General features: G+C 34.1%; 3 protein-coding genes and 1 pseudogene across 3 annotated transcripts; 2 read left to right on the forward strand and 2 right to left on the reverse strand.

Moving 5' to 3' along the window:
- Positions 1 to 4,233: 4,233 nt before the first annotated feature.
- LOC145099775 (large ribosomal subunit protein uL2mz, N-terminal part-like) lies at positions 4,234 to 16,794 on the reverse strand (annotated as a pseudogene).
- A 430-nt stretch (positions 16,795 to 17,224) lies between these two features.
- On the reverse strand, positions 17,225 to 19,428 carry LOC145099776 (uncharacterized). Its single transcript, XM_079037283.1, has 4 exons — positions 19,035 to 19,428; positions 18,564 to 18,922; positions 17,706 to 18,456; positions 17,225 to 17,574 (listed from the first exon to the last, which is right to left on the reverse strand). The coding sequence occupies exons 1-4, from the start codon at positions 19,426 to 19,428 to the stop codon at positions 17,225 to 17,227; spliced, it is 1,854 nt and encodes a 617-aa protein (XP_078893409.1).
- A 15,194-nt stretch (positions 19,429 to 34,622) lies between these two features.
- Positions 34,623 to 43,349, forward strand: LOC145099777 (uncharacterized). Its single transcript, XM_079037284.1, has 19 exons — positions 34,623 to 34,788; positions 34,949 to 35,042; positions 35,149 to 35,266; positions 35,371 to 35,417; positions 35,501 to 35,636; positions 35,742 to 35,923; positions 36,007 to 36,127; positions 36,207 to 36,388; positions 36,469 to 36,496; positions 36,628 to 36,796; positions 39,818 to 39,943; positions 40,036 to 40,158; positions 40,294 to 40,443; positions 41,017 to 41,073; positions 41,172 to 41,289; positions 41,692 to 42,262; positions 42,329 to 42,455; positions 42,535 to 42,633; positions 42,760 to 43,349. Exons 1-19 carry the CDS (start codon positions 34,623 to 34,625, stop codon positions 43,347 to 43,349), a joined length of 3,204 nt encoding a protein of 1,067 aa, XP_078893410.1.
- A 109-nt stretch (positions 43,350 to 43,458) lies between these two features.
- On the forward strand, positions 43,459 to 45,143 carry LOC145099778 (uncharacterized). Its single transcript, XM_079037285.1, has 2 exons — positions 43,459 to 43,978; positions 44,104 to 45,143. Exons 1-2 carry the CDS (start codon positions 43,459 to 43,461, stop codon positions 45,141 to 45,143), a joined length of 1,560 nt encoding a protein of 519 aa, XP_078893411.1.
- The last annotated feature ends 26,946 nt before the right edge of the window (positions 45,144 to 72,089 follow it).

Below are 72,089 nucleotides of genomic sequence, written 5' to 3' on the forward strand. Positions count from 1 at the left end.
AGAAACCTAGATCCAAGCATTAGGGTTTGTATGAACACATAGGATGTCTAATGACCAAAACCCATCACATCGTACCAACCTCATCATGGAGGATCTCACGAATCCTAGCATCCAACTCGTCTGTGCTCATCTGACCGATAACCTCGGGTGGTGCTGACCCACCCTGACCGCCTTCTTCTGCTCCCCATCCTGATCCGAATCCGCTCCCAGCATGCCTTGTAACCACCATACTGAAAGAAAATACCGCAGACATCAGATACCTCCCACTAACCCGGGAACTGACTCTCAACGCCGCCCTAGGGGTTATGACTTCCTTGATATGCGTTTGGGTCCTGTGCTTTTAGTAGTACGGGCCCATACTACCTTCCATATCTACCCATATTTATACCAAGTATCACCACAACACCCTAGTGAAGAACAGGCATACCAAGCACTCGACCCTCACTCCTAGAGGGACACTGGAAATCTCATACATAAAGAAACCCTAGGCTAGCAGGCATCACAAATCAGGCAACACAATCATGCAATTCCTGAAGATCCCTAGCCTAGTACTAGCATGATGTACTATCATATCACATAAACAAATAACTTGCATGGTGTTTTGGGGCTACTTACTGGCTCCGGCTGATCGTACCTCCACGTCCTCTTTTACTCATTTTGAAAACAATTTTAAATTCTCTTTTGAAAACTCTCCTTGATTTGAGACTGGATTCACACGAATGTTCCTCCAATTCACTCAAACCAAGGCTCTGATACGAACTTGTAACACTCTAAAAATTCAAACCAATTTAAACTTTTCAAAAACAACCCAGTTTTGTTAAATTATTACAAAAAGGTTTTCAATACAATTATTATTAGAGTCTTCCTAGAACCATATCGTAAAACATAAACATGAGGAGCGGTACGATCACGCCTTCGCCTTGCCACGGTCTCCTGAAGTACCTGAAAAACATTAAACCACAACTGTAAGCCCGAAAGCTTAGTGAGATACCCCCAAAATACCAACCACATATACCACGCATAACATATCATAACCAAACAGAACAACCATACATTTCGGGTCTACTGTGTGACTGGTCCGCCGCACCGGGCCTTCAGTTCACCTGGTCCACCCTCCGAGTCTAGCCATATCCCTCGAGTCTGCAGTGTGGTTGGTCCCCCCGCACCGGGCCTTCAACCCACCTGGTATACTCTCTGAGTCTACAGTATGACTGGTCCGCCCGCATCGGGCCTTCAATCGGCCTGGTCCACTCCCGAGCCTTGGCACGTCTGGCCCACCCTCGTGGAGCCTACAGCCTATCCGGACTGCTCGCTGGGCCTTCAGGATAACCGGTCCGCCATGGATTTGTTGGCCTACAACACAAAGCAGGACCCGCCTCAACCCAACCCCAGTCAAACAACCATGTGCACATAAACATACAATCATATAACAATTCACATCCAATCAAACCGATCTAGTAGATCACATAACATAACATACTCTAAATAGGATACCGACCTAACCGATCACTAGCATAGAATCATCCTATATACCAGGATACCAACCTTAACCAGGTCTCTAACATATACCATCCTAACTACCAGGATGCAAACATAGCAAAGCAACAACATAACAACGATACACGGATTACAATCCGATAAAGGGCCGACCTTGGTGCCTTAGACCCTGTTGATATAGTGAGGATAACTCACCTTGCAACTGCTGACTGAAAAGATAAGATCACGCTGCTCCAACCTCTGATACGAACTCCACCACTAACAATACCAATTCACAGCTCAACCAGGAAAGATTAGGACCTCAAGACCAGACTCGTCGAGTCCAAGAACAGACTCGCTGAGTCTAAGGCTATCTTCAACCAACTCGCCGAGTTGTTCTTCCAACTCGTCGAGTTGCTGCTTATCTTCAAGCAACTCGCCGAGTACACCCATGTGACTCGCTGAGTACCACTAGCTCTTAACCCATACAGAGGCTTTCCAAGCCATGTAGGGACTCAAATCCATAGATATACTCTTCTACAAGCCCTCCATCACGTAAAGTGGCAAACTTTACGTGAATCCAAAGAGATCTAAGCATAATATACTCTAGGGATAGGGTTTAGGACAAAAGAACTTCACCAACAACTCTTGAGCATAGACTTTATGGCTTTCTGGATCATTAACAACCTAGATCTGAGGTAGCAACCTAAGATCTTACACCAAACTTGATATGGACCTCATTCATACCACAAAAACCCCACAATTGATAGATCTAGATGCACAAAAGCTCAAACAACATATTATTACCTCAAATGAAAGCTCCAACTGAAGAATAAGCTAAATCTCTGCAAAGCCCCTTTCTCCAACCTTCTTGTTCTTCCCTTCCCCTCTAAGATTCCTCCTCCAAGGCTCTAAATTCTCTCCAACTCTCTCACAACCGAAAGCTAGGGTTTCTGGACTTTATAGGAGAGTAAAGAGACTGGGGAGAGGGTATTATGTTCTTTATATAGGGCTCAACCCCCGGGATTATGGTTTTCTTCATACAACACCAACTCTCTGAGTCCATCCATGCAACTCGCCGAGTTGGTCACTTATCACGCGACCTGAAACGCGACTCGACTCGCCGAGTCTATCCATAGACTCGCTTAGTCGACCTTCTTATTTACACTTTTAGCCCTTCAACTTTACTTCTGAGTTTCTGGGATGTTACTACTCTTGGACTATGAGATACCCAATACCGCAAAGTTACAAAATCTCAAAACCTACAACGACACCACGGACTCGGAAAACCACATCGACACGTACGAGTGGACCATGATGTCCCTCAAACTTGACGAATGCTTTTGGTGCACGTACTTACCTACAACACTTGATGGAAACACTGGAACGTGGTTCAAGACACTCAGGCCAGGAAGCATTTACAACTTCAGTGAGGTAAAATATCTCTTCTTAAGCAACTTCATGCAGCTGCACAAATACAAAGGAGACTCACACTTTATAATCGGCTGTAAACAGAGGGAGTGAGAGACAATCAAACAATACAAAGGAGACTCACACTTTATAACTTTAGTTAGGTAAAATATCTCTTCTTAAGCAACTTCATACAGTTGCATAAATACAAAGGAGACTCACACTTTATAATCGGCTGTAAACAGAGGGAGTGAGAGACAATCAAACAATACTTCACATGATTCATAAATGCGACCCTCGATGTGCCAGTACATGACGAATGACTGATAGATTGGGCATTCACATGGGGCCTTCTCCCTGGCCCGCTTTCCCAAAACTCAAGAGAAAGGAACCCATACACGAGTAGAGCTGAAAGAGAAGTCGGAAAGGGAGACCGACCAAGCTGGGATGTCATGCGGGTGAGGCAAAGGTACCACGGGCAGAAATATACACTGTTGCCGATACACCGGTAGCTAGGGGAATGGAAATGCACTACTATGAATACCAATAAAGCAGAATGCATGAAACAAACAAATGCTCGGTCCTAAAACGTGAAATGGAAGAAAAGAAGCTAAAGGGAAACATAGTGGAGATTGCTCGAAGCTTACGACATGACGTTCGATGCAGAAAACCCTAAGGATAACGCTAAAGGATGAAACTGTCGCCATGAGATCTTGATCGTACACCATAAGCGGGGAATGACGGTACACGCGGTCGACTTATTGGGAAACAGTGGGCAATAAACGATCGAATCTTACCTATTGCCTTAAAGGTACTGGCGATTTCGCCTTAGCTCATGAGAGGAATGGTATTTGCTGTGGGTGCGAGCGACTGATTGGGAAAAGGGTTTTCAATTCGGTGACACCCTATAGGGACGATAAGTCGTCCCTATAGCTGTCCATTAAAACGATACCGCATGGGTTTTTGATATATATATATATATATATACACACACACACACACACACACACACACTAGCCGTTTACCTGCGCCAAGCGCCAGGTGCGGATATTTTATTCAAAAATTAAATTGTAGAGACGATTAATTCTTTTGCACAAATAGTTTACTACATATAAACAATTATCAGTATAATTAAAATAATAATATATAAATGTACACTCTTGATTACAAACTCGATTATGTCAAACTGTGCAAATGTTAAAATAATAATATATAAATATACACTCTTGATTACAAACCCGATTAAATATTTGTTTTTTTCAGTATAATTATGATTTATGTTGTTGTTTTTGTCACAACATACATGTAACGGATAAATCGACACTTAGGTAACAGATAAATCGACACTTAGGTAGCAATTATATAACTCACATGAGCTCGATCCACTCCAAATTTCCCATCTTTTTCCACCTTTTCACTTTCTCTTACCTTTGACTTTGACTCTGACTCATTAACAACCCCTAAAATCCCCCTTTGTCTCAAACTCCCCCAAGAAACAACTATTTTTCGTTTCATCTTATGCCCCCACACAACACTATCCTTATCCCACCTTTTTACCTCATTAAGCAACAAACTTTCATTCTCTTTCACATCATCTTTCATTCTTGGAACAAAAAATTCTGGTTTTGCCCCTGCCACCGCCATTCTTGGAACACCCAACATGTTCACAAACGAAGAAGGAGCATCATGTCTTTTTTCCCATTTGAAGATGAAAAAGCAGACAAGAAAACATCCTTAACATTTCTCATGTGGTCCCTGTTTGACTTTAACTTTGAGTACTTATGGTCCTACTACCTTTTAAATGTCCAACCACTACATGATCTGTTTTAAGCCTTAATGATTCCACCTTTTTGTCTTCTAACATTCTGGAAATTGAAGAGAATGAAAACTTACCTTTGATGGAGATGGAGGGTAGGATCTTGGGGGCTGGGGTGAAGTTTTTTTTGGAGGGAGTTGACTTTTTTTAGGCGGTCAACGGCTGCCCCTTCGACCCATCTGACCACTGCGGTCTGTGAAGTGCGATTTGGGTCGTATTCGATTCGTTCAACTACACCTACTGATGAAGTATTGCGTTTTAGGTCAATTGTTCTTTGTGACCGTCCCCCCCCCCCCCCCCCTCTGTGGAAAATTGTGATACGACCCTTTGAATTTCTACCTGCTGACTTGTCTTTACCTGTAACGAATTGCCTAAGTGGCCTTTTAGAGCTCACATTTTGAGCACATGTAGGAATATGATAAAGTCAGTAAAACTATTTTTGTTTGGATAAATCATAGATGAATTTCAGATAACAATATAATCAGTAATGTTCAAATCCTAAGCACCACATCTCTACAATCAAATTAAGAAAGCTGGAATGACATCTCTCTGGTACTAATTATCCATCTTGAATTGAAAATATGCAGCTTTAAATACCAATTTCTTTTTACTTTATCAACATATGATTCATTCTTTCAATATATTTGCATTTTTACATGTACAAATAAGTGTTTACTGAAATGTACATGAACAAAATCAACTCTTTTTATTTAAAAGAGTATACCAGGGTCTAGGAATTCCAAAGAAAGTTTGGCTTCTGATGTCAAAAAGGTTGTTTCTTATTGTAAAATTGAAGTTAGGGTTCAACAAGAAGAGCAACAAGCAAACAAATTCAAAAAGTCACCTGTTTCATCAGCAATTCATAAAACACGTGTTTTCGGCATTACTATTACTAAATTAACACTCTGAGAGAACCAATATCCCAACAAAGCTGAAACCTCAAAAACAGAACTTTGCCTTGGGTGACTGTCAATACCCTTAAGCATTTTGACCTTATACAGACGTGGGTCTTAAGGCTAGAGACACACAGACGACACTCAAACATGTAATAATTTGAAAGAGCTAGGTTTGACATCAAAACTTGAACAAAGAATCTGTATTTGCACATTAATTCCGACATCAAATTCAATCTTCATTGAGCCCCTTTTTCAGATTCATTTCTCTTGAACATGACAATTTCAACTTCGAATTTGCATTTAAAAAAAAAACTTACGGCTGATAGAGTGCTTGGATCTCATCTGAAAGCTGCTAATCCTCGAAGTAATCTCAAGCGAGTGGTGCGAGTGTAGAGGACAGAAGAGATAAAGAGAGAGTGTGTGGCTTCCTGTCACCGAAAAAGTGTTGCGAAAGCATAGAAGGTGGCGGCAACGGTGATCAGATACAGATACAGTGAGTGGTGCGAGGTTTGAGAGTGGGTGGTGATTCACTACCAATGGTGATGATGACGATGAGTTAGGCGGATGAGGTATGATGTCGGCTTTTCAAAATAGGGTTTTTGCTATTTGTTTGAGGAAAAATGCGAGTGTAGATGACAAAGGAAAAAAATAGTATGTTTACTTTTTTGATTCAATTTATGAAACGTCAATGTTAATGCCATTAATTTGTCAAACGAAAATGTGAAGATTTAATGCAATTAATTTGTAAAACGGAAATGTGATAAGAGTATTAAAAGGTATGAATAAATTGATTGTATATTATGTAGTAGGTATAGTACCTCTTAAATTTCAAGAAATGGGTAATATCCTTAATAATATATATATATATATATATATATATATATATATATATATATATATATATATATATATATATATATATATATATATATATATATATATATAGGGATGATATATCGTCCCTACAGCTTTTTCGGATACCCATGCATTATTTTTGTTCCCGCTCAAACTACAGAAACGATTTATTGTCGCTTTAGGTTTAGAAGTCAAGCTAAATTTGTCAACTCTATTGTGACGACATGTCGTCCCTATATAATCATCTATAGTGACCATATTTGTTGTCCCTATAGCTTTCATCGCTGTTGACTCATATTCTTGTAGTGTCTCTTTTTGTCTCTCCATCGGAGTACCAAAGACGGTGTGAGTATTTGGTATTCATCTATCGTTTTTCTCTTTCTTTATGTCATTATTTGATATATAAAAACTGATTGTAAATATATCTATCTAAAATATATGAAAAGACTTGAGTCTAAAGGTGCAAAAAAATACAACTTTCATTCTATTGAATAAACAAATTTATTTCTTACTTCTTATTATTTGTTATTCTTCTGAAATGTAAATGATAGACAACCGAAATAATTACTATGATTCGTATAAGTAATTAATTAGTATGAAATATCAGTAATTAAACCAAATGGTAAGTAAAGCGTAAAATAAAAATCAAACAAACGAAATAAAGAAATTCATTAGTATGGTTAGAAGTTTATAATATAAATGTATCTATTAATTATCGATTCTTATTTTATTTTGTTATACTAATTTGTATTTTTGTTAAAATTACTTGTTTGTTAGAATATCTAGTTCTGTTTTAGTATACATTTGCTCGATTATGTTAGATTATTATGTAAATGTAGCTATTTGCTAACTTATATGTGGTGAATATCAGTATATAAATATATATATATATATATATATATATATATATATATATATATATATATATATATATATATATATATGGTACGTTTTGAAATTTAGATTTCAGCCCCTTTAATTCTAATGTTTGTGTTCCACTTTTGTTCTATAGCACGAGACTCTTCAAGATTCAAGCATGTTTAATCATTACAAACATAAAAAACTTCAAGCTCTACTCGTGCCTTTCAAATAAACAATGAAGCGTATGATAATATTGATCATATAACTCATGAAAATAGTTACTTGATCTAAATTCACACCTCACATTTTCAAACGATGATATGTCATATGAATAGTTTAACTATTTGATATGTATTAATTTGATTATTTTTATTGGGAAATATTTTATTGTGATTTGATATGTGTTGGTTCGAATATTTTATTATAGTTTGATATGTATTGGTTTGAAGTTGTGTTTTTTGTTAAATAGTTTACTATACATTAGTTTTATCTAATTAATATTTTATAACTTCTTTTTAAGCAAAAAAAAAAATGCCATAAATTTGATTGAATGAGTTAATATAAATTTTGAACGTGTAAAAGAATAGGAGTACCTAAACAAACTTTAGTACCGAAACTTTTGTTATTCCATTAAACAATATTAACATCATTCTTTCACTGCCAAAAAGTAGTTAGTGCCATGACCTAAGCAGTGAATAAAAACAGAATAAAAACAAAATAAAATGTATAAGTATTAAATTTATATTGGTTAAATATTTTCAATAAATATATAATTGTGAGGCAAGGCAACTTTTTAAACTTTTGAAAAAATATATATGGTATGATCGTCCGACAACTTTTTAAACTTTTGAAAAGACATATGGTATCCGGCTTTAAAAGGGTGCAACGTTTGGAAATATTGGTCTTTCTTATCATTATCCTAAACATAAATTAAATTAGATTGAGGAATAAAATAGTCTATACATTAATTATTCTTTGAAAATATTAAATTATTCTTTGGAAAGATCAACTCCGCCCGACCATGTGATAGGTCGGATACTCCTTTTAATAACTTTTTTTTTTTTTTTTTTTTTTTTTTTTTTTTTTTTAATTGCAACTAAACACATAAAATTAGTACCTTGGTTTTCTGAATATTATGAGATAGCTTAAAAGTATATATATATATATATATATATATATATATATATATATATATATATATATATATATATATATATATATATATATATATATATATATATATATATATATATATATATATATATATATATATATATAAAGAGAGAGAGTAGGGTTTAATTGAAAAAAAAAGTTAAGAATAAGGGAATCATTCTCAGCCAATCATTTAATTTTGCCACAAAAGCCTCCAACGTACCGGCGGAAATGAGAAAGGAATGAACATGTGTTTTCTAACAAAACATGTTTCCTTAAATTATGCTAAGCATTACCTTAATATATACAAAAATATAATTTTTTTGTTTTTTTTTTTAATTTTTAAGAAGCTATTTTTATCGAAAAATGATTTTGAATATACCAAAATTCATGATTTTTTATTTCCTACAAATAGACATCTATATTGATATAGTTTTAAGATAAAATAATTTTTTTTATATATTTTCAGCTATCGTTATTCATAAGTGAATAAAAATGAATCATATTTTTACTACAGTACATTCGTTATTCACTTATGAATAAGCATTATGATTTTTTTTTTTTTACAATTTAAGTATCATTCATATATGAATATAGCATATACTAAACATAGTATATTCATATTTAAATATTAGACGATGCATTTACTTGTGAATATTATATAATATATTCACTTGTGAATGTTAGATGATATATTCACTTATAAATATTAGATGATATTTTCAGATGTGAATATTATATAGTATTACATGATATATCACATGAGAATAGTACATATAATATTCACTTGTGAATATTAGATCGTATATTCACTTATGAATAATAGTTGGTATATTCATATGTGAATACTACACAGTATATTCATATATGAATATTACAAGGTGTTTTCAGAAATATATATAATTTTTATATGTTATTCACATATGAATAACATACAGACTTGCATATTTGTTTTGTGTTTTAATAATCACATATTGATTCAGGTGAGAAAACATATTCATATGTGAATATAACGTGGTAATTTAGTTTATGCATTTCATCAAACAGTTGGAGTGCATACAAGTTAACTTTTTTAAAAATATGATAAATATGATACTTTGACTATTTAAATCTTACAAAATAGTAGATTGGTAGAGAAATATATGAAAATTTTCAAACAAAAAATGATTTGATCTTTATCTAACCTTAATTTCGATGTTTTATTTGATGAACGATGTTGAATGAATGATACGAATTGAATTTTTTGTTGATTATCGATGATGTTGTTCTAATGATGTTGGGAGTATAATTAATCGTAGATGTTGAAGATATGTTCGTATTTAAGCAGAATTGAAGGTTGGATTGAAAGAGCAAAAAACGAATGAATTTAAACTGTTATCTAATTCTCTACACTTACGTATTTTTGATTGAAGTCTATTATATCATATTTACAAGTTTGTCACCATGTCATTTATGCTTAGAGGCTAATTAAATGAGTGGCTGAGCATGATTCCCCATTCTCAACCTTTTTTTATTTTTTCTCAATTGAACCCACATATATATATATATATATATATATATATATATATATATATATATATATATATATATATATATATATAGATATATATATATCAAAGGACTTGTAGCCCAGCGGTATCAAGTGATATTCTTCCTCTTTGAGGTCGAGGGACTCAAGTTTCGTGGCGAACATAGGTGAAATTAAGTGTTAGTTTAGGTGTACATTATAATATTTGTATTTGACGGTTAGAAGGAATAAACGCATTAATTTTACATATTGAATTTCATTTACCCGCTACGTTTATATAAAACTTCTTTTATCAATGATATTAACCAAAAAAAAAAGTGTGAAGAAGATAAAAATTAAGAGGGTATTTTTGTTCAAAATAAGTTTCTCAATAAAATAAAGATATAATGTACTAAATATGATATTTTGAGAGTTAATTAAGAAATTAAGGTATATTTTGGGTAAATTTGATATCTTAAGAATTATGAAGGATAAATATGATATTTTAAGAGTTAAGAAATGTATATACTAAAATTTTCCGATCTATTATGTGGTCAAGTGATGGACTTGGTTGGATTTATGCTCTTGTAAACACTTGATGTTTAAATTGTGAGGAGTGACACACGATGGAATGCAGTGACCATTTCGTTTGATACTCGTTACATGCTTATTCGTTTTTTTATATATATGTTAATACATTGTTGGAATGGAATGACCATTTTGTGGTGCATATATGCGTTGTAATATCTTATGTTAAAAAATTATAAGTTATAATTATAGGTCTACTTAAACTGAAGTATAAAAATAAAGATAAGGTCTGCTCGGATGATATTTGAAGATGTTAGATTCATAATAACTATTTTGGACAGATTTTCCCTTGATGTTGGAGCTAGAGTATGCTGCTAGTCGATCGAGCTGTACACGTCATCTTTACAGTTCAGTTTTGCCCTTGAGGTTGATGGTGGAATTAACTACAATAGTACAATATTTGCATTAATTTGCACTACTTAATTAAAAAAGTCCAATTCATATATATGATAGGACGGATTTACCCCTGATGTTGGGAGGCACTAAACATTGAAGATACTGTTTGTGTTTGTCTTTCGCAAAGGCGCACTTTAGGAAGCCCTGCTTGTTGACGGTTTTGCCCTTGCCCAGCCTATACTAGCAAGGAAGGTGCATGGTCATTTCTAATTTTGCCACCTTCATCTTGCTATATGGCTTGGACAACTTCGATTTGGCTTATCTCACAACTTCATTCTCGCTTATATTTTGTGGGCCATTATATATATATATATATATATATATATATATATATATATATATATATATATATATATATATATATAGGTTTAGGTTCATTTGAGACCATTCAAATTTTGTGAGACCGTAAGACCAAATCTAAAAATAATTTTAAAATGCAAAATAAATGAAAAAATCCAAAAATTCTTTTTTTTTTTTAAATATTATTTTCGGAACTTGAATTAACTAAAAAAATATAAAAAAAAAATAAAAAAAAATCCGTTTTTTTTTTGAAAAATACGTGAAATATTCTAAATAGAATATTACACTGACATATTCTAAAAAATAATTTTAAAATGAAAAATAAATAGAAAAATCTAAAAATTCTTTTTTTAAATATTATTTTCGGAACTTGAATTAACTAAAAAAATAAAAAAAATCTATTTTTTTTTTAAAAATACGTGAAATATTCTAAATAGAATATTACACTGTACATATTCTAAAAATAATTTTAAAATGCAAAATAAATGGAAAAATCAAAAAATTCTTTTTTTAAATATTATTTTTGGAACATGAATTAACTAAAAAAATAAAAAAAAAAATTAAAAAATGCGTCTCACGGTCTCACAAAATATAGGTGGTCTCAAATGAACCTAACCCTATATATATATATATATATATATATATATATATATATATATATATATATATATATATATATATATATATATATATATATATATATATATATATATATATGTGTGTGTGTGTGTGGGGCTCAATTCTCTTTATCATGATCCCTCATTACGTGAGCAACTCCGACTCAATTCTTCTTCTTAAAGTTGTTGATATCGTTGTCTAGAGCTAACCTTTGACTTCCTCGGTCAATATGTGGGGTATACATGTCTCATCCTTGACACTGTAATTAATTTATTATTTTCAACAATTTCTATACATAGATTTTATTAGCAAAATATATATTAGAGTTAAGTTAAAAAAATAACATATAGTTTTATCATTGTACCAATCATGCATGTACTTACCTACTTATTGTTTTTTTAATAAATATTAATACTTTTTAAGTAATCACGCATAGATTTTATTAACAAAACAAAGAAGTCAGCTAAAAAAACATTACAAAATACATAGCTCCAACGGCACTAACTTTTTAAATACAACAAACTTATCATTTTCTACTGTTTCGTATAATAACATTTTTATTTATTTATTTATTTTTGCAATCGTATATTTAGTATTTACATAGATCGGTGAAGAATTACAAGTTTTAAATTGAAGAAATGTTCATGGATCATTAAATCTGTGAGATTATTTTACGTTTCTTTTAAAGTTTACCCTAGTATTAAAAGTAGCAAGGTTGTACATTTCTTCAATTTAAAAAGTTAAAAGCAATATGGCTTGTGGGACGAAAAGTTAAAAGCAATATGGCTTGTGGGAGAGTTATTACCAACTCGCGTTTAATAAATCCGTCATTTATTACTTGACATTAAACCCGTCATTTATTACTTGACTTATTTTCAGGGTTTCATATTTGATAACGTTAAAACGTTAAAGGGCCATAATCCACTAAAATTAGTAGTCTAATAACAATTATACCTTTAGTGGGTTTTAATTTCTTTTGGTGTGATTCTTCCTACGCCAATTATACCAAAAATAATATATTCAGAGTACTTTATCTTTTTCCTTTGCTGCTTAAACCACCATTTGCTTTTTCTTTTTTTGATAACAAATTAATACCTCATTTTAATATTTAATTATTTTTTCTTTGGTCATTCTGTACACTGCTAACGTTTTTTTTTTAAGATGTTATATCAAATTATAATAAAATGTTGCCCAACTTAAAATCCGTTATATATCTACTAAATTAGGTTATACCATGTCATTAGACTCTTAATTTAAGGATTAATCAAATTTTTCCCTGAAAGAATCAGAGCCCAACGTTAAAAGTTATTAGGATATATATATAATACAAAGCTTTTATTTTATGCTACATATTTCCATTACGAACATAATACATCTCTGCCCAGTACTAATCAATCGACAAGTCACTACTACCAAATGATATTGTAATATCTTTTTTAAATTTCAATCATTTAAACAAGTTTTTTGGGAGCCAAATTCACTTAGGTTTGAAGTCTATTATCAAATCCGTGCTTTTCTCATAAAATTTTATCAACTTTGATTACTAGTAATCATCTGACTATAAAATATTTTAGCATGTAGAATTCGACGATTATAACAGATGTCATTACATAAACAGTGAATGCTTACGACTGACTACATTAATTAATTATATAAAACCTGGAACTGAATCATGCATGTAAACGTTAATAATTAACAAACAACCAACTTATCTCATAGAAAGCTTTGTATAACACACATACACAGACATACACGAAGACTACATTAATGATTTATAATATATACAACACTTAATAGGAATTACTGATATATAAGTGTTAAACAAACGCCAACTACATGCAAACAACAAATTAACCAACCTAAATGAAGCTTAACACGCATAGATGACCTAATCATATTAATTAAAGTTGGTCATACACATCTACAACAACAAAGTGCGCATCTGGCTCTAAGCTCATCTCCTCCTGCTCATCAACAGTTGCTTCACGAAGACCATTAAATATGCAAAGACATTCAAGCATAGGAATTGCTTCAAGGATTTGAGATAACCACCCAAAACAACATTTCAGCAGTTTGAAAAGAAAATCATCCCATGGGGAGGAGCATAGGATTAGGATGAAATTCAAAATCCAAAAGTTTTGTGTTGACATGGAGATCGAGCAAAAGATACACACTATCACTGAAATTGACAAGTCTATTGCCCGTATATGAAATAGACCAGTGGATGGTAGTTCTAAGTTGAAGGGGACTTTGATGGACACAAAGAGAAGGAAGAGGGTGAAAATGGCGGATCCCAAGTAGGAAAAAGGAAAAAGGAGATGTGCGAGAGGAAGAAGAAGATATCGTATGTCTAAGTTTAGATACATTATGATTATTATTATTAATGGGCGAGGTAATAAATTAAAAGGTTCTGGCCTTCTGGGGTATTTATAAGTGTTGATCGACCAGGTTTCGTTTTAGGTTGGGAGTGATGGACCAGAATCCATATGTAAGGTGGCAAAATTAGAAATGACCATGCACCTTCCTTGCTAGTATAGGCTGGGCAAGGGCAAAACCGTCAACAAGCAGGGCTTCCTAAAGTGCGCCTTTGCGAAAGACAAACACAAACAGTATCTTCAATGTTTAGGGCCTCCCAACATCAGGGGTAAATCCGTCGTATCATATGAATTTGATTTTTATAATTAAGTTGCAAATTAATGCAAATATTGTAGTTCAACCATCAACCTCAAGGGCAAAACTGAACTGTAAAGATGACATGTACAGCTTTACTAGCAGCATACTCTCCAACATCAAGGGGGCAAATTAATCTGTCCAAAATAGTTATTATGAATCTAACATCTTCAAATATCATCCGACCAGACCTTATCTTTATTTTTATACTTCAGTTTAATTAGACCTATAATTATAACTTATAATTTGTTAACATAAGATATTACAACAAATATATGCACCACAAAATGGTCATTCCATTCCAACAGCGTATTAACATATATAAAAAAACGAATAAGCAACAACACGTTTCAAAAGAAATGGTCACTGCATTCCATCATGCATGTGTCACTCCTCACAATTTAAACATCAAGTGTTTACATAAATCCAACCAAGTCCATCACTTGACCACATAATAAATCGGAAAAATTTAGTATATACCTTTCTTAACTCTCAAAATATCATATTTATCCTTCATAATTTTCAAAATATCAAATTTACCCAAAATATACCTTAATTTCTTAATTAACTCTCAAAATATCATATTTAGTATATTATATCTTTATTTTATTGAGAAACTTATTTTGAACAAAAATACCCTGGTTACGAATTTATCGACCAGGAAGGTGCATGGTAATTTAATGGAAGTCATTTTCAAGCTTTATTTTGACTACGTCTACGTTCAGCTCCATGGCTTGGACAGCTTCACTTTAAAAGCACCCACATTTATTTATTTTTTATTTTTTATTTTTTTTCTTTTTTTTTTGAGGTTCAAGAAAAATAAAAGGATCATCGCCGAAAATGTCCAGTACTTTCAATTAGTAAGTCTCCCTTTTGAGAAATAAATAACTTCAATATAACGCTGTCATGTGTCCATTTAATCAAATGTCACGTGTCAGTTTATGAATATTGCTTGCGAAATAAAAAATAACAAAATTATATATATATTCCTACAAACTAGGTTAAAACCCATGGAACCCACGGGTGTTGATTTTGAATTGAATTTAAAAATGAATTATTTAAAAATAATATTTCATTAATTTTGACAACTTATGATTTGTAATATTGCATTTTTCAATAAATTTTTTATTTGTAAGTATTTAATTACAAACTAAATGGTAAGTATTTAATTAGAAATGACGATTTTTGAAAACGCTTATTTTTGGTGGATGATTCTTGTTGGACATACGCAGATGATGCATTACCAATGTGTGTAATGAAGTTAACATAAAATTCAACAATACGTAATTATAAATAAATAAAGTAATATCATGGATTAAGTGTGATTTGCTAAAAATGAATAAAATATGCTACACAAAAGTTGGCTACAAATTTCGAAAAACTTCCTTATAGACAATATTGAAAGTTTTATTTGTGAGTTTGCCATCTTTATCTAAAATTAATAATTTTAATCCCACTCTGCTTTGAACTCTAGATAATGCAACATATAATTGTTCATGTGAAAAAACTGGATCTTTCAGAAACAAACCAACATTTGATAACGATTGTCCTTGACTTTTATTAATAGTCATTGCAAAACATACGGCCAAAGGAAACTGTCTTCTTGTGAATTTGAAGGGAATCTTTTTTTCTGATGGAGTTAAAGACATTCTTGGAATAAAAGTCCGGTTTCCAATATTAGTTCCAGTTATTATACGTGCCTCAATAACACGTTTCCCCAATGATAACACCTGTAGTCTTGTGCCATTACATAAGCCGTTTTTCTGATCAATATTTCTCAGTAACATTACTGGAACACCAATTTTTAAAATTAACTTATGATTTGGTAAACCGGATACTTTAAAACCATTTAATACATCAGGAGACTATAAATTTGCATCAAATTGATCATGGACAAATTCGGATTCACATATGCTGTCTGAACTTAAATATTCAACTTCATCTCCTGGAAACTTCTTAAGCAGACGGTCGTTTATTTCCTGGACAACTTCATTTTTTGGAGCAAGTATCGCTCTTTCTTGGAAATAATTTATATCGCTATAGTTCTTTAAAATTGAAGGATATACAAACTCAATTAAGGAACCTATAGGATCATGTGAATCATTAATGAGAATATCACCCGGAATATCGATAATCGCTTCACAGTCGTTCGGACCACCAAGTTTTCCTTCTCCTATATCCAACAACCAATTTGCAAAATCTCTTATTTTTCCTATATCTGATTGATCCCTTCCAACAGTTAGCCTCATGTTTTTTGTTAATCTATGGACTTTGCAATGTTGCCATAAATATGAAGAACTCAAAGAAGCATTTACAATGTTTTGTCTACTGCCACCCGGAACAACAGGTAGAATCTGTCTAAAATCTCCTCCAAAGACAATAACTTTCCCTCCAAATGGAATATTTGAGATGGTTAAATTTCCGCACCTTAACAAATCCTACAAAGTTCGATCTAAAGCTTCAAATGCATGCTTATGGACCATAGGTGCTTCATCCCAAATTATTAAAGAGGTTTTTCTTATTAAGCTAGCCAACTCACAGTTTGGATTTATTTTACAAAAAGAATCCTCTTTAAGTTCAAATGGAAGTATAAATCGAGAGTGTGCTGTTCTACCACCGGGTAATAATAAGGAAGCAATACCGCTTGAAGCAACATTTAAGACAATATTACCTTCAGATCTAATTGTTGCAGATATTGTTTTCCATAAAAAAAGTTCTACCCATTCCACCATAACCGTAAACAAAAAAGACACCTCCTTTATTTTCTTGAATAACACTCATGATGTTTAGCAAAATGTTACGTTGCTTATTTGTTAATGAAAGAAACATACGATCATAGTCATTCTTTATAACGAGAATGTCGTAATCTGGCTCCTCGGTGATAAGTCGATTGTTTGAAGAAGAAACGGATTCAACATCTGGGTATGGCATGTTTTTGAAGTTTTTGAGAGTAGAGTTGTTTCGAAGTAAAATTTGTTCTATTTCGAACAAAGTTAAGTTTTTAAGTTCATCTACTCCGAGTGACAATTCTGCACGAAAATATTAAATAATTAATAAAATATGTGTTCGATATTTAATAATTTTATTACTAAATATTTAATGGGTGTTGAATAATAAAAATAAATTAATTTAAATAAAAAATAAGAAAAAAATGCAATACCTGCAGACTTAAATCTTTGTCGTTGGTTATATAGAATTCCATCTGCCAGATATTCCCATGTATTTTCCCAAACGACCTCTGGTTTAGACATACTATTACACATCAACAATGTAGCAAATAAGAAGCGTAGATAAAAAGCAGATCCAGAATGACTTGCTTCTTTAATTGCCTCAATGTATTCCTTGTCATCATCTAATAGCCCGAGTGCATAACAAGCATCTCTAAAAAAAGAATGTGTTTCACCATTTACCGTGCGAATATCATCAAACGATGTTGGACCTTTTACTTTATTTAAAAGAATCCTTAAGAAATATGTTTCACCTAGTTTAGGTGAAACCGAATGAATTCTACCGATGGCTTTTCCTACTTTCCTTCGCTTCCAAAACCGACTATTTGATATCCAAACAAACTTTGTAGGAAATTCAACATATGTGAGTTTCCGTGCTTCACTATCAATTGAATTACACTTCATCCAAGATGTGAACTTTGAAGCCGCAACAGAAGGTTTGTCAAGAACATCATCAATATCATCGTCTTCGCTATATACAATCTGCTGTTGATTAGGAAGATGAAAAGGTAGTCTGACAACAGAAGGATATCTGCAATGAACATCATATGTAAAAATTCGCCATGATGCTTCACATGCTGATAAATATCTACAATCGTAATATTCAGCTATTTCATCGACCGCATCATTATTTTCACATTCATTGTTGGTTGGTACAACAGCAACTGTAGCTCTATCAGGACCCTTATTTATGTATTTAAAAAATACTTTATAGAAGATCCCTGATTGCACCATTCAATATTAATATGTGTCTGGTATCTTTTCAATAGATATTTGTTGTATGGAACAACATTTCTATCATCCAACCTTACACCTGATTTTTCAACAAAATGACCATCGTTTCTTTGCCTATATAGCGGAAAAGCATTCTGATCAACAGACGAATGATTACAGAATTGTTTTGGAAAGTTTTTAGAACACCTTTTATCCACCATGCATGGACAATTCATATTTTCAGCTCCACATGGACCATGAATCATAAACTCATTCACAAGTGAATACAATTCAGGATCTTCAATTCTGTCTGGTATCTCTGCTGAAATTATCGGATCGATACATTCAACAGTTGGTAGCTTGTTGTCAGAATGCATGAATAGGCATATATGACTATGCGGAAAACCTCTTTTTTGAAATTCAATGGTATAAACATCTGTAAAAGAATTTGCCAAAAAAAGAAATGTAATTAGATTTTAAAAAAATATTTAATATATATTAATAAGATCAATGTTTTATAAAAAATTAATAAATATACTTTTAATTACATGCTTGAACTTTGCCGAAAATTTGATTCTCCCTTAAGTCTTTAATGAAAGCATCAAGCTTGATCTTGAACAACCTACATAGTATATCAGGCCTGTCTTCTGGTTGAAGTGAAGTATCCTTAAGAAACCTTTTAATCTCAGGCCGTTTGGGATTACACGTAAAGGTTATGAAGAAATCAGGATATCCAAACCATTTACATAGTGACATGGCATCCAAATAGTTTTGCAGCATATAGCGCGCACCACCGGTAAAGGACGAAGGTAATATGACACGTTGGCCGACATTCGAGATATCAATTGTTCCTTGAGCTTTTTGGTTACGTAAATTTTCATAAGAATCACATCTAAGAACATGTTGTTGCCTACGTATGTAGTACAATCTCTCTGTTTCCATCATAGTATAGGCATCTATCAGAAACTGTTGAAACAACCTTTTTGAATTAAGTATGAGAGAGAATGAATGATCTCTGTCTTGAATCCTATAATCGAAATATTCTCTCATTGTACATTTCGCATGCTTGTTGTCGGTCGTAAATGACACACCTCTATGAAGAATGTCAACACTGTAACCATCATCCACATATGGAAATAGCAATGGATATTGGAGAGGAAGGTACGAAGGATGCAATTCACTGATACGTTGTAGAGAACCATTTTTTATTTGAATGACGATGTCCCTCTTTTCGATTGAATCAAAAATGTCACCAATAATTAAAGCAGCAACCTCAGAAGCAGTCGGTAGGTTATATGTTCTTCCATCTTGTCCCCTTCTCCCGATAAGTCGTAATTTCTTATCAACTTCTGGATTTTTCTGAAAAGTATCTCTTACCATCCTATAAGATCTAACCAAGACATTATTTGAATCCAACATCACCTTAATATCTTCAATAATATCACTATCAATTGATGTTGATTGATCCTTTTCCCCACTAAAATAAATAAATTTATACATAATATTAGTAATATATATACATATATATATATATATATATATATATATATATATATATATATATATATATATAAATAATAAATTATGAATAAGAAGTTTGAAAAAAATACCGAAAACATCTTTGTCTATTTGTAATTTCATTGTCAGTGTCATAAGTGTATAACTGAGAGAATTTTGGTTCCGATCCTTTTGCTGGTAAAAGACTTCCAATACTATGATAATTTTGACCACCCAATCTGAAAATGTATGGAGCGTTTCCTCTATTGATTGAAGAATCAATTTTACCACCCATCGACGTAAAAGAAAACATTAAATTGTAACGTCGAATGTTTTTCATGAAGTGTTTGCTTTTTGAATCTATATTTCGGAACATTGTTTCATAAGTCGGGGGTGCTTTCTTTAAATCTGGAAGTGGAACTTTGCCGTAAGCACAACATAATGAATAATCTGTGTTCCCCTTTTCTTTACCTCTAATGGATTCATTTCTCCATAACTTTGCACGACATGTTTGACATACAACATCTTGATCACGATGATCCAAATATTCTGTAAAATAAAAGCATTGAATAAAATATCAATGAATTTTATAAGTATATACAACATAGTATTTGAAATGTAAAATGGATATTATTTTTTTATTACCATTTGAGATACCAACTATAAGATTTTCATTGTTCACTTGATGCATATTTTCTACATCTTCTGTCAAATCAATCAATGGGATAGGGGATAAATGTCTTGTCTTCGTTTTTAATCTATGACATCCTGGATTTAACTTGATTGATGATGAAGAAGTGGTTACTGTAGATGCATTTTTTGATGTCATTTCATTTGAAACTACATAGTACTGTCTGCTGTTTGGTATTTTGGAAGTGACATATTTATCGATACTGATGTTATCTGACCAAAAGAAATTATAATAAGTATAATAAGTATATATATATATATATATATATATATATATATATTATATACAAAATGGATAATAGTATATTTTAAAAATAATAAATAATTACCATTTGTAATGTTAGATAATGGATTTTTAACATTTGTAATGTTAGATAACGGAGTTCTAACATATGTCAAGGAATGAGAGTATTGTATGGTTGTAGTATGCATTCCAGGTGAAGTAAATGAATTGACATTTTGAGTTTGACCAACAATGTTGGTCGATTGATCTGCAAATAACAACAACTTATAAAACTTTTAAAGATTTGTATAAAACAAAGTAACAATAAAACATAAAATATAAAATAATAATAGGATGTAGTTAATTATATTATTTAAGAGATGCAGTATTAATGTACTTGGAACGTTCAATGTTGTTTTCATTTTCTTCGATCTTTTATTTTCCAAATATATTTTTCTTTGTCTTCTTTTCTCTCGGGCTTGCATGTAGTACACGTTATTCTTGTTTTCTGCATAAGAACACATAAGATACGATATGAAATGTGAAATTAGGTAAATAATATGATTATATAATACAATGGAATAAATAAGCGTACCTTTGTAAGCATTGGTTACCAATTTAGAAGAATATTGATTTGCAGGGGACGAAGTACTTGACAATTTATCTATTTTTTTATGTGAATATATATGTTAAATATTTAAATAAACTTGATTTTAGTTAAAAAAATAAGAAATAATAATAATAAAGTAAATTTATTTGAAAAGTTACCTTTGTTAATTGAAGTATTAACCGATGTAGTTGTTGAAGTATTTATTTTTGTAATCTTTTTAGAACAGAAATGCATTGTATGTCTGCAACTTTAAAAGATAAATGATGTTATTTTAAAAATTAAAATATTTAAGAAATATCAAATTAACATTATACGATGGATTATATAATTTTTTATGTATTTGTTTAATACAATGGTTTTGTAAATCTACAAATATTAATTTAGTGATGTATTATTTTATTAAAAAATAACTCAACTTAAATCTTTTTAAGATTTTAAATAATATAAAATCGAACTTTATATTTGTTTATAATGTGTAAAAGTGTATTTAATTAAATATATTAAAGTTAACATGACTTTTGGTATATCCAAAGCTAAATATGGGTCGAAGGGATCCAAATAATAGTCAATACCCACACGCACTGTCAGTCGTCACATGTGTTGTATATGCAGAAAGAAATCGAGTCATGAAATCGCAATACTCTCGCATCAACTCTCTTTCTACATACATCTTCTTCATCACTCACTCTCTCTATCTTTCTCTTTCTGTGTGTGTCTTCCTATCACTCACTCGCCGGTCCACCCTCAACTTATTTCATCGATTCACACACCATCGATTGTCTTCAACAACTCATGAAATGGAAACTTGAGGATTTCATCTACAGTGAGCTCTCCTCATACGACATAGTCTCCGTTTCCATGAGAATAGACGATCCTAACCCCGAATCTCCTTATTCTACCGCCTACCTCAATTCCTTCCCTGATGTGCATCACCGGTCATCATCGTCATTTCCAACCTAGGGCTTATTTTATTTCGAATTGTTCTTTCCCCAATTTCAACCAATTAATTGTTGGGATGATATGAGGGGGTAAAACCCTAGTTCTCCATGGAAACCATGAAGAAAAAATCGTTGGATATACCAAAAGTGGTGTTGATTAAAAAATATATTATTGATTCAAAACATCTATTCGAGTATGTTTGTTACAGTTAGTAGGAATGAATGTCTATTTAGAAGAGGTAACACATTTTTTTCCGAGTATGTACATATTTTGAATAAACTTCAGTTTGTGAAATCTGTTTCACAAGAGATAACACTTTTTTTTACAGTATTTGCAGATATTGTGACAGATGAAGAGATTCAAAAACCTTGTTTCAAAAGATTAGAGCTTTAACAACTTGATGGAACTTTACCAGGTAAATAATATTTTCTTAGTCAAGATGGCTTTTGATCGATGTTTTTCTTTAGTTTGCTTGGAATTGGAATATTTCAATTCCATTCCAACATTTAGTTGCAAATGAGTATGGAATTGAAATACAATAAATCAATTGACTTTCAATGTTCAACAATAATTCCATACTGAAACCAATGTAATTACAACTCAAAAGACTAACCTGGTATATGAATATTGAAATCTTGCAGGAAGTAAGAGGGTTTTAAAATGAAAAGCAGTTAACGTGTGAACTAAAATGAGGAATACAACTTCTATGAAGTAGCTTGTTGTAACTTTGAGGAAATAAGAATTGCATATCCAATTCAAAGACAAAGAAGACGAATGAGGATTTTCAAAATGATTGCTTTCACGTTATGAGGTATATTTAAAGATATAACCTTATTCACATAATAATATCTTCATAATATACTACCAGGTTTTATGAATTTTTATTGGATAAATTTATGTTCCTGATTTTATGGGATTTAATAGATCACAAATTGATTACATATTAACATATGATTTGAATTTAATAAGGGATTACCGAAATTTATGCTACGATATTTTAAATAGAGAAAATTTATTTATTTATAGAGGATATACATATACTATATATGGTGCTACCATGAAATAAATGTATTATTAGTTCAAGAAATTAAATTTATGATCCATCAAAATGTTAGACACTAACCTGACCAAAATAATAAGTAAAATTGCCAAAATGTAAACATAATCTTCCTTTGTTCATTGTGTTACAAGTTTTTAAAAACTTTATATCATCCTTTAATGAAAGCTATAGGTTCAAACAATTTTTTAATTTTTATTTTTTATTTTTTGTGACTACGTCAAGTAGAGTTTTGTTCAATTGGTTATCTTGGACCTAAGACATATTCCAAGTAAACATACCATGATTCCTGGTACTATAGCAGTACCCATTTCTTGAGTATGGTGAAGGTATATTTGACAATATTGTAAGGGGGAGACTTTTCCTTATGATCAGTCCCTAGTGTAACCACGATGTGCTTGAGAAAAACTCAACAACTTTATTGAAAATTTTTAAACAACTCTACATGTCTTTTGATGAATAACAATCTGTTTCTTTCACATAAAACACCTTTAAAAATATATGGATTACAAAATATTGTCTTATAGTCGTCCTTGCAATCATGAATTGTGAGTTAAATAATGTCATTACATGAATATAAAGCCTTACAAGTTTCAAAATGTGTTTGGCCATACAATGCATATTGATAACAATCAAGAATCTGATTAACAGCTTTACCATCAATAAAATTTGTTGTTGGAAATTCTTAAGAATGCCACATCGTGAAGTCGAGTAAAAATACTCATCCAATGAACCGATAAATATACAAATATCCAACCATTGACATCAACAACTGGTACAATTCTAACATATAAACACGAAAAATAATGGCTCTATTTAAAAAAGTGATACCTGTGATTATACTATCAAGAAGTAACTAAATAATTCTACATATAATCAGCTTCTTTTATTAAAAAGGGCATTAACGATTCATGTATATGATTTGCATTCCCTAGTATCAATTTGAGAACAAAATGTAACAGAAAACAAACATTAGATATAATGCACTTGTGTGAGGCTTACCAACGCACTATATTCATATAAGATATAGTCCACAGCATATCTAAATATTCAATGGAAATATTTCATATAAGTTAATTAATAGAGAATGCTTTATATTGAAACATACATTGTACAGAGGTAAAAGGAACAACACTTATAACCCTTTGCAATTTAGTAACCATAGTTATGATATTCATCTTCGAATCTCTATGTAACATGTCTACTCAATCAAATCTTAAACCAAAAAGAAAATGAGAAAGTCACATTTACATAAACTAATCAGCAGAAAGTATAAGACATAAAACATAAAGAATTGCAAAAATAGAGATCCCGATTCTTTAAGCTGGAAACAAAACCACCTAATAATCTATTTTATACACACAAGATGCTCTCGATGAATGTATGAAACAGTTGAATAAAGAAAAGCTGGTAGTAAGAATAGAAATTCAAATACATACCAGGAAGAAAGGCCACCTGTTCAGGTCAATTTTGGAAACAATAATTTAAGTAAAAGTAGTTTGCTTACGATAAAACAATAGACAAAAATGATCAAAAAAAAATGCACCAGATCAATTTTAAACTTAAAGGAAACATCAAATGGTACAAATACATAACAACATTCACATAATTTAGACAAAATGTTAACTATTACGGTTCTACATAATCTGGACACAAATGCAAATCAAATCAACATTGAAACTATGCCTTAGTTAAACTTTTAAAAGAAGATTATATGTAATTAAAGAGATTTTAGCTTTTTATCCCCAAATCAAAATATCTTTTAAACCAAAGCATCATCAAAATATATTAAACGTGTGTTAAAATCAAAACCAACTAACTTGTCCACTTTAAAACAATAAAAGTATCCAAATATATCCAAAACAAATAATAATTGACATCCTTAATATCTAAAAATAAAAAGCATACCAAACATTCAAAATATCTTTAAAACCAAAGAAACATCAAAATATATTAAACGTGTGTTAAAACCAAAAGTAACTAACTTGTCCACTTTAAAACAATAAAATACCCAAATATATCCAAAACAAATAATAATTGACATCCTAAATATCTAAACATAAGAAGCATACCAACCAATCAAAATATGTTTAAAACCATAAGCAACATCATAGTAAATGTGTGTTATAACCAAAACCAACTCACTTCTCGACTTTTGGAATTAATAGTGGAGTTTCCTCTCCGATTGATTGTCTTTTAGCCTTAGTTGAACTTAAATCATCTCCAGAATCAACGTCATAAATGTCTTGGAGGTTGCGCTTCAAATCAGTTGATATTTTGCTAGGACTTGTTGCGGTTGATTTATCAACTGTTGATGGTGTAAAGCTTTCATTTGTTTGTGAGATGAAATCCTAAATTTATTTTAAAAAAATAAGTATTTAATTGGAACAACTGAATATAAATAAAACTTAAGGAAAGAAATTGAAAAACCTTTGGAACAGGCTGTACAACATCATCTGATTCCAAAGGCACTTGATTTAAGGAGACAGATTCAATACTCTACAAAATTAAATGGAAATATGTTAATCGTTATGTATTTACATAGTAAACAAATATAATTGGTGAACCCTAAAATGTTTTGTACCATAAGTTCTAATTTACTTTCCAATTCTGAAACAATGGATACATCTTCTGTAAGCTTGAGAATGGTGTAGACATTATTATAGTTGTTGACATTGTATTTTGTAATATCTACAAGAAAAGCAAACTTGCGGTTTTTCAACACGTTAAGTTGCATTGGAAATAGTGCATCACTGTCTCCAGCCTGTAAGAAGATTTTTAATAAATATTAACAAATTAAATGTCTTATAATATTAATATATGAATAATATAATATACCGCTTCATGTATCATTTTCAACTCATATGCACTTATATCTAACAACCTCTTTGCTTCTCTATCAAAAAGAGTCAATCCAATGGTGCCAGTACCATCTTGTACGTTGATTGGAATTATATACCTTAATAAAACAATTAGACAAATATAAATTATCTATAATGTTTGAAACAATTAATATAAATATAAAAGTGTTTACTTGATAACTGTACGAAAATCCGAATTATTGCAACTTGGATCTTTACACTAAACAACAACAGTTTCTGTAACTTTCTGAGGGTCGGTATACGAATGATTGTGTCTTGGAACTGAAGTTATTTTTTTTCCACATTTGTAGCAGGCTTCGTAATACCAGTGTAGATTTTGTCTTATATTAACGATTGAAGCAACTAACAAAAATTTCATTTCCTGTATTTAATAGCATGTAAAGTTAGGAAAATACATAGTGTAAAAAAAATAAAAGGATATCAAACAATGCAATGTACCTTCAGCGGTTCTATGATTTCACAAATTGTTTTTAATGGGAAAGTGCCCTTAAAGTCATCTGTATATGAAGAAGAGTAGCTTTGGAGTGAAGTAATGCTTTTTTCAGATTTACCAAGATTGTCATCAGCTTTCAATCTGTAATGTTTAAAATGATTTGATAAATCATAGGATTTGTGTTAGTCTAAATTAAACAAATAACAGAAATAAAAAAAACTAACATTTTCTTGTACTCATTAATTTCAACAATGTCAGAATTTATGAACATTTTGGTTACTTCAAAATGACTTTTAGCTTGACCAACTCCTGTAATATTAAAATAGCAAATCAATAACAATTATACAAAAGCAAATATATATATATATATATATATATATATATATATATATATATATATATATATATAATATGTGAATACAAACCATTCCAAATGTTAAGCTTTACATACTGCATCACTATAACAACACAATTAACCGTCGGATTCTCTTTTAGGTATTGTGATAGTTGGTATGCTTGAGTTCCAAAGATAGTAACCTTAAGATGTACAGACCTAAATAAACAATGAAAATAGTTAATACTATTAAGTTGTGATTTAATTAAAGATAATAAACGAATAAAAATAATATAAACTCACTCTAGGTTGCTAAGTGTGAGTTTGATATAATGCTTGGATGCTACAGGATTTAATGTTTCAAGCGGTCGAATTGAGACAATCTGTCCAATAACATCTACACATGAATAACACAAGTTATAGTATTATTTAATATTAAAACATTAAAATAAAAAATGTATAATAAAGAACACAAGTCAAAAAAGAAATTGGAATAAAATTTAATAACTAACCAAAGAATGCGTCCCGTGGGCATGTTTGTTCTATGATTGAATTAAAATCAATAAACATAAATCCATTCACTGGTCCGGAAAAGTCGTCACATTTTTTAAGGATACTTTTCCAATCCAAAGTTATTGTTTGCTTATGACCTGTATAACTAAAACCATTAAGAATAGCCGCCATATTGAGTTTTATAATTATATAAGTGTCATTTTCCTTTAATAAATGACCAAATCTGGAGAAATTTTGATTGAAGACACGAGAATGGTATTGTGTTCCCTGTTCAATCAAATAAATAAGAATTATTTGTTTGTTGCAACATATGTAATATTGAATGGAATACAAAAAATATAAGAAATACAACAAACCTCCTCGTCCATTATGATCATTTCAATTAAACAAACCGTATTATTTCTAGTAAAGTTCCACATTTTTGTTGGGGTGCAAAGTTATTCATTCATGACTTTGTAAATGTTTGACTTGTGTAGACCCACTTGCATGTGGTGTATTAGCCTTTAGACACATGAGAGATAGAGAGTGAGAGAGAGACATGTAAACACCTCTACAAATAGTGGGTTTGTCCACTTGTAGAGGTGTGCTTGAGAGATGTAAAAGTGAGTGTGTAAGTGTGTGTTATTTATGTAGTCTAGATCTAGATCCTTTTTGTGTAACACCATATACATTCAATATATCTCTTAAACACCCAAATCACCATGTTCAATTGTGCAAGCTTTAATTCCGCATGCCAAACCATGTTCTTTGTCACTACAATTGGTATCAAAGCTTGGTTTTCACGATCAACGTGACTTTTGAAGAACGATTCTCGGTTTGGCAATTTTTGTCTCAACTTGAACAATTTTGGTGAGTCTCTCTCTATGATCTCTCGTAATATTTGATTCGTGCGTTGTGTTTTTGATTTGTGATCATTTGACTCGTTGGATCTAAATTTTTGTTGAAAAACCCATTTGTTTTGATCCAATAAATTTTTTGTTGATCAAGCCCGATCCAATCTCATATTCGTTTGGTTGATTCGATTCTAAATTAGCAAATATTCATTTGAATCAAATTTTAGCCCAAAATCTATCAAATCAAAATATATTCACTGATTCATTCGATCCAAACATTTAGGCCACTCATATGTTTCTCACTGTTCATAAATGAAATCATTTGAATCCAAAATTATTAACATGTTGCTGTTCATTGATCAATTCGTGAAAAGCCCAATCAAAATGCAACTTACTGTTCATGATCTATGTTTGAGCCCAAATCTTAAATCGGATACTGTTCATGAGAAATTTTTGAGTCCATAAACAAATGTGGTTGATCCGATGCTTGTATCAAATTGACTTGTACACCAGCTTTATCTGTTGTACAATTACGTTCTTCATCGTTTCTTCAATTACACATCTGTGTTTAATCCATGTTTCTTGAACTATGATTTCGCAATAATCTTACTGAAAAATCGATTAGAAGCTTGTGTTAATCAAACACTTGTGAATTTGTTGTGTATGATTTCGTATATTAACAACCGATGATGATCAAGTGATCGTAGATTTCTGTTTTTGATTTTGATAAAATTGATCACGGACACTTGATGAAGATGAAGAACAGTTGAAAAACGCTTTTTGATCTGAAATAGCACATCAAATTCATCGATTTTGTATTTATAGATCGTTGACTCTAAAAAGTCAAACTGTAAACAAATTGGAGTTTAGGAGATGAATCGATGATTGAAGGAGTTGAATTCGAAGGGTATGCTTGGAATGGATTCGATGATTGATAAAGAACAGATGTAGAAATTTAATTTTTGATTCCGAAAGGTGTTAGAGTCGATCGATATCTTTTTAGTCGTTGAAACAAACAGATGAAGAAATTGATGATTTGGTGTTTGTCGATTGCGTAAGTTTGAATCTGAGTTTTGATTTTGGATTCGCAATTGGGTTGATGATTGAGGGACGATTCGTGAAGAAGCAATGCGAAGTCAAGAAGGACTGTGAAATCGATGTTTGCAAAAGTTTGAAAACACGATTTTGGAGTTGTTGATGTTGATTTTGTGAAAAGCTCAGTTGAGTTCGCATAATAAAACGATTGGGTTTGGATTTTCGCATATGTAATCAATTGAGTTCGCATCTGAGAATGGGCTTTGTTCAATATTGGAGTCAAAAGCAGTTCGCATGTAAAAGCAAAAATGTTCGCATTTGGTAATACAAATCAAAATTGGGTTTCGCATATGAGGTTGTATGGATTGGGATTAAAGATGTGAAGGTGATTATGGTTAATATTCAGTTCGCATTTGGTGTGACAAACAACTGAAATGCGAATGAACTCAAAAATGACTGGAACATGCGAAGAAAGAGGTGTGAATGAAGAATGCAAATTTTACAGTAGAATGCGAATTGGGGAAGAAAGCTAAGAATTTCGCATTTGGTCCCTGCTCTTTTCAAGAAATAATAGAAGTGGTCCAACTTCGCAAAATGGGTAATAAAAAGACAAAAGTGCAGAATTTTCATTTCGCATCCCTACAGTCTTCGCAAAATGGCAAATTTTACCCAGTTTCGCATTTGGGGTAAAAATTTTGAGTAATTGGAATATTTTCAAATCAAGTCCCTACAGTTTGTGCAAATTGACGCTTTCTACCCAGCTTTGGAAAAGGGGGAGAGTTTTGCATATTTTGCTGTTTTTGGCGCACCGGGTCACTACAGAATTTTGAAATTGACAATTTTTACCCATTTTTGAAAAATTTTGTCAAAGGCGATCCGTGAACGAAGCTAAAAATTCATTATTTTTTGGATTTTCCGGATTGAAGCACAAAATTTATGCCACATGTTAAGGGGGAGTTTTGACATGAAAAATTCCGAATAGAGCACGTTCTTTTTCCTTGGAGTTTTATAATCAAATTTCGATTATAAAAAGGGGGAGAAGTTTTATATGGAAATTCGAACTTGAATTTTTCATATTACGCGGATTTGAAGACCGAAGTGATCTTGAAGTTTTGAAGCCACGAGATGATGCAATTGGAAGTTCGGAAGTGATGTATTCGAAATGGGTTTGGTTTATTGAAGATTTTTGGGGTGTGTTTTTATGCGCAACTTTGGGGTGATTATTTGAAGTTAATCATTCGTTGCTGCTCGGTTTGTATGGTCTCACATCCTAGAGCCCAAATTGAAGAGTCATGGAAGAATTGAAGATTGAAGTTCGTTTCGACATGTGTCACCTTTGAGGCTCGAACCGCGTAGTGCTTGATTTTGGAAGATTTGAAGTAGGTCATTCATTCCTAACTTTGAGGGGGAGAATGTTGGGGTGCAAAGTTATTCATTCATGACTTTGTAAATGTTTGACTTGTGTAGACCCACTTGCATGTGGTGTATTAGCCTTTAGACACATGAGAGATAGAGAGTGAGAGAGAGACATGTAAACACCTCTACAAATAGTGGGTTTGTCCACTTGTAGAGGTGTGCTTGAGAGATGTAAAAGTGAGTGTGTAAGTGTGTGTTATTTATGTAGTCTAGATCTAGATCCTTTTTGTGTAACACCATATACATTCAATATATCTCTTAAACACCCAAATCACCATGTTCAATTGTGCAAGCTTTAATTCCGCATGCCAAACCATGTTCTTTGTCACTATAATTTTCAGCACTCGTATCTTGATGTGTGAATTATCATCAATTTGATCAATGTTTTTTAGGTAAACTTTCTTCCCTATATTCATTTTTTGCAAAACGATTGAAACCATATAGAAATGTTAGCAAATAGCATATTTGTAAATTAATATATGCAATTATAGAATATATAACCATATAGAAATGTTAGCAAATAGCATATTTGTAAATTAATATATGCAATTATCGAATATATACAAAGACATAGTAAACTGGTTACTATTTAGTAGAAATATAGCAAATAAGATAACAGAAAAAAAGTGTTTGAGAATTTCTTGATTGCAGATTTTTTTCAGTTTTAATTATTGACTTTGACTGTATATGAAAATGGTCTGGAGGGCAGAATTCATTTTTACTGTATATCAAAATGGTCCTTTTAGCAGGTAGCAAACACTTTTAATTCACTTTCAAATAAAATGATGGCATTTTTAATATGTATCAAACACATTGGTGATGTTTGTATCAATATTTAAAATAAACAATGTTAAATAGAGTGATAGCTTTTTTCGTTTGTATCAATATTTAAAATAAACAATGTTAAATAGAGTGATAGCTTTTTTCAAGGTATTTCAAATACTGGTTTGTGTACTTTCACATTGCTTGTGAAATCGGATGTTAGAGCAAAAATGGGACTTGGTAGGCAAATTTGGTTGTATAGGTAAGGAAGTTAATGTATACTGTTTAATTATTGGTGATGTTTGTATCAATATTTAAAGAAAACAATGTTAAATAGAGTGATAGCTTTTTTCAAGGTATTTCAAATATTGGTTTTTGTACTTTCACATTGCTTGTGAAATCGGATGTTAGAGCAAAAATGGGACTTGCTGGGCAAATTCGGTTGTACATGTAAGGAAGTTAATGTATACTGTTTAAACGGGGACTGTTCTTTATACATTCAGTATACAATAATGAAAATTAGAGTAAAAAAGTATAATGATAAATGTCATAAACATTAAAAAACGAATTATGAAAGTAATTTTGGTATGTTAATTCATTGTCAAATGTAAATAATGTAAACAATAAACCTGTAAAGTTTTTAAAGTGGAAGAATTTATTACATAAACATCAAAACTATGAAGAATATATGCTGCTATGGGAATTTTTACAAATGCATTAATTCAGTTTGCTAAACTTGTGTAGTGGTTGTCCTCGAGGATGAATATGCAACAAATGATGAGAAAACGAAGGAAATTATAAGTCGGACAGAGAGGAAGGATTGAACACCGTTTGTAAAGAGTTCTCTGAAGCAGAATGGCCAAGAAAATAGTAGCGTAAACAATGAATTATGCTATATATTTCGGTATATGATTTTATTGGGTGAGAATTTTTTGGAATTTATTGGTTGGATAATAATTCTCTTCCCATTATAATAAACAAACTTCCATATTTGCATTGGATTGGATATGAACGACTTTTAAATTTCAAATTAACATTTCTGCATAATCTTCTTTACGTATAGTTTTAAATTTCTGTAGAATTTTCGGATTTCATTATTGACTTTGACTGAATATGAAAATGATCTGGAGGGCAGTTTGGTAAATGTGTATGAGGAAAATAAGCGGGAAAAAACTATATAGGGCTGCTGGGAGATTGACACGTGGATATAATGTACTCTTTTATTAGGTTAGGGGATCAGTATATCAGTTACAATTGATTGATGATTGGTACTCTAAATTAACTAACATTTCAATTTTAAATATACAGAATACAAAATACTATACATCTAAAATCCCTAAAAAAAGCAATTGATTTTCCAAATTCTCCCTCTTAAACCTCTTTAATTCCATGATTCACTGCCATAAATACCTCCTACATTCTATGTTAAATAGTTCAAGATTTACCTGCGAAAAAAAAAACACGTTAGCTACATTTAAATTTTAAATTTTAAATTATATTATACAGATATTATAGAGATTATAGAGAAATTATAAAGAAATCGAGATATGATATCCCTGAAAATCAGCTATTCGATTTACAATTACTTTATCATTATACTTATAAATACGTATAATGACTGATCCATAAAATTGTTTTCTTCACTTCTCTCTTCAAGACTTTCAGAGTATAATTCTTCCGCATCTCTGCATCTACATTCACAGATTTCGATCCATCAGGTTAGTATAGAAAACTCTTCGATTCAATCGTCCTTTATATGTACATTACTGTCATCTATATAAATATTTTGTAGTATATTGTTGTTTTTATGCTTTTATACAAATGGTTAACTTCAAGTAATATACATAAAACAACCAATTCATGGCTTTTGTTCGCAGGTATCTTTGTATTTATGAAAAATCCTCATTTTACCCTTTTACTCTATATTTATATTTTTATATAATAAATCTCTAGATGTGTAGTGTGTTTGCCTTATTCAATCCTCTCTCGCTGCTATATATAAGAATGACATATGAATCCTCTGTATTTGATTTTAAAGTTTCATCATATTAATGAAAAAAACATCTAAAATTTGGAAATCATATAAAACATAGGTTTCTCACAAATCACATTCGGCTTAAAATATCCTAAGCTCCACTGACCACTGTCTAAAGGAAAGAAAAATAAAATAAAACCAGCAATTCATTGCTTTTATTCGCAGGTATCTCTATATTTATCAAAAATCCCCATTTTACCCTTTTTTTAAATATGCATGTCATCTAAATAACAACAGAAATAATAATAATAATAATAATAATAATAATAATAATAATAATAATAATAATAATAATAGTAATAATAATAATAATAATAATAAGACATTCTATGTATGTTACATGTTTATTTAGGACTTTGATAATTTTACCCTTTATGTCATTGTACACCATAATACTTACTCACCATTAACTTTCATTTCATGAATTTTAAATTTTGAAAACAGGGAATATTTTTGTTCACTTTTATTTTTGGCATGTATTTATACTATCAACCTATTTTACAGAATCATGTCTGTTGGTGATTTTACTCTCATAAGTGATCTAGATGTCTTGAAGGACATGTTCACTATGAAGCTTCGTATTATCAAATTATGGACACTGGAAGATTACTATAACAAAGACGGAATTTTCTTCATTCAACTCTAATGGACGAACAGATACACTATATATATGGTTCTAATTATTTACATGTTTATATTTATATTTATGTTTTTAACTTTTTAATTTGATAACCAAACTTGAATATTGATGTTAATATACATCATAATTTAGGGTAACAAGATCCAATGTCATGTCCCCAATACTTACATTTACAAGTTTAGAAATGTTCTAAAAGAAAGGGAAGCTTATTTCATCAAAAATCCAAATTTGACAAAGATGGATGAGAGAAAATTTCAACTAACTGATCAAATGCAAAGGCTCACCTTCAATCGCGAGACTACTGTCACTCCATGTCTCGATTTTTCTGGATCAGTTGTTGGGTTTGCTTTTATTGACTATCATCCTATTATCGCCGGCACTGTTCCACAAAATATTTCATTAGGTTAGTATTATTTGTTTACCTATATATATATATATATATATATATATATATATATATATATATATATATATATATATAATAATAATAATAATTTATTTTTTTCTACCCTTCAAATAGAAACTATTTTCATCTGTTTGGTTGTATTTATGCTGATATATAGATGTTATCGGTTTGGTGGTCGCAGTTGGTGAAATTGATGCTCGAAATGAAGATAGAAAGAGGCATAAGATGAGACTACAGATCCAAGATGTTAAGTTTGTTATTAATATCTATAAATTAATTATTGTGTATATTAACTATTTTGATTGCAATATCAAAAAAATATTATTTGTAATTTGTAATTCCCATCTTTTTTGTTAGGGGTTCTCAATTGGATGTTAACATATGGGGAGAGTATTGTTACACATTGTCGGATTACATCCAAAAGAATCCAAACATTCTCCAGATTGTCATAATCCTTCAGTTTGCAAATATTAATGTCTGACAAGGTATGATGTTTTTTTTTTTAATTATGTTTTATATTGTAATGATTTTTTTTTTATAGATTGACAATATGTTAATACATATTATGATGTATCAAAGTTCATCATCAATACTGACATTGATGAGATAAATGTTTTCAAAAAAAGGTTTCTCACATTATGTTATTTTTTTGTTAACAATAAATGGCAATGTATGTTATAAATGATGTAACTATGTGGTTAATTAACAGTTTGAATCAAGATGGTCTCAATGAAAACTCATCCAGGACTTTCTCCTATATGAAATCTAATCAAAGTTCTGAAAAGAATGATTTTGTGCTTAATCATGAGCTGAAAACAATCGTTGATATTTTCGAACCGACTGAGGTAAGAAAATTCTGAAATTTCTATCAATCTTTCTAATTTCTGTTTTTAACACATTTCTTTATTTAAAATTCAATACTTATATTATTATTGTCTTTTTTAAATCAGATAAAAAAGTATGTGCTTGTTGCGACCATAAAAGGAATTCTTAATAACACACCTTGGCATTACCCGACATGTACAAATTGCAATACAAAGGCGGTTCCAAAAAATCCTTCCGATGAACCCAATGTCACATATGAATGTCGAAATCCAAAATGCACAAAAACTGAAACATTGACTGTTCCAAGGTTAATACATTTTGAAAAACTCAATTTTCATATAATAGTAATTTCCAAATTATGTTGAATAATAATTTTACATTTCTTGAAAGGTTCATGATTCCGGTAAGAGTTCAAGATCATACCGGAAGTATTACTTTAACAATGTTTGAACAAGATGCGAAAAAGCTTCTAAAAATTTCTACAAAAGATTTAGTCGCAAAAACAGCTAAGGTGAATGTTTTTCTTATTATTTTTAAAAACAAAATATTGTTATTATTTTAATTACATCTTTTTATGTTTTTACTTGCAGCTTGGTTTTTCTACTAACGTATACCCGTCCGATATTAATGTATTGAAAGATATGAAATTGGCTTTCGTAGTTTCTGTTTCAAAATACAATGTGCAAAGGAACACCAATCGATATACTATTTACATGATTAGTGATGATGAGATTATGATCGAGGAGTTGGAAAAAAAATTAGTGTTGCAGAGGTTATTATAATTGATTTTTTTTCCAAAATATAATATACTTAAAAAAAGGCTTATTAAATTTTATTTTGTGTTTTGAACAGGGAGCTAATTCACAATCATTTGAACATGGTACCACTGATTGTGAATCTCAAGATAACATATTTATAAAGATGTACTCTAAGTTATCTAAATATCTCATGTTAGTATTATCTTTAAATTTAATAACCTCTAATAATACTATTTTTCTTTTATAATTTTAGGATGTCATATCTCAGACTGATGATAATGTAACACCAATGAATGTTTTCAAATCGACAGCCACAAGCCCAAAAAAGAATTTGGATGCAACAAAAGGTTTGAAGCGAGCTCTTGAGGGTGATTTTGTTTTGGATGTCAATGACAACATGTCATCATCAAAGACTACAAAAGGTATAGGAGGGGAAGCTGGACAACATAAACTTTTCAAAGTTAAGTTGGAAAAGTGATTGGTCACCTACCTTTTAAGAACAATAATTAGTTTTTAAATTTTTTTCCTAAAGGTTTTAAGACATTTTCATTTTTTTTTGTTAGAGATTTGATGGATTTGGTTGTTTTTTGGTTTAATTTGACTGTTTCTTAATAAATTCCAGGATGACTTTATATTATGTGTTTCTTTCTTAATAATTTGTTTCTAATTTTCATAAAGTACAATTAGTAAATCACTATCATTTTCAATAAAATATATTGCTATTTTCTACAATCAAAACGATAAAATAAAAGGTTATTGATTTAATTTATAAAATCATCCATGCAATTTCATAAGTAAAGAAGTTTATACCTTTTTTAGATCTTCATTGTTGAGTTTGAAGGATTTACCGGATTTGAAGTTTCAGAAGCTACGATAGACCACATGGAAGTTTATAAATGAGTTGATCCATCAAAACAATTTTGAAATATGAAAAATTAACATCAAGCAATTATTAGAGACATGTGAGCAATAAAAACTTAAAAAGGAGAAGGGATTGGATGATAAAAAGTAAAACCTTTAGCATTCAAATTTTCCAGAAAGCTTTGTCAGTTCCTGAAGATCAATTCACAGAGAATGACAAAATAGTTAGGGAACTTAATAAAAGCAAACATGATTTTATTTACACTTGAACACGATCCAACAAAACAATTATAAGTTCCTATATAATAACGGACCAAACCTGTTGAATTTTGTTAAATTCTTCTCTCTTAGAATCTTCAAGGGAGACAACACTAAGAACAACCTCCTTTATTGATGTTGCATGTGTACACAAATTGAGACATGTCAGACCACATCCACAGATGTTTGATATTGCATGATTGAACAGAGAACTTGGAGATAGTTACTTTACATCATAATCATACAAATACTTATCAGTTCAACACAATAAACTTGAAGTGATAACTGATAAGCACAATAATATAACAACTATTCTCTGTCAATCACAAGAGCTTCGAGATTTTTGTTGCAAATTTGGCTATATGCTTTTATCTTATTGCTGTTTTGTTCTCTGAAATGTGTAAAACGACTATTGTGCCCTTAAGTAAAAAAGACAACCATGAAAGTACTAGATCAATTACTTTTCCCCTCTGTTTCTTTATCTATCAATAATGAGCGAACATGGAAACAATAAACAATGACAAAAATTCCTTTTATAGCAATTTTTAATATTTATTGAATAAGAAGTGAGGTGAAAGTATCAGAGCATTTCCCTTCATTCGAAGATCTGAAATTCATCATTTATCTACATTATGTCTTCCTTCCGGGACAAACTTAGAGCCTTGGCTACAAGAACAGGAGACAGCAGAATGTGAATATCTGTAAGACAGATGCAAGCTGTTTCAGTACAAGGTAATGTCAGTTGTTATAGTCGGTTCATGCCTTACAAGGTTGTAAGTTTCCAAAAATACCCTTTATCCATAATGTGTCGTTAGGAAAGAACAAGTGGCAAAACTAGCTGTTTTGATCAACCTTCAATTCAGAATAAAAAAGTCATTCTTTCATAATCCAATTTTAGTTGAACTATTATTTCAAATCAATTAGTTTCAATCAATCCACAATTTCAGGCTTCAATTTAGCAAACCATATATAGAGAAATCAGAAACCTATCTTTTTTTACTTTAAAATCAATGACATCTGACCGGGAAATCTTCACTTTGCATTCAATTTTACGAAAAATCCATCCTGTCAGGAGTGAAAAAAATTTAAAATCGACAAGTATTGAAATAAAGTTAAAACCTTAGATCCAAAAAACCTAAAAATCTTTTGCTGATATACGTTGATTACGCTCTAATCCCTCTCCGTTCTCAGTCCCGACTCTCTATTTTCACCCTCTTCTTCAGCTGTCGGCCTCTGTTTTCACCCTCTTCTTTAGTCCCGAGTGAAATACGTCTTACAATCCCCTTCGATTTTTGCCTCCGACAGTCAACCTAAGATCAAGGTCCGCCGGTACACTCATATGGCGTCACTACCCTGTAGGACTCTCCAAATATCATCTGCCACTGGTGCACGACTCTTCGTTGGTACATGTCTTCATTTGCTTTTGAAAATCTTTTGATCACTTGATTGTATTCTGCATTCTTGAAGATAAGTTCTGGTCATACCTTTTATGTGATACAAAACAATCAACTTTAATATTATACGGCTCTTTAAAAAAAATATCTTTAATATTAAAGAGTTTTATGATATATAATTATTATTGTTTGTTTTCTATTTGTTTTAATAAACTTTTATAATTTATAATATAATTGGTTTGTTTTTTAATTAAGATTAAGATTATTAGTTTATTTATTAAATCCTTTAATACTTTGATTTTCATTAGTTAAAAAGTAATTAATTTACCAATTTCTTTATTTCTTATTTGAAAATAAGTTATATAATTTTTTTGGGTTCCGGGTTGATGTTGATTCAATCTCAAAATTGGCAACAACTATCGAAGGCCATTGCAATGACCTTCCATTTTCAAATTCATTTTACATTTATTCAAATACATGAGGGTAAATACGATCATTACCTTTTTCTTTCAAATACTTTTAAACTACATCATGCTTTATATTTGTTTTATAATATGATTTATAATTGTAACATTATACATAACTTTTATTTAACGTACCATTTGTATTTTAAATACTAATTAAATTTATTTTCATATAAAGATGACAGAATATACAATGGATTCCACTTCGGCTAAAGAACGACGAAAATTAAGGAAATTATACTTGGATAATAGAAGATTTAAAAAAATACCTACCAGATCAGACGGTCATACTTCATCTACCTCACCACCTTTTATCAGTACCCATAATGGTAATTTTTTCGCATGTTAATAATTTTTGTATAATTAGTATGTTATTTGTTAAATAATATAAAAAATTGAAGTCTATATAATTAATTAATATTAATGATTTATTTTCCTTATTAACTATATTTCAAATTATATGTAGCTAATGTCTTTGGTCCTCGTCAACATTTAAAAAGTAGCTCTAATACAATTTCTCAATATCATTGCTCAAGCTTTCAATCTCCTTCGGACATCAATTATATGACTCTCCTATCCAATATATCAAATGGTATGTATAATTTTTATTATTGTTATTATACATGGAGTATTCTTTTACATTACAATAACTATATAATTAAAAAGTAACATATTTTTTTTCAGCTTTATCTAACATTCTTTATAAAGGTCCGACATCCTCATCCAAACAGAGGTCTCCAGTAGTGCACAACTTAAAACGAAAGTCTGCACATATATCTCTTATACGTATATTCGACCTAACAACAGGTGATCATATTAATGGTCCACATATTCTCTATCCATACATGCAGTTATATCAAAAACCAATCATAACAAATACAAAAATAAGTTACAAACTTAGGTTATATATTTTGTTTTAATTAAACTTTGTTTCTATTATAGATTCTGAGAGAAAAAATGATTCTACTTCAGCTAAAGACCAAAGAAAACTAAGGAAGTTATATTTGGATAATAGAAAATTCAAAAATAAATCAACCATATCAAACGGTCAAACTTCGTTTGCAACGCCACCTGTTAACATGAGCCCGAACGGTAATTATGTTGTGTGATTTACTTATTTTTATTATCCTAACTATATGTTTTATGAAATTACCCAATTATATATAACTTTCATTATTATTAAACAAAGTTATAATTATATGTAGGTGATGTCTTCAATCATCGTCAACATTTAAACTCTTTAAAAAAGCTCACATATATTTCGTCTCAAAAGGAAAATATCAGCTCTGACGAGACTCCTCAATATCATTCTACAACCTTCCATCTCCTTCATATCTAAATTTTAGGAGTCCACTTTCCAATATCTCAAATGGTATGCATATATTTTTTTTATTATATATACAATACAATATTATTTTATACTATTACAATAACTACATGATTACAATACTGTTTTTCTTTCAGTTATTTGTAGCAGTCGACATAATGCTCCAACACACTTATCAAGTAACCGACGATTTTCATCACCTTCTAATTCCATGAAATCAAGCAATTTTTCCACAGTCACACATAATTATTCATCCAAACAAAATTCTTCACGACCACACAACTCAAAAAGAAAGTCTGCACATATATCTCCTATACCTATATTTGGCTTAACAATAGATGATGAAAGAAATGGTGGAGATATTATCCAACCCACACATGTTGGTATATCAAAAGGTAATAATCATAAACAACATTTTACATATTTGATGTTGCTAATTATAACTTTTTTATACTTACATTATTTATAATGTTCTATTTAACATGTTATTTAGATCATGGTGATCAGAATGTTGTTTGTGAACTATGTCACGCTAAATTATGGAAAGACGAATCTTCAAGAGGCAATAAAACAGGAATAAAATCTTTTCTCTATGTTGTGGTTATGGGAAGGTAGAACTACCTCCTTTAAAAGAGCCACCGCAAAGTTACAAACAACTTTATCTTCAGACAGATTCCAAAAGCAAATACTTCATGAAAAACATTCGTCGTTACAATTCAATGTTTTCATTTACGTCGATGGGTGGGAAAGTTGATTCATCCATTAATAAAGGATACGCACCATACATATTCAGGCTTAGCGGTCAAAATTAGCATAGTATCGGAAGCCTTCTCCCTACGAATGGATGTCAACCAAGATTTTCACAGTTGTACGTATATGATACCGAAAATGAAACATCAAATAGACAGAAATGTTTTTGGTATATATTCTAATTTACTATTACTTTCTATTATCACTTTAACAATATTACTTTTATATTACTCATTTTTATATTAAAATAATTTTATTTACAGGGGAAGCAAGCATGCCTCTACATCAACTGATGATTCAACTGATCTTCAAATTATAGAATATTTGAAGCTTATGTTGGATTCAAATAACGAGTTGGTCAAGTGTTATAGGATGGTTAGAGATGTTTTTAATTCAAATCCTCGTGCTGACCTAAATTTACGAATTATTGGAAAAAGACAACATGATGGAAGGACATATAACCTACCAACTGCTTCTGAGGTTGCCGCTTTAATTGTAGGATACATTGGTTATTTTATAGACAACAGAGACATTGTAGTGCAAACTTCGTATGGAGCTCTACGTCGTATCAGTGAGTTACATCCTTCTTACCTTGCTCTACAATATCCTCTACTATTTCCATATGGTGATGATGGTTATAGAGTTGACATCCCCCACAGAGGTGTTATGTCTATGAGCGATAGCAGGCGTCCAAACACTACAATGAGGGAAGTTTTCTCTTACATAATTCAAGACAGGGTTAATTCTTTCTCATTGATTTTGAATTCAAGAAGGCTTTTTCAACAGTTTTGGGTAGATGGTTATACAATGATTGAAAGCGAGAGATTATATTACGTATGAAAGAAACAAAAAGTTCTTCGATGTGAATCTTATGAGAATTTGTGTAACTTTCAAGATCAGGGGAATAAGAATATTTCGGAATTTGGCCAACATGTTATATTACCTTCTTCTTTTACTGGTGGTGCACGTTACATGATGCAAAACTACTTAGACGCCATGTTGCTTTGTAAGTGGTTTAGATATCCTGGTTTTTTTCATAACCTTTACATGCAATCCAAAATAGCCAGAAGTTCGAAGATTTCTTAAAGACACTACTCTTAATCCAGAGGATAGACCTGATATCCTATGTAGATTAATTAAGATCAAACTTGATGCATTGATTAAAGACCTACGCGAGAATGCAGTATTTGGCATGGTTAATGCAGGTATTTAAAATTTTTTATTCATACTAACCATATTATATTTTAATGTCGTGTTTTATTTAAAATATTGTTATATTTTCTACATTATTAAATTTATTAATACAAAGTTATTTATTTCTATATATGCAGTTGTGTATACAATTGAGTTTCAAAAGCGCGGTTTTCCTCACAGTCATATTTGTTTATTCATGCAACCTGAATACAAGCTTCCTACCGTGGAACACATTCATCAATTTATTTCAGCTGAGATTCCCAACATTCACCAAGATCCTGCTTTGTATTCACTTGTGAAGGAGTTCATGATACATGGTCCATGTGGTGCTCAAAATGTCAATTGCCCTTGCATGGTGGATAAAAAATGCTCTAAAAACTTCCCAAAAAATTTCTCTAAACATACCTCAATTGATCATAATGGTTTTCCTGTATATAGGAGAAAAAACGATGGATCGTTTGTCGAAAAATCTGGTGTCCAGTTAGATAACAGAAATGTTGTTCCATACAACAAATACATGTTGAAACGATACCAAGCACACATAAATATTAAATGGTGCGATCAAGGATCTTCCATCAAGTATTTATTCAAATATATTAATAAAGGTCCGGATAGAGCAACTATTGGTTTTCAACAAAACAACAATGACTGTGATAAAGATGATACAGTCGGTGAGATAAATGAATACTATGATTGTAGATATCTTTCTGCATGTGAAGCATCCTGACGAATTTATGGATATGATGTTCATTACAGACATTTTTCAGTGATGAGACTTCCTTTTCATCTTCCTAATCAACAACAAATTGTCTACGGTGAAGATGACAACATCGACAATGTTCTCAACAAGCCTTCAGTTGCTTCTTCGATGTTCACATCTTGGATGGAGTGCAATAAAGTTTACAAACAAGCAAAAAAAACTAACTTATGTTGAATTTCCTACAAAGTTTGTTTGGAAGCTTTATTTAAAAACTTGGAAGCCAAGGGAGGTTAGATATTCGATTGGCAGAATTCATTCAGTGTCACCTAATCTTGGCGAAGCATATTTCTTAAGAATTCTTTTAAACAAAGTGAAAGGACCAACATCATTTGAAGAAATCTGCATGGTTAATGGTGAAATATGTCCTTCATTTAGAGATGTATGTTATGCTCTTGGCCTCTTAGATGATGATAAAGAATACATCGAAGCTATTAAGGAAGCAAGTCAATCTGGATCCGGTTATTACTTACGTTTCTTATTCGCTACCATGTTATTATCTCACAGCTTGTCTAGCCCGGATGTTGTGTGGGAAAATACATGGGAATACTTATCGGATGGAATTCTTTACACTCAACAACAAAGATTAAAATCACCAAGTATTATAATATTCTTTACTTATTTATTTTAAAATACATATTTAAATCAATATACAATACTAATTTAGGTCAAGAACAATTTTGTTAATATTTTTTTTCTAATTATTATACCACTTTTCTTTTAGGTTTATCACTTAATGAAGATCAAATTAAGAACCTGACTTTGTTTGAGATTGAACAAATTTTACTTCGTAACAATTCAAGTCTCAAAAAATTTACAAGGATGCCTTTGCCCGATGTTGATTTTGTATCCTCTTCAAACAGCCGTCTTATTAGTGAGGAATTGGATTATGACATACCAAATTTAAAGAAGGAGTTTGATCGGCTTTCTATTGCATTAACATCTGAGCAACGAAACATTTTTGATGATATCATGACTACAATAAAGAATAATGAAGGAGGTGTTTTCTTTGTCTATGGTTATGGTGGAACAGGTAAAACCTATCTTTGGAAGACATTATCTGCCCCAGTTAGATCTAATGCTCAAATTGTTTTAAATGTTGCATCAAGTGGGATTGCTTCTTTATTATTAACCGGTGGCAGGACGGCACATTCACGGTTTATAATTCCTTTGGTTCTTACTGAGGTTTCTATTTGTTCGATATCACCAGATAGTGAACTCACCAGTTTATTACGAAAAGCCTCATTAATCATTTGGGATGAAGCACCCATGATTCACAAGCAAGCATTTGAAGCTTTAGATCGAACTTTGAAAGATATATTCAAGTGTCATAATCCTAGAAACTCAAATTTGCCATTTGGAGGGAAAGTGATTGTTTTTGGAGGAGATTTTAGACAAATTTTGCCTGTTATCCCAAGTGGTAGTAGACAAGACATTGTTAATGCTTCCTTAAGTTCATCATATTTATGGCAACAATGCAAAGTCTATCAACTAACCAAGAATATGAGGCTAACTGTCGGAAGTGATACATCTGTTATTCAAAAGACAATGGATTTTGCAAAATGGCTTTTGGATATAGGAGAAGGGAAACTTGGTGGTTCTAACGATGGCGAAGCGATTATTGATATTCCAGATGATCTTCTAATTAATGATCCTTATGATCCTATAGGTTCATTAATCGAGTTTGTATATCCTTCAATTCTTGAAGCTTCTACCATTCCAGAATATTTTCAAGAAAGAGCAATACTTGCTCCAAAAAAATGAAGTTGTCGGAAATATAAATGATCGTTTGCTAGCATTATTTCCAGGAGAAAAGGTCGAATATCTAAGTTCGGATAAACTATGTGAATCCGAGTTTGTCCATGATCACTTTGATGCCAATTTATACTCACCTGATGTTTTAAATGATCTTAAAGTCTCAGGACTACCTAATCATAAGTTAGTTTTGAAATTTGGGGTTCCGGTTATGTTACTGAGAAACATTGATCAAAAAAATGGCTTATGTAATGGCACTAGACTACAGGTGATATCTTTGGGCAAACATGTTATTGAGGCAGTTATCATAACTGGAAGTAATATTGGAAATCGGACTTTTATTCCAAGAATGACCTTAACACCATCTGAAAAAAAAAATCTCATTCAAATTCCAAAGAAGACAATTTCCATTAGCTGTTTGTTTTGCAATGACAATTAACAAGAGCCAAGGACAATCCTTATCTAAGGTTGGTTTATTTTTGAAAGATCCAGTTTTTACACATGGTCAGTTATATGTTGCCCTATCTAGAGTTCAAAGTGGAGAAGGATTAAAATTGTTAATTTTAGATAAGGATGGTAGACTTGCAAATAAAACTTCTAATGTTGTTTATAAAGAAGTTTTTAGAAATTTGTAAGTTGTACGTAATATATTATTCCTCATAACATGTATTCTTATTATTATTAATAAGACTTTGTTAAATTTTCTTTTATAATTTCTTATTTTTTTATAATATACGCTTATTTTAACTTCATTTTTTTATTTATTTAACAATTTTAATTTATTTCTACAATTAATTTAATACTAAATTATATTATAATGTAACTTTTTTTATTTTATTCACAAATAAAAACTATATAATAGATATTGAAAATTAATTTCACATACTAATTTTAATCCATGATTTTAATTTTACATAACTATATAAAATACCTATTCATTAATAATTTAAATATATTATTTGATTAATAATTAACACATTTTAGTATGAAAATGTAATTAATTTTACAACCGTGGTTCCCACGGGTTATAAACTAGTATCTAATAAATGATCCAAATTTTGCGAAAAAACAATAGACCACGGTAGATAGAAAACAAGAAACAATTTTCTTGGGTTCTTTCTTCATTAAAAAAAACTATCATAGCTATATATACTAATTGAAATAGAAACCTACTCAAATTCTAAAACAATAAAATAAAACTTAAATATTTAACTTTCGTAAAATGCCCATTGACTTAATATCCAATTAACTCAACAATCATCCCCTTAATCAGATTGATCATACCATTCATTCACAACACTGCCGACTCCTTTTAGATTAGACCCACCTCTTGTTTTTCCCAATTAGGACATTCGTTGCTATAGTGACCAAACTCACAACATTTGTAACATTTAACGTGACTTTTATCCCGGACGCGTTCGTTACCATCTGGACTCTTCCCGGACCCCCGACCACGTCCAAAGTCATCCTGATTTGAACGTCCATTGCCAAAATACTCACAAACATGTGATTTTTTCTCATTAGCCAATAACAACCTACCTTAAGTGTCCTCTACTTTCTCAGTTCCTCTTATATGCTCATCGTATGTCTTCAATCTACCAACTGCTTCATTGAATAACATCGAATCCAACTCGCAACATTGCTCTATTGAAGCCACGATTTGGAGAAATAACTTGGGCATCGAAGTAAGTAACCTTCTCAACAAATCAACTTATTCAAGCTCATAACCAAGATTTCTTGCTTTTGAAACTAACCCGGATAATTTTGTCACAATATCATCGACCGTTTCACCTTCCTTTATGCGCAAACTTTCAAGCTCGCTGTTTAAGGCTACTAGTCAAGCCGTTCTTACCCGATCCACACCCAAATACCGTGTTTTAGCCCATCCCACACTTGCTTTCGATCAGTGTAATTCACCATTTGCAATACCATGTCTTCGGTTATCGCTTGAAACAAAAAAGCAAGAGCTTGTTTTGACCTCTTTTGATTCGGTGCTTTATCTAATGCCTTTGATTATGATGGGTTTTGAGCATTATAACACTCCTAAGGTGTACATGCAACCCTAAATACATTGGATCTATGTTTTCTCTATTATACATGCAAATATCAATCTTCCAAGGTATTGTTCTAACTAGCATAATATGAAGTACAAATAATATAAATTCTAGTAGAATTACATACCTCTTTGTTGCAGCTTGATTCCATGGAGCTTAAGAGCCTAGTGCCTCAAATGTGACACCTCAAATGGTTCACACAACATCACCAACATCTTGGAATAACTTGAGACAAAAGGTTCCTATGCTAAAATCGGCTAGCCATCATGTGTACACACACTAGTGCCAATTTCTTGAGCCATGGGGTCCTTATATATTGTGGCTATTAGGGTTACACCATGTAACTCATGTCTTTCCATATTTTTCATGCTCCATGGGTTAAAACCTCCATGGAGTATCCATGGGTTACTCCATGGGTTTAGCCCAACATGAAGAACTATGGATCATAAGCCCACATATATAAGAATGAATGGTTTACACAATCAATCCCCATATATTTAATTTGTCTCCTTTTGATCACAGAGTTAATTTCAAATTAATTCTTGATCAATACTAATTAAATAATATTATTTCATATTAATATATTAGAACTTATAATATATTAACAAAACATTAATATCCTTTTCTCACAAAAGTCTATCCAAATTGTTTTGATGCCATGCAACCCAAATGGACCATGCCAAGTCGGGTCGAATACATACCAATAATAATTTCGGCTTAGACATCTAATCCAACAGGCTCCCACTTGGATAAGTCTAAAACTATTATTGCATTTGATTCCAAAACCCGACTAGCAATCATAGCTCTTAAAAGCTGTTGTCGAACTCTGAACAAATCAATGACATGTCCATTAGATAAGGGATCATATATTCCTCCATTCTAGATATCATATGGACTGAGACATAGATTATAATCATTCTCTCTGTCCATCTGTTGTTTCCCGATTTCCAATTTATGACGACCGACTAATTGAACAAATCAAATCAGTCCAGGCTTGGCCAAGCACTTCGGGGTGTCATCACTAAATCAACGAGGGGACCACATATATCGCTTTTATCCCTTAAAGGGTAAAAGGAATGGATAAACTTTGACTCATATGCTTGTTCTACTACTTGTTGAATCATACACAAAGGCACATTTTATAACATCGATTTACCAATGCATTTTCGTACAATCAATGTACTGTTAGGTTTTATACAAACAATCCTATATGTGCATGCAACCCTAGAGTTGGATCTATGTTTTCACTATTAGTTATACAACTTTATGAACACAAAAAGAAACCCGACATGCTACTACTATTTTCGAAATCCACATAGAAGAATAGAATACATACATTTTGTTGTTATATAGTAATAACAACTAGTTCCTTCAATCTCCTTAGCTTTAAAAGCAAGTACCACAAGTATAGTACATCTAACGGCTCACAAACACCAAGAGCAAGAGGATGACATAGGAGAAGAGGAGAGGCACTCAAAAACATCTAGAAACCCTAAGGAAACTCTTGGCCACGTTTTTGGTGCTCTAGGGGTCCTTAAATAGTGAGGTAATTAGGGTTATCAAACAAGGAAACCCTAATTTGACTGATTAGGCCCTAAGAAGTCCATGGACTCCCTCCTTAGAGGCCTTGGATGATTTCTAATGGGTTTCCTCATAAAATTCGTCCACCCCTCTAATATGGAGTCCATTAGCCCAATATTCAATTATCACACAATTGACAATTCTAGTCCCCCTTATTTAATTAACGTCTTTTAGCCACAAAATTAATTCTTATTAATTCTTGACTATTATTAATTAAACAATATGATTTCTCTTTTAATATATTATTCATATAATATATTAATAAATCATAATTAATCCTCTTTCTCCATAAATCATCCTATCAAGTTACTTTGGTGAAGGCAACCCAAAAGGACCATGCACAATCGGGTCAAGTACATACCAAAATAGTTATGGACTTAGACACTAATTCAACAATCTCCCACTTGGATAAGTCTAATAACTATTCTGCGTATGACTTCAGATCCTGATTAGCAATCGTAGCTTTCAAAAGTCGTTGTCAACTCTGATCTTATCAGAAGCGTGTCCTTTAGATAAGGGGTCATATAACCCTCCATTCTAGATATCGTATAGACATGAGACATGGATTTAATCATTCTCTCAGTCTATGTGTTGTTTCATGATTTCCGATTTATGACGACTGACAATAGACTACAATTGAACACATCAACTTAGTCTCGGCTTGGTCAAGTGCTTAGGTGTCATCACTAAATCATCGAGGGGCCCACAGATATCGCTTTTATCCCACTTTGGGTAAAAGGAATGGATAAACTTCGATTCATATGCTCTCTTGCATTCACTCATCGAATCACACACAACAATAAGTTTTATAACACCAAGTTACTTGCGCGTTTACTTATCATCAATGTGCAACCGACCAACAAATAACAACTCACACGTCTCGGTTTCAAGAATGTACAATATTATCGACTCACAATCACTCGTGATAAAATCTATGAAGTGATTCTTGTGAACGTGGGTTTAATCCAATACTCTAATCTTATTAAAGCACTCATGAACTCTGCAACAAACTTGTGCTATGTTTAAACTCTTCAAACAATCTACAGACTCTTCATGACAGTCTTCTTTCATACCTACTTCCAACGTATGACCGACTGTGGAGGTTCGAATAACCCAGTTATTCTGGAAGTCAATACATGCAAACTAAAACACAACAACAATACTTAATCCTATATGGCCCCAAACTTGTGGGAGTAAATAAAACACTTTTGTTTAAACACCATATTGATTACTCATTATTCATCGTTTACTGTTTCAGAAAATCAACTTATTACTCAAATTACAACAATAGTTGTCCCATGCACAAAGCATGCACACTATGTTTCCTATGGTCCTTACTTTGTGAAATAGATCATATGAAAACTTTTCCAATGATGCTCATTTCACAATTACCAATCCTTATCATTAGTGTTAGAACACAAGGTTCTTGATACTACTAGAATATGCTAGATTCTAACATGTTATGCAACGATCCTTTCACAAAGTCATAGCACAAAAGTCACCAAGACTTGGCCAATGAAATTACAAAGTACTCTATCAGAATTTTTTACAACACAATTCCATAGACATGAAGTCTCACATTCAAAGTACATTCATTTGAACATCCTTCTTGCATAAAATTTTCTAATCTAGACATAGACTCTCAATATCCAACTCCCAATATGTAAACATTTCCATATTTGCCATCTGACAACTTATTCTTAATAGAATCTTATCTATTCATAATTGTAACGCCTGCAAATCCCGGCTAGTCAATTTAAAGAAAATAGGGGTCGAAAACGACCTTTCTACAAAATATTATTTAGAATAAATAATCTTAACCAAGTTGTGGAATATGTCTCAAGATTTCCATACATATAAAGAACGCCGAAATCCGAGTTATAACAAAGAAGTTATGGCCCGTCAAAGTTTTACGGCAAAACCGGCACGGCACCGGGAAGCGTAAATAGTGAATTTACGATAGAGCAAGATTTAGCCTTAGAAATCTAAACGAAAGTTGTAGAATATGTTAAACTAAGAGCGTCGATAAAAAGAACGCCCAAATCTGACTTCGTATGAGGAAGTTATGATTTTTCTAAGATTCGGCTTAGCAGTGCACGGCCCGAAACTCGAATTTTAGTTCGAGCGGTTTTTGGCTTACGCGACCTAAATGAGAGTTGAAGATCTCATTAATAGGAACTCAACGGTAAAAAGATGGACAAAAACGGAGTTCGTATGAAGGAGTTACGAATTCTTCGCGGTCATTTAACAGTCTAAACGCCTCCTACTGTTAAATTTGAGATTAGTCGATAATTAGCCGATGGAGTCTAAATGAAAGTTGTAGATCTTGATTTTACCTACGCGTGGATATAAAGAACGTCGAAAACGGAGCTCGTATGCGAGAGTTATGATTTTTCTAAGTTCGAAGGCTGATACGCGATAGGGGTGACGTGGCACCACCAGAATTGGACACGTGGCACCACCAGAAGGCCACCACATGGACCAACTCGGCGATTAGGTCCCCCTACTCTGTGATTCCATTAGATATTTTCACTATAAATAGAGGTGCCGGGTCTAGCCTTCTCTTCACACCTCCCTAACTCACTTTCTCTCTCTAGTTTCTCTCTCTAGCCTCCCTAACCCCCCCTAAAAGCCTAGGTAAACCCCCTAGCACCCGAAGGAAGCCCCAAGGCTCTCGGAGTCCCTTGAAAAGAGCCTTTCGGTTCGGGAACGTTGCTATAGCGAAGCCCGGTTTTCGAGAAAAACCCGCTGTAAGTGAGCTGTACCTATCCTATCTTTAGTTTAGCTTATGTTTTAATATAGTAATGTTATTAGGACCTTATAATAAGTACTTGGGCTATTATTATGGATTATATAAGTATCGTTTAACGCTTATATAATAGTAATAATAGCTAGACTACTAATTAGTCACGGTGAATATTAGACTAAACCCTAGTGGTATTGGTACTAGGTTTTATCAAAGGAAAATCGTTTTGAGAGTATCAAAGCGTTGCTCGAGTGCTGAGTCACCACCTACTCAGGTGAGTGCATAGTCCCTTTCATCTTACACATAGATATGAAGTATTTTATATAAACTACGTGCTATGTGTACATATTATCTGAATACTTGTTGTCTATGCTGGATGAACGTTTTATACATGTTTTAAATAATTTAAACTGTATACGTATTTTATACAAATATGTTGGGTATGAAATGGGTAGATGAACGATGATAGATATAAGATGATGAGAGTATACGTTGGCAGCTATAGACTTAGTGCCTATTTGACAAACACCGGTAGCTATGGACTTAGTACCTGTTAGACGTTGGTAGCTATGGATTTAGTACCTGTTAGGAATTGGTAGCTATGGACTTAGTACCTATTAGTTGGACGCTGGTAGCTATGGATTTAGTACCTATTAGGAATTGGTAGCTATAGACTTAGTACCTATTAGATGAACACTGGTAGCTATGGATTTAGTACCCGATGAGTAGACTATAGCAGCTATGGAATTAGTGCTTTACGAACGAACATTGGCAGCTATGGATTTAGTGCCAGTCCTATAACCCTGGAAGTAAGGGACTTCGGAATAAACAAATGCAGGATATATGACTCTCAGGTTAAATCCTTAAGAGTAAAGAAGATAATGGGGATGGGTAATTGGGTGGATTGTTTGATTGTTTAACATAATAATTATATTATTGTGGGTTGAAAACCCTATGTACTCACCAGGTTTCCCAACCTGACCCACTCAGTTTATTTATATCACAGGTGTTGATATGAAGTCACTTTACACTGAGAGATTTAAAGAGATGTAGATCACTAGTGTAAACAATTGTAAGTTCTGTTTATGCTTATGTTTCTGTATTAACGATGACATCCCAAACGTTTTAAAATGAAATAAATACGTTTCTTCGAAAATGTTTTAATAATGTATTTACCATGTTTTTCTGGGAACAAATTCCGCACACTTTTATAAAATTAAGTACTCTGATTTTTACAAAGCATAAACAAACCAGTCTTTTCTGGCCGTGTGTTTGGGGATGTCACAATAATAATGTCGATATGGTCCATCCAATACCATACTTCCAACTACTCACAAGCGACCAATCCTCAGCGAACTTTGGATCGTCCCTTGATAGTTGTTTAATTATTTTAATCAAAACCGATTCTAGTCCTTTTTCCGTCTTAATGCGCTAAACATTTGGAAAATTTTAGAATGGTCAAATATTATAACATTTGCAATCGATCTTATACTCGAAGCGTATGGGACACGATGCATAATGTATTACATAAAGATATGATACTTTATCAATCTTCTGCCATAATATTTTATGTGTCACGTTCTCACAATTCGAACTATGAAGAGGGATGTCGTAATGTCCCACCCCGAAACCGATGGCGGAAACGTTCCGGGGCGAAGGACGTCATGTAAAGTATCACAACCAATGTACATAGTAAGCGTAGTAAACACAACCATTACATTACATAGAAGTATTTACATTTGTTTGAAAGTAAAGTTATACATGATTATAGATATATACATCCAAAATGAACAAAAGTAAAGAAGAGACTGCTAAAATGCTCCGTCTTCTCCAAAAGATCGCGGGTACCTGTCTAATGTGGACCTGAGAATACAAGCAGTTTTGAAAATATCAACATAAAGCTGGTGAGTTCATAAGCGGTTTGTTTCTGGTAAAAGAACAAGTTTCCTTTGGTTTTCTGAAAGCGTTGTTATCCAAGAAAATCCCATATTTTCTTATAAGAAAAGTCTAGTTATCCTTTGGTTACACAGTCTAGTTAAGAAAGTCAAGTTATCCCAGGAAAAACCCTTATTTTCCTTAAAAGTTGGTTGGTTATCCATGTATGAATATCGAATATCTACTATACTTAACAAGGATTTTATTTTCGAATCTCTAATTTCGCTCAGAGGAGTATATATTAATAGACGTATTTTTGAAACTCTGGTTTTACTCAGAGGAGGATATCAGACGAAATTTCGAAGCTCTGGTGACACTCAAAGACGTACATTAGTTGTATTTTCGAAGTTCTGGTGCCATCCAAAGGCCTATTTTAGACGCATTTTCGAAGCTCTGATGACACTCAAAGACGTACATTAGCTGTATTTTCGAAGTTCTAGTGCCATCCAAAGACGTATTTTTCGAAGCTCTGATGACACTCAAAGACGTACATTAGCTGTATTTTCGAAGTTCTGGTGCCATCCAAAGGCGTATAATATTAGTAATAATCCTATTTTATGATTAGCATGAATCCTTCGTAAATTATAAAATATAACATAAATTATCACATTTTATAATGAGATCTACAATTAGTCTGAAAGCTAACTCTGCAAGTTAAACGGTTGGTCAATACGGTTTCAGTGTTAAAAGCATACGGAATATGAAACATTTCAAATGAAATAATAAATTTGAGTACAAGGTTTCCTTGTACTTTTGCTTGTATTCCCCCCTGAAAACATTGAAAAACACGGAAAAAGGTGTAGGGGTATGAATTCACCAGTCGAGAAATGTGCCGATTAGGATGCTAAGTGTCAGTTCAGGGCTTGAACACATGCGAGGTTCCTATGTAATATGAAGAGATACATAATTGTATCTAATTAGACATTGAACTACTAATTAAGTAAGAATATTCACTCCGAGGCACGAAAACACTTCAATTCAAGTGTTAGGAGTGGTCCGGGTTGCATCTAAGGAGGTGAAAGGCCTAGATATGGAGTTTTCTCTTCAAGAGTAAACTCCTACAGGAGATTATGGCCCATAGACCATATCCCCATGAGTTTATGGTCGTAAACTCATGGGTGGAGTGTTCTTGGATGCTTAATGGCCTTACAACACTTGTGGAATTAGGCTAGGATCAGTTCTAAGGCATTGGAAGGGATTTAACCATCAAATGGAACATTATGGGGAGATTACGGCCGTAAACTCTTACTTACCCTTTTCTTTTGTGTTTTGGTGGTCCTAGGTTAAGCATAAGTGGTTCTAGTCCAAAGTACAAGCCATGGAAGGAAGTTAGGGCACCATTTGACCACTTTAGAGGAGTTTATGGCCCAGGAACCATTCCTTGGGGGGTTTACGGCTGTAATCTCCTAAGGAGGTGGTTTCTCTCATGATTAAGGTCCCTAACATAAAGGTGGTTGATTCTAGACATTATTCCAAGGCATAAGAGATGTTTAAGGGGCATTATAACACCTTAAAAGGTGTTTACGGCCTTAGAAGGGGTGTTTACGGTCCAAGCATGCTATTGGGCCATAAACTCATGTTTAATCCCCAAATGTTAAGATTTTGGTGATCCAAGTCCATTCATGAAAGCCCCTAAGTCATATCTAAGCTCCAGAAGTGGTTTGGAAGGGTTTTGGGGCTCCAAAACCCCATTTAAGGTTGTTTGCGGTTTGGCATAGTTCCTGGACTATAAACACATTCTCTTGGTCCTTTTGGATGATTTAGACACAGATTTGAAAGCTAAACATGCTAAACTATAAGCTAGGATAGATCACTTACCAAATTGGAGCTTGAAAAGGATGGTTTTGGATCAAAACTTGGATTTGTAGAGAGAGAGTAGTGAGAGGAAGTGAAAAAGCTTCAAATGAGATCGTCTCAACTTTATATATGGTTTGAGTTTGAGACCCGGTGTAAATCTACCCGATACTAACGTTAAACGAGGCTTATGGTCGTACCCGATTTAGTTGTCGTAACCCGATGCGGTGGAAACTAAAAATTATCCAATTAAAAATTAGGATGTTTTAACGTGTTTTTAAATGGGTTTGGACACTCATGAGATCATAATAAAGGTCTCAATTTAATTAACTTAACCCAAAAGTTAACGGAAAAATTGGAATACAAACGAGTTTTATTAATGGAAACGGGTTACAGTGACGGAAAAATTTTTGGATTGTCACACGTAATCATAATCGGAATTTGAGAACACACTATGTATCCTTTGACTATATTTATTAAAATTTCTCAATCTAAGCTTTAGATTTTGAAACGAAGTATAATATTCTCTTCCTTAATTATAGCAAAACAACCTTTTCAACCCATGCAACTTTGCAAATTGAATCTTTGTTTTTCTATAATTAATATTGCTAACTTGCAATACTTGCCATAATAGTCATACAAGCATAACACCTATGATCCCACTATCATGATGATTATTATCATATAAGCATAACACTTATGCTCCCACTAGCTTTGACATGTATTAAGAAAACAACTGAACTTCCAGAAAACATTGCCTATTGAATTTCTGAAGTTCATATTTCTAATACCAGATTCTTCGATAAGCCTTTATCTAAGCTTCTTAAACTTATACACCTTTGCCTTAGATAGCTCATATGTGTGTCTAAATAATTCAGAACTTATATCAGTAAGTCCCAAATGTTAGACTAATTGCCAAATCTCACAATTCGAATTATGGAAAGGGATGCCGTAACCATAATCGAATTTGAGAATACAATTTTCACAATTGCTATCTTCTTAAAATCTCTCTCAGTGAAAGCATTTCCTCATAGTCATTTTCATGAAGGAGGGAATCTTATGACACTTATATTTTATGGTGTATGTGTTCCTATCCATGTGAATTTGCCAAAACCAAGTTTGCGACAAATCCAAACTCATATGGACAGAACTTTCTTAATCTTGATTTCTTGCCTTATGGTAACACGAGTGCCCACCATGTCTTCCAATTAGTTTAGCAACTTATCCTTACATATCAATGTACTTTCTATTGATCAAGGTACTTTGTCTTTATGCATTCAAATGAGAACTCATAAAACTCACATGCATAATTAACTCAATTGGAATGGCACAGAAACAAAATAATGTCAACACGATAGGTTATAAACCTCAAGTCGTGTGCTAGTGATGATCGATAAGATTTATTCTTGATTTGTTCTTGAAACTTTTTCAAGATCATTAAAACTCTCACCGACCTCTTGACATATATGATTCTCTTGTCAGAAAACTTTTCTAGACAAAACAAATATTCAAGAGTTAGTGTAGTTCTTATCAAGACAAAACACTTCACATAATTGTTCCTAGTTGGTCTTTGTCTTATCCAAGACAGCACAACTTACCAATTTCAGATGTGCAAGAATAAGAAAACTTTTCCAAATTCCACATTTGTTGAGTGTTATAAACCTTCTTAAGACTTGTCACTCAATTCACAATCTTGGAGTATAACTCTAAGACTTGATATTAGAATGAAGTATGATTGACTTCTTGATTTAACCATTTCCACGATTCTCAATTCCTCTTCTTAGACATACACATGCACTAAGACTCACTTAGAGGATCAATTGAGATATGGCTCTTAATCATTAAGACTTATCATAAAACACAATAAAAGGTACTCTCCATTCTTCTTAGAATAGAGAAACTTTTATCTTTCTGCCTACTTGACTCGGCGAGTCGGCCAAGGAGACTCGGCGAGTCAGGTATGTTCAAGGAAAACCCTAAATTCGGGACTTCGAGCCTATTTAAGCGCCTCATTCTCTTCCCTAGGGTTCCTTTATAGTCTCTCTCACCCAGAAAACGAACCCTAAGCCTCCATTGTTGTGCATTCAAGCTTCCAAGCCATTTTTGGGTGATTTGAAAGAAGAAGAAAGAGGGGAATCATTGAAGCTTCAAGGATTGGCCTTGGAACTGAAGATTGGGGAAACTTTCTGAGTTATTGAAGGTATTAAGTCGTTTCCCTCCTTTAGATCTATTTTGGTTGTGAGTTTTGGGGGCTTTTTAGCCATGATTAGCTACCCCTTTTGAGTTAGAAGCCAGATTTGAAGTTGCTACTTCGGATCTAAGAATATTATGGTCTTGAGAAGCATAAAGTATCTGCCCTTGAGTTGATTATGGAGCCTCTTTGCCTTAAACCCTAGTTTATGGTGTATTTTGCCTAGATCACCTTCTCTACACATAAAGTTTGCAACTTTACGTGAGGAATAAGCTTTGGAAGGGTAGATCTACAGTTGGGAGTCCATGCATGACTCAAAAGTCCTCTACATGTATGGAGATTTGAATGGACTCGGCAAGTCCTTTGAGTGGACTCGGCGAGTAGCATGAAGATTTGGAGGAACACGACGAGTAGGATGAACAGCTCGTCAAGTCAGATGAAGTTGGGCAGGAACTCGGTGAGTCTGTTGAAGATTGTCTTGGACTCGGCGAGTCTGTTCTTGGACTCGGCGAGTCAGGTCGCGAAACCCCAAACCCTTCGAGTCGAGACTCGAATCAGTGAGTCGAGTGGAGACTTGGTGAGTTGGATATGTCAGGACTCGGAAATCGGTAGACTCGGCGAGTCATGGACTGACTCGGAGAGTCGAGACGTGAATGGAAGGACTCCGAACATATGAACTCAACAAGTCAGTAGGGGGACTCGGCGAGTAGGGTTGACCTGGAAGGTTGACTTTGACCAGGGCTTTGACTTTGACCAGAGTTGACTTGGTTGTCTTTCGGGGGTCAGTTGGACTCAGTGTTGCATTGATATTGGTAGCTCGGGGAGCAAGTGGAGCAGGAGTTCAGAGAGTACCGGGCAGCAGCTAGTGGGATCGTCAGCAAGTTCAGCCAGTGCAGGTGAGTTTCCCTTTGTGTGAATGGGTCTAAGGCCACAATGCCGGCCCATGAAGTTATGAGTAGAAGACCCGGGGGTTAGCCCTAGGCACAATATGCTAAAATGATATTCAGGACGAGGTCCAGTGGTAGCGGGTGGGTGCCCAAGGAATGGTTTATGTGGTAGTTTATACTTGTTGTCTGTGTGATGCTTGTATGTGCCTGGTAGGGAGGTGAGTGTGGGCGAGGTCCCGTAACTCACCAATAGCAGAGTGTGGATGGTGTTCCACATCTCATTAGCAGCAGATCAGGGGTGAGGCCCGAGTTAGGAAAAGGGTGAGTGTGGGCTGGGCCTGTATCTCACAATCAGTAGGGGCATGGACGGGGTTCGATGACTTATCAGTAGCATGGCAGGGGCGAGGCCCAGGATAAGCGAGGCCTTAGGACAGGATCAGTTGTATGTGTTTAGCATATGTGTTGTAATATGTTTATGTGTTATTATTTGTTAGTGGGCGAGGCCCTGTGACAGGTGAGGCCTAATTGAAACAGATCTGTATCTGAGCGGGGCTCAAAGCCAGGCGGGGCCTGGAGCGGCGAGTTCGTTGTAGCGAGCGAGGCCCGAGGCCCAGGTTAGCGGGCGTGGCCCAGTATGTGCAGTATGAGGTTGTACATGCTATGTGGTAGGGTGGGGAACTCACTAAGCTTCGTGCTTACGGTTTTCAGTTTTGGTTTCAGGTGCTTCCGGTAGCGGAGGGAGGAGCTCAGGGTGATCGCATAACACACACCATTGATCAGACAGCCTGAGAATGTTTTACTCTGATAACAAACATGTGTTTTGGAAATTAATACTCTGTTTATGTTTTGGATTGATGATTTTGCTTTAAGTAATGTTTTATTAAAAGAAATTTTTGTTCTTGATTTTTGGGACGTTACAAGTTGGTATCAGAGCCTTGGTTTGAGGGATTCGGACATGCTCTCGGGTGTGTCTGAACTCAAATTGAGGAATTGGTATAGAAGTTTTCAAAATGAAAAGACAGTTTTGTAAAAATAGAGTTTTGAGAAAGAAAACAGTTTTAGAAAAGCAAAAAGAATTCCGAAAGAAAAGAATTTTGAAAAGAGAAAAAGGGGTGTGGTGCATGCAATCAGTCGAGCTCAAGTAAGTACCCCAAAATACCCATACAAGTTTTGTTATGATTATCAGTTAATAGAACATCATGCTAGATTACGACTAAGGATCTAGGGATGATGCCTTATGTGCCTATTATATGTGCTTTTGAGCTACATGATAGTGCTGATTAGACAGTAGTAGGATAGCCTGTTTAGGTTATGCTTGAGTCTATGAGTTGTGTGAGTCTATGAGTTTGTGTTGCATGCTAGTTCAGATTCTTGCTATGTGGATATGATTGCTTGAGTATGTCGTGGTTAGATTTTCCCTTGTCTGAATGTTGCTTGTTTTGTGCATTGTGGGATTCTAAGTGATGGGAGTTAGCCACTAGGTGGATACGACACGTCACATGTGATCAGGGTTGAATAATCTCAGAGTGTTGGATCTGGTCCTATTGCGCAGCTCTTGTTTGAGTCCAACCGTTGTAGGGACAAGTCTTTTACTTGAAGGATTATCTAAGCCTCGTCACATGTGATGGTATCCAGGTGATGGCTAATTGGCATCACAAGGAGAGCTTCAGAAGATGAGGACTGGTTTGAGTTGAGTCAGAGGTTTCACTAGGGTAAGCCTAGGATGAGTTAGTGCTGGGAGCAGTAGTGGTGGATAAGGGACCTGGTGGAGTCGAAGCAATTCCTGAGGAAAGTACAGATAGATGTGGAAGGTAGTATGGGCCCGTACTACTGAAAGCAGAGGATCCGTACTCGATTCGGGAAAGGCCGAGACAAGACCGGCAACTGGTAGGGTGTGTTTGGTCTCGCAGCAGTGATGAGTATTCTGACAGTGGTTGTGTTATATGTTTCAGCATGGTGACGTTGCGAGAGAGACCAGTGGGCGGATCAGGCGCCGGAGAGGGATCAGGCTCGGGCTCAGGAGCCGAGCAGCTCGAGGAGCGGATGAGGGAGTTGATATCCTCCGAGGTTACGTGCAGTATTCTGGATCAGACTCCTGTGATCTTTGGCACGGTCAAGGAGGGTGTATTGGAGATTTTGGATGAGAGGCTGGGAGCCTTCCGTACTGAGACGATGGCATTGATGGGAGTGCGTACCTTGACATTTCAGGAGTTCAGGGCTTGCGGGGAACTAGATTATCATGGGGCTAGGGACCCCATTGCTAGCAGCAGATGGTTGGCTGATGTTGCCAACGCGTTCCGCACAAGCCGGTGTACTGAGGAGGACAAGGTCAGACTCGCTTCCTATCTTCTGAAGAATAGAGCAAGGGATTGGTGGGAGGAGATTGGTCATGCTTTGGGGAATGATGTCGCGTTGGACGCGATGACTTGGAGCGATTTCTCAGCCAGGTTCAGGGCGGAGTTTTCACCAATTATTGAGGTGCAGCAGTTGGCATGGGAGTTTCAGGATTTGACGCAGACCATTGAGACTGTGGCGGAGATCGCCGCCAAGTTCAGGGAGAGGGATCTTCTTGTACCGCAGTATGTCGCGGATGAGGAGATGAAGAAGGCCCGATATCACGAGATGTTGAGGGCTGACATCAGGGAGTTCGTGAGCAGGTCCGGCTATAAGACGCTGGAAGATATGATTACTCGGGCCAGGGAGAGGGAAATTGATTTGGAGCAGATCCGGAAGAGGAATTCGGATGAGGTTCAAGTAGTCGCGAGTTCAGGCAAGAGGCCCAAGGGATCGGATTCGAGATCGAGGAATTATCAGGACCGCAGCCGATGTGGGAAGTGTGGCAGGGTGCACAGGGGCGCGTGCAGGAGTGGTAGCGGCGGTGAGTCTGGCTGCTTCAAGTGCGGTCGGAGTGGTCATTTTAGCAGGGATTGTACTGCTACCACGACGCAGGGTTCAGACTTGATATGTTTTTACTGCAATCAGCGGGGCCACAAGAAGGCCCAGTGCCCCAGTTTGTTTTCTGCAGGACGGGTGATGACACCTGCCCCTGCAACTTTGAGGATCACAGACGGCCGTCAGGGCGGTGCAGAGGCGCCTGCGGTAGGAGGCAGGGCTTTTCAGATGACTACCTTGCAGACGCGAGCAGCATCGGACGTTGCAGGTATGCGATTTCCGTTTTCAGTTCTTTTATTCATGCATGATTATATTGTTATGGTTCTGCATCATTATTGGTATGAGTATTTTATTTTTGTGAGGTTTGCTTGTGATCGAGTTATATGCCATCTGCATACCTTAGATATTTGAATGATAGTTAAGGGATGTGCTCTATTGGGGAAGGTTGCTTAGGATGTAGTAACTGTAGCATGCCTGGGAGGAACTTGGTATGTATCGCTAATTCGGAGCCATATGATTTTAGAATTGGATTGGTTAGATCCCTAGCTATGGTAAGCTTGGGGTTCCTCAGCAAGTTGTGTATGGAATAGTAGCAAGGATAGGGATTTCTCTTCGAGCATTGAGCAGCAAGGGTTAAGCAGGATCGAAGTGGGGGAGAATCCTCCGAGCGGGCAAAGGTAAGAGCGCGCTGATCCAGAATGAGTGCGCGACTTCCAAGAAGGAAAATAAGTGGTACAACATTGGTGGATTGAGAAGTTCAGGGTTGGGAGCTTGAGAAACTTCCCCCTCAGCCAGTGCGCATACTGGTGATGATTAGTATGTGGTTGGGAATTCAGGATGGGGGATCGCCTGTAGGGCTCGAGTGAGTCAGAAGGAAGATCTTGAGAACTGATAGCATGGGGTGCTTTCGCACTAGCAGTCAGTGGTGGGAAGTGTTGTCAAACTACGGGGCAGCCGTAGCATTCACTAGCTGATGGTGATAGAAGGTGATGTAAGACTGCGGGCAAGCCATAGCATTCCATAGTAGCTCCATTGGCGGAGTTGGGGGCTAGGCCCTTATCTCCTAGTGATCAGATAGGGATCAGGGATGGGTGGTGGATGAGAATGATGGGGAGTTTGCCTGTATAGCCCTAGAGAGATGAGACCTTGGGAGAGGCCGCTCCAGGTTATAGTTGGGTAAACCCGTGGGCGAGGCCCATATGAGAATAGCAGTATAGGTGAGACCTGAGAGCAGGGTTGCTCAGTAGTATGGTTGGGTGAGACTCGTGGGCGAGGCCCGTGAGTTTTAGCAGCACAGGTGGGACCTGGAAGGGACCGTAGTTTTAATATGGGATTGGGGATCCCAGCAAATTGTAGTGCATGTATGGCAGGATAGATTGAGCAATTATAGGTAGTCGAAGTGTCTTCGAAAGTCGCTGGGAGCGACTAGGAGTAGTGTTGGGTCTAGTTACCGGTGGGATCCGGTAATCCAGATATTGATAGGTTGGTAGGGACCAGGGTGGTCTCAGTTCATCCGGAAGTCAGATGAGGAATAGCAGAATTTTCAGTCGGTAATAATGCGGGTAAGCAGTGTATGGTGGAATTCAGTTAGTTGAATCGAGGGGTGCTCGGCACCAAGTTTTGACAGAGAGGAGTGTCAGTGGTTACTGGCGGTGATGACCCGTACTGGAAGTAGCGGGGGTGATGGAGTTGGTGAAGGATATGACCTTCACAGTAACAGAGGAAATAGTTGGTTTTGGAGCATTGCCTTGGGAAGGCAAGGAAATCACGCAAAGAAGGAAGGGGAGAACCCCTATGGGTTCAGTGTAGTACTCGGTGAGTACCAGAAGGATTGTCGGTTGAGTAAGCCGTGTTTCTAGAATGTTCAGGGTTAGGGTTGACCCGAGATGATTATCCGCAAGGATTAATGTTAGTCGGAATGACTGAGCGGAAGGCCAGCGAAGGTAGGCAACTGGTGTTGGAATATTTGGTGGGATATTGGAGGCAGATCGCAGGCGGTGGGCCATAGCAAGCTTCGAGGACGAAGTTTAGTATAAGTAGGGGAGAGTTGTAACACCCAAAATTCGGAAGGCCAAGAAAGGAAAGAAAACCCTAATTTTAAGGGGCAACTCGGCGAGTCCAAGGAGGAACTCGGCGAGTCCGAGTGGGATCCGGGTCGAAGAGTAAGTGACCGACTCGGCGAGTCGGCCAAGGAGACTCGGCGAGTCAGGTCTGTTCGAGGAAAACCCTAAATTCGGGACTTCGAGCCTATTTAAGCGCCTCATTCTCTTCCCTAGGGTTCCTTTACAGTCTCTCTCACCCAGAAAACGAACCCTAAGCCTCCATTGTTGTGCATTCAAGCTTCAAAGCCTTTTTTGGGTGATTTGAAAGAAGAAGAAAGAGGGGAATCATTGAAGCTTCAAGGATTGGCCTTGGAACTGAAGATTGGGGAAACTTTCTGAGTTATTGAAGGTATTAAGTCGTTTCCCTCCTTTAGATCTATTTTGGTTGTGAGTTTTTGGGGGCTTTTTAGCCATGATTAGCTACCCCTTTTGAGTTAAAAGCCAGATCTGAAGTTGCTACTTCGGATCTAAGCATATTATGGTCTTAAGAAGCATAAAGTATCTGCCCTTGAGTTGATTATGGAGCCTCATTGCCTTAAACTCTAGTTTATGGTGTATTTTGCCTAGATCACCTTCTCTACACGTAAAGTTTGCAACTTTAAGTGAGGAATAGGCTTGGGAAGGGTAAATCTATAGTTTGGAGTCCATCCATGACTTAAAAGTCCTCTACATGTATGGAGATCTGAATGGACTCAGCAAGTCCTTTGAGTGGACTCGGCGAGTAGCATGAAGATTTGGAGGAACACGACGAGTAGGATGAACAGCTCGTCAAGTCAGATGAAGTTGGGCAGGAACTCGGGGAGTTGGAAGAACAACTCAGCGAGTCTGTTGAAGATTGTCTTGGACTCGGCGAGTCTGTTCTTGGACTCGGCGAGTCAGGTCGCGAAACCCCAAACCCTTCGAGTCGAGACTCGAATCAGTGAGTCGAGTGGAGACTTGGTGAGTTGGATATGTCAGGACTCGGAAATCGGTAGACTCGGCGAGTCATGGACTGACTCGGAGAGTCGAGACGTGAATGGAAGGACTCCGAACATATGAACTCAACGAGTCAGTAAGGGGACTCGGCGAGTAGGGTTGACCTGGAAGGTTGACTTTGACCAGGGCTTTGACTTTGACCAGAGTTGACTTGGTTGTCTTTCGGGGGTCAGTTGGACTCAGTGTTGCATTGATATTGGTAGCTCGGGGAGCAAGTGGAGCAGGAGTTCAGAAAGTACCGAGCAGCGGCTAGTGGGATCGTCAGCAAGTTCAGCCAGTGCAGGTGAGTTTCCCTTTGTGTGAATGGGTCTAAGGCCACAATGCCGGCCCATGAAGTTATGAGTAGAAGACCCGGGGGTTAGCCCTAGGCACAGAATGCTAGAATGATATTCAGGACGAGGTCCAGTGGTAGCGGGTGGGTGCCCAAGGAATGGTTTATGTGGTAGTTTATACTTGTTGTCTGTGTGATGCTTGTATGTGCCTGGTAGGGAGGTGAGTGTGGGCGAGGTCCCGTAACTCACCAATAGCAGAGTGTGGATGGTGTTCCACATCTCATTAGCAACAGATCAGGGGCGAGGCCCGAGTTAGGAAAAGGGTGAGTGTGGGCTGGGCCCGTATCTCACAATCAGTAGTGGCATGGACAGGGTTCGATGACTTATCAGTAGCAGGGCAGGGGCGAGGCCCAGGATAGGCGAGGCCTTAGGACAGGATCAGTTGTATGTGTTTAGCTTATGTGTTGTGATATGTTTATGTGTTATTATTTGTTAGTGGGCGAGGCCCTGTGACAGGCGAGGCCTAATTGAAACGGATCTGTATCCGAGCGGGGCTCGAAGCCAGGCGGGGCCTGGAGCGGCGAGGCCGTTGTAGCGCCCGAGGCCCGAGGTAGGGGGCGAGGCCTGAGGTAGGGGCAAGGCCCAGGTTGGCGGGCGTGGCCCAGTATGTGCAGTATGAGGTTGTGCATGGTATGTGGTAGGGTGGGGAACTCACTAAGCTTCGTGCTTACGGTTTTCAGTTTTGGTTTCAGGTGCTTCCGGTAGCGGAGGGATGAGCTCGGGGTGATCGCATAGCACACACCATTAATTAGACAGCCTGGGAATGTTTTACTCTGATAACGAACATGTGTTTTGGAAATTAATACTCTGTTTATATTTTGGATTGATAATTTTGTTGGATTAGTGTCTAAGTCCATAACTATTTTGGTATGTACTTGACCCGATGGTGCATGGTCCTTTTGGGTTACCTTCACCAAGGCAACTTGATTGGAGAAATAAATAGAGAGAGAGAGAGAGAGAGATTATTATGATTTATGTTATAAGAATAATATATTAAAGGAGAAATCATATTTGTTTAATTAATATTGGTCAATAATTAATTAAGAATTAATTTTGTGATCAAGTGTAATTAATTAAACTAGAGGGGCTGAATTGTAATTATGTGATAGTTACAAAATAAGGTAAGGATTATCTTAAATATAGGGTGAACGAATTTAAGGTGATAATGCCTTAGAATTCGACTAGGATAAAGGTTTCTAAGACTTATCTTATGGTTGCTTGGTGGCCAAGCAACTAGATAAGGATAAGGACTAAAACCATAATCTTTACACCTATATGAACCCCCTAAGGCTCATGAATTCGTCTAAGCCTTCCCTAGAAGTCCTAAGGACGAATTCCTACCTCTCTCCTCTCTCTTTGTACCTTCTCCATTTGCTCTTGGTGTTTGTAAGCCATTAGAGGAGTGACACTTGTGACTCTAAGCCTTCCAAAGTCAATTCAAGGAGGAATTGGGATTGTTATTGTTACATAACAATCAAGGTAATATCATAAACCTAATTATACGTTAATATTGATTTCCATATGCTAGAATTAGGGTTTATAGTCTTGGATTCAAAGCATGTACAATAGAGAAACCTAGATCCAAGCATTAGGGTTTGTATGAGCACATAGGATGTCTTATGACCAAAACCCATCAGTGGTATCAGAGCCTTTACTGGTTTCTATTGTATTGATGCTTGCTATGTTTAAAAAATTCGATTTTTGGTGTTCTGCTTGATGGACTCGGCGAGTTGCCCCTACTCGGCAAGTTCCAGAGGGTGACTCGGCGAGTCGGTGCGTCAGACAGAGGTATATTCGGGATTTCTTGCTGTTTTTGCTTATGGATGGTTACCTTATCATGTTAGATCAATATTAATCCGATTATATGATATATTTGACAATATTTTTGATCTAATTGAAGATACTTATCAATTAATAAGATAATTGTTTCCTTATAAGATAATTGATTAATTATTTTGAGTAAATTGATAAATTGTTTTGCAAGAAATCATTAAATAAATCAAATATGGATAATTATGTGATTAAATGTTAATTTGAATTATTTGTTATTTGATCCTTGTTGTTATGAAAAGTTTCATATTTTGCCCTTTAGGTTTTATAGTTTAAATTTGAACCCAAAAGTTTTGTAGTTTTGAAATTTAAATAGTTGAAACCCTAATGTTTTGAAAAAATGTTTCAAAACTTGCCCTCAAGTTTTGGAATTTAAATTTTGATTAAATGGTTTAATTTTGATGTATATTTAAATTCTAAACCCTAATGTGTTGAAATGTTTCAAAACTTGCCCTCAAGTTTTGGAATTTAAAAGTTGATTAAAAGTTTAATTAGGAATGTTAAATTCTAAAACTCTAGTATAGTTTTGAAAAAGTTCAAATCACACCCTTATGGTTTTATTAACTAATTAAAGTGTATAATTAAAAGAGGTTTAATAAATCCATAAAAGTTTAGGTTTACAATTTAATTGAATTAAAAGTATAATTGTTAAATTAGACCACCTAGTATTTCGAAAGTATAAAATACACCCTATACTATATATATATATATATATATATATATATATATATATATATATATATATATATATATATATATATAACATTAAAAGTCTAACATTATATATATGTATGAGTAAAAGTCAGTCTTACCGTTAGTAGGCCTCATTCACGAAGCTGGTCTATAAGGGGTGTTTAAGGAAATTTCCTATAAAATGGCGATTGAATGGGTATCCACTCTTACCCACCGCACTCTTGACTAGTGGAGGGTCGTTAGCCGAACGGGTAGGATAGGACGAAACCTTCCATTATAAGTATAATAAAGTATAAAAGTAACTAAATGTTTTCATAAAATTCCCAATCTTAGTTACTTAGGCAAAAGTGAATTGATGCAACTCCATGAAATTACACTTTGCGAAGACATTAGTGGAGCGTGTGTGGTTTACCGACACACTAAATGGTTATAAGCAAAGGTAGCAAAGGGTGACTCAATGTTTGTCATAGTTCGGTGGAGCGTGTGTGGTTTACCGGCACATCGAATAGGTGACTGTAACATGTGAGGGAACCATGTAAGTTTGCATGGTTATTCACACCCGCTTTGTGATCCTCGGCATCCCAGTCACAAACTAGAGGGGCATATCAAGATTTAAACATGCCATTGAAATGTTCAATGAATCTCAAAGGATCTAGGAGTTTTCATAGATTTAAAACTTAAATTTCTTTTTCATTTTTCGTGGTGGAAATTAGTGAATCGTCATTGACTTACCTTCAAATATTCTACAATTAGGGTTACGGCTTCCCTCTCCCGAGTTGTGGAATATTGTGTTGGGTCCTAGCCTTAGTATTTCATTTGGGTGATTTACTAAGGACTCAATCTCTCAACTAACTTGAATTTGTTTTTCTCCCGTTTTGTAGATGTCAAAGTTCGACAACTATGGTCTTCCCAAATCCCGTGGAACAAGCATTCCACATGAAGATGGTATTCCACGATTCAATCGAGGAACAAGAAATCATGCTTCACTTCCTCCTCCTCCTCCTATTGTTCTCCCCAACCCACAAGATCGGAGAATTGAAAGGTTCAATATCACTAAAGCCCTATTGGAAATGAAACATGAAGATGGTAAACCCGTGTGTGCCTACGTTCTAGGAATGAAATCACACATTGATAGGTTGATAATGTTGGGTGTGTCATTCCAAGATGAGTTGGCTGTGAATTGGGTTTTGCAGTCACTTCCTGAATCATATAATGAGTTCAAAAGAAAGTATTATATGATGGATCATGACGACAACCTCATTGCTGCTGAATCAGAAATGATTTGGCGAAGCAATGGAGCGTATTTGTTGGGAAAGTCAACCGACCATGCTTCCGAGGACGTTCTAGGAGAACCGACCTGCGTTTGCTGCCAAAAGATAGGGCGTTGGATACAAGTCTTCCCAAAGAGCCTGAAGAATCCAGAAGATGGGAGAGTCAAAGAGTATGGCTGCGCTTCAGGTAAAATCCACTATCTAACTCCATTAAGTTCCTATTCATTAATTCTTAATACATAATGTGATAAGATTGCATTTGAATGTTTTACAGGATCGGTGAAAAGAAAGGAAGCTTGGTGAAAGAGCAAGATGAATCTACTCACAAGGAATGGATCTTGATTGCATGGACTTGAAGATTAGATTTTGAGCTTAGATAGTTATGATAAAGTTGTTAGAAATTTTTTCTTTTGAAATACATAGTTTTCAATGGATTTTGCATTGTAAGGACAAATGTTTTCCGCTGCTTTTATAAATAAAATAAATTTTCGTTTGACTTATTTATTTATTTGTTTATTTCCTTGCAATGAAATCGTTATGAAAATTGGTGTTTGCATATTTCTACAACAAATGGATATGATTCTTATTTATGGTATTTATGGAAAGTCGAGAATTTACCAAATAGGGAGAGTTTCTCATCGCCCAAGTTTCAATTGGACAGAAACTTGGAATCATGCAACGTGGATGCACGATGAATGAGAAATTTCGTATTTGGAAATTAGACTAATTCATTGACAAAATGTCAAGTGAAGGACTAGGAGATGGAGTACAAAAGGTTGTGTGTTGATCAAAGTCCGCCATAAGAGTAACAAGATATTCGTCATGATTTACTAAAGGTTTAGTAAATATGATTATACTTATAAGATTAAGTGTAATTCTGAATTGTTTGAAAATGTTTAAATCAATAGCAGAACGAATAAGAAGAATCAAGTAGGCAGAAAGATAAAAGTTTCTCCATTCTAAGAAGATGGGAGAGTACCTTTTATGCTTTATGATAGGTCTTAATGATTAAGAACCATATCTCAATTGATCCTCTAAGTGAGTCTTAACACAATTGTATGTCTAAGGAGAGGAATCAAGAATTGAAGAAATGGTTAAATCAAAAGGTCAATCGTACTTCGTTCCAATAACAAGTCTTAGAGTTAAGATTGTGACATTGAGTGGATAAGTATTAAGAAGGTTTATAACATTCATTAAATGTGGTAAGTTGTGATGTCTTGGATAAGACAAAGACCAACTAGGACCAATTTATGAAGTGTTTTGATAAAAGCTACACTAACTCTTGAATATTTGTTTGTCAAGAAATGGTTATTGACAAGAGAATCTTATATGTCAAGGAGTCAGTGGGAGTCTTAATGGTCTTGAAAGGTTTCAAGAACAAATCAAATAAACCTTATCGATCATCACTAGCACACGAGTTGAGATTTACAACCTATCGTGATGACATTATTTTGGTTCTATGCCAATCCAATCGAGTTAATTATGCATGTGAGTTCTATGAGTTCTCATTTTGAACGCATAAGAGGCAAAGCACCTTAATCAATGAAAGGTACATTGATAGGAAAGGGTGAGCTGCTTAACTAATTGGAAGACATGATGGGCAGTTGTGCTACCATAAGGCAAGAAATCAAGATTAAGAAAGTTCGGTCCATATGAGTTTGAATTTGTCGTAAACTTTAGTTTTGACAAATTCACATGGATAGGAACACATACTCCGTTTAAATCTAAGTGTCATAAGATTTCCTCCTTCATGAAAATGATTGTGAGGAAATGCTTTCACTAAGAGAGATTTTAAGAAGATAGTGATTGTAAAATTGCATTCTCGAATTCGATTATGGTTACGGTATCCCTTTCCATAATTTGAATTGTGAGGGTTGGCAATTAGTCTTAATTGTTTAGATACACATATGAACTATCGAAGGCAAAGGTGTATAAGTTCAAGAAGCCTTGATAAAAGATTATCAAAGCACTAAGTATTAGAAACATGAACTTAAGAAATTCAATAAGTATTGTCTTTCTGGAAGTTAAGATGTTTATGAATACATGTCGAAGCTAGTGGGAGCATAAGTGTTATGTTTTATAATAATCATCATGATAGTGGGAGCATAAATGTTATGATTGTATGATTATTAAGGCACGTAGCGCAAGTTGGCAATATTAATTATAGAAAAGAAGAGTCGTTCTTTGCAAAGTTGTAAGGAAGGAATAGTTGTTTTGCTATAATTAAGGGAGAGAATACTATGCTTCATTCCAAATCTAAAGGTTTAGGTTGAGAAATGTTAATAAATTTAGTCAAGGGTATATAGTGTGTTCTTAAAATTTCGATTATGATTACGGCATTCCTCTTCACAATTCGAATTTTGAGAACATAGCAAATAAAACATTATGCGTCGTGTCCCATACGCTTCGGGTATAGGATCGATTGCAAATGCTTTAATGATTGACCATTCTAAATTTTTCCAAATGTCTAGCGCATTTAGAGGGAAAAAGGACTAGAATCGGTTTTGACTAAAATAATTAAACAACTATCAAAGGACAATCCAAAGTTCGACGAGGATTGGTCGCTTGTGAGTAGTTGGAAGCATGGTATTGGATGGACCATATCGACATTATTATGAATAGAAAAGATTCTATTAAGAATGAGTTGTCATATGGAAAATATGGAAATGTATCCATATTGGGAATTGAATATTAAAAATCTATGACTAGATTAGAAACTTTTTTGCAAAAGGATGTTCAAAGGAATGTACTTTGAGTGAGAGACATCATATCTAAGGAATTGTCTTGTAACAATCTCCGATAGAAGACTTTATAATATCATTGGCAATAGTCTTTGTGACTTTGGTGCATTGGCATTACGAAAGGGTAAGTTGCATAAAATGTTAGAATCTAGCATATTCTATAAGTGGCAAGAACTTGATATTTTTAAACTTATGAAAAATGGATTTGGAGTTGTGAAATGAGAATGATTGGAAATGTGTTCAATGTGATCTATTTCACAAAGTAAGAACCATAGGAAAACATTGTGTGCATGCTAGGAGCATGGGACAAGTGTAATAATTCAAGTAAGAAGTTGATTACCCGAAACGACAAATAATGAGTAATCAATATGGTGATAAATAAAAGGCGTTTTATTTATACTCAAAGGTTTGAGGCCATATGGGATTAGTATTATTCTTGTGTTTCACATTTGCATGTTTTGACTTCCAGAATAATTGAGTTTATTAAGAATAATCGAATTATTCAAACGGGTCACAGTCGTTCATATGTTGGAAGTAGATATGAATGAAGACTGTCGTGAATTGGTGTGTGGATTGTCTAAAGAGCATTAGACATAAGCAAATGTTTACTGCAACGTTCATGAGTGCTTACGAATATGATTTGAGCATTGGATTAAACCCACGCTCACTTGGATCACTCCATGAATTGTGTCACGAGTGATTGGTGAGATGATAACATCTTATATTCTTGAAACCGAGATGTGTGAGTTGTATTTTGCGAATCGGTTGCACATTGATAATATGTAAACGCACTAGTAACTTGGTGTTATAAAACATATTGTTGTGTGTGATTCAGTGCGTGAGTGCAAGCGAGTATTGTATCAAAGTTTATCCATTCCTTTTATTCAAAGTAGGATAAAGGCAATATCTTTGGGCCCCTCGATGGTTTACT

Source organism: Lactuca serriola, chromosome 4 (genome assembly GCF_051521515.1).
Source record: "Lactuca serriola cultivar US96UC23 chromosome 4, Lser_US96UC23_V15, whole genome shotgun sequence".
NCBI lineage: Eukaryota > Viridiplantae > Streptophyta > Magnoliopsida > Asterales > Asteraceae > Lactuca > Lactuca serriola.

What these genes read in the sequence shown, in the direction of transcription:
- LOC145099776 (XM_079037283.1), bottom strand. Translation starts at nt 19,428, where the DNA reads ATGGAAACAGAGAGATTGTACTACATACGTAGGCAACAACATGTTCTT. An exon ending in TTTCGGCAAAGTTCAAGCAT is followed by an intron (nt 18,923 to 19,034) that starts GTAATTAAAAGT and finishes ATTCTTTTACAG; the next exon opens with ATGTTTATACCATTGAATTT. An exon ending in ACAAAGATTTAAGTCTGCAG is followed by an intron (nt 17,575 to 17,705) that starts GTATTGCATTTT and finishes ATTTTCGTGCAG; the next exon opens with AATTGTCACTCGGAGTAGAT.
- LOC145099777 (XM_079037284.1), top strand. Translation starts at nt 34,623, where the DNA reads ATGGATGAGAGAAAATTTCAACTAACTGATCAAATGCAAAGGCTCACC. An exon ending in ACATGTTGGTATATCAAAAG is followed by an intron (nt 41,074 to 41,171) that starts GTAATAATCATA and finishes CATGTTATTTAG; the next exon opens with ATCATGGTGATCAGAATGTT. An exon ending in TAAGTGGTTTAGATATCCTG is followed by an intron (nt 42,456 to 42,534) that starts GTTTTTTTCATA and finishes CTCTTAATCCAG; the next exon opens with AGGATAGACCTGATATCCTA.
- LOC145099778 (XM_079037285.1), top strand. Translation starts at nt 43,459, where the DNA reads ATGTTCTCAACAAGCCTTCAGTTGCTTCTTCGATGTTCACATCTTGGA. An exon ending in ACAAAGATTAAAATCACCAA is followed by an intron (nt 43,979 to 44,103) that starts GTATTATAATAT and finishes CTTTTCTTTTAG; the next exon opens with GTTTATCACTTAATGAAGAT.